Source organism: Manis javanica, chromosome 7 (genome assembly GCF_040802235.1).
Source record: "Manis javanica isolate MJ-LG chromosome 7, MJ_LKY, whole genome shotgun sequence".
Lineage (NCBI taxonomy): Eukaryota > Metazoa > Chordata > Mammalia > Pholidota > Manidae > Manis > Manis javanica.
This window is the reverse complement of record NC_133162.1, coordinates 107753982-107826070: the sequence shown is the minus strand read 5'-3', so window position 1 is coordinate 107826070 and position 72089 is coordinate 107753982. Positions and strand designations below refer to the sequence as shown.

The 72089-nt window shown below is 37.7% G+C and overlaps 1 protein-coding gene across 1 annotated transcript; it reads right to left on the bottom strand.

Annotated features, from left to right (window-relative positions):
- Positions 1-31380: 31380 nt before the first annotated feature.
- HNMT (histamine N-methyltransferase) lies at positions 31381-67133 on the bottom strand. Its single transcript, XM_017663187.3, has 7 exons — positions 67116-67133; positions 66798-66944; positions 61587-61639; positions 43636-43743; positions 42102-42232; positions 39600-39693; positions 31381-32034 (listed from the first exon to the last, which is right to left on the bottom strand). The coding sequence occupies exons 2-7, from the start codon at positions 66932-66934 to the stop codon at positions 31679-31681; spliced, it is 879 nt and encodes a 292-aa protein (XP_017518676.1). The 5' UTR covers positions 66935-66944; positions 67116-67133; the 3' UTR covers positions 31381-31678.
- Positions 67134-72089: the final 4956 nt, after the last annotated feature.

The following is a 72089-nucleotide window of genomic DNA, read 5'->3' as shown; positions in this document are numbered from 1 at the left end:
TTGGAAAATGGGTGTATATACCAACAGAGAGGGTAATAACAGGGCACCAACAACATCCACTAAAGATTCTTAATTGACCCATTCAGTATATGGCACAAATTTTGTACATAGTTTATATCTGAAACCCATCCCTGTCTCTCCAACTCCCCTTCCAATCCTTAGGCTAAGTTCCCATCATGTCATATCTACACTAGTAAAATGCTTTCAGCAGGGGCCCCTATGTCAACCCTTACTCATCAACAAAATGCTGTCCTCCAAGAAACCAGAGTAGTTTCCTTTTTTTAAATGCAGGTTTAATCACCTTCAAGTCCTCTAATAGTCTATTATTGCCTTTACAACTAATTTCAAACTCAAGGCCAAGATCTAAAACGCACTGCAGAAACAGGCCTCTGCCTCCAATGCCAGCCCCACCAGAGGCCACGTGGCTCTGATATGTCTGATGCTGTGCTTTCACCCACAGCCAGCTCATCAGAAGCCTGTGCCCCGTGGCCCTCACTCCTGCTGTGTTCTCTAGTGAGAGTGCTCCATCAGGTCCCCCTGGGTGGCTCCTCCCCATCACTCCGGCCTCAGTTTCACAGACACTGCCCGAGAGAGGCCTCCCCTCACCTGCCTAGCTCTTTCACAGCACTCCTCACAGTCTGGAAGGTTATTTGTCTCTAAATACCTGACTATTAAATGAGATGGATTTGGTGTATAAAAGCAGAAAATGACTGACTATTAACCTTGATCTCTTGACTCATTATCCTCTATAGTAGATAAACCTGTAGCTGCTTCTGTTCCTCTCAGGTATTAAAATTCCAATTCAGTGAAACATGTACACTTTTATTTCTTTGATTTACACTAGTTACAGCTTTTTGGCTCCCCAGCTGAGGCCTGCCTCAGGATGGAAGGACTACATTGGATGAAGAGGGCAAAGTCAGCTTCTTTACTATTTCTCTGAGTTTACATTACCTTCCTGCCCCCACCCAACTGGGTAGGATCCCTGTGTCTTCTTCAGAATTGGAGCAAAGGCCGAGTTGGGTGATGCAAAACAGTACTTACTTCACTTGGGGTGTGGTAACCAGGTGTCGGGCCTTCTGTGTGTTGCAGGCCTGCCTGCTGATGCTTTTTCAAGTTGGGGACTCCCCATCTGCAGTTTTATGACAGTCAGTACCTTAGAGGCTGGTTAATTATACCTCCTTCACCCTCTCTCTTCTTGGGGCCTACTCCCCCAAACAATGTTGCCTCACTTCTTTGAGCAGTCCCTATTTGAGAGAACCCAAATGCAGATCCCTGCTTCAGAGACTGTGTCTGGAGCAGGGAAAATAATTCAGCTTTGCACTGCCAAATACAAGATATGCAAGACTGTCTCAGTCCATTCAGGCTGCTATAACAAAACTGTCCTAAGTTGGATGGTTTATAAACAACAAACTTATTTCTCAATTTTGGATGCTGCAGAGTCCAAAGGGATGGTGCTGACAGATTTGTTGTCTGCTGAAAGCCCTTGTCCTCATTGATGACCATCTTCTCACTGTAACCTCACATGGTAGAAGAGGCACGAGAGCCCTCTGAGAACTCTTTTTGTAAGGGCAGTAACCCTGTTCATGAGGTCTTCACCCTCAAGACCAAATTGCCTGTCCAAATACCTCTCCACCAAATACCACATTGGTGATTAGGTTTCAAGATATAAATTTGGGGAAGGCACACCAAACCCTAACAAAGACTTTCCAGTGAAACCTGCTACCAGAGGTTACTCAAGGTCATCTAGAGGCCTTCAGCCACGAGTAGTAAGATGACAGACCCTATGTCTTGCACACTTCTGCTTTCTGAGATGACACTTTTTGAGGTTGAAGCAGTCTGCTTCCTTGTACCCAGGGCTGCTTGCTGACAGCACCCTGTCCATCACTCCTTACTCCCAGCTCTCTCTTGTATCTGTTCCTCATTGCCAGTAGGTGAGTGTTGGCAGAATCCATCTATTCAGTTTTATTGCACAGGCAGCACAAAATATCTAACCTTTGGATTTAGACTGTATTACACATACTGTTCTCAGGTTTAGGGCTTCAGGTAAAACTCCAAGATGGAGAGAGCCCCATTTAACACCCTGTTATTTTTTCCCTTTTTTCTGTAACGAACACTAGAATATACACTATGAAAGCTGGTATCTTGTTCTTCTGGTTCTCTGATGAGTGCCCAGCTCCTAGCCCAGTTCCCTGCACATAGTCTGTGCTTAGTAAATATTTGCTGAGTAAATTAATAGTGTTATGTATACAAACATTTTTTGCTTAGTTAATTTATTTATAAAATTTGTTTAAAATTTAACTCTTAATGTAAGGGAGATGAGAGAAAAAATTATGCAGCAGATAAAAGAGTAGGGGACTGATGTTTAGATTACAAATTTTAGGATTTGAAGAGTCTCAGAAATCAGTCAGTATCAGGGATTTAAAAGCCCTCACTGTTTCTCCATGGTCTTTTATTTAAAATGTAGTATTTAAACTATTTAGTACTTTTCTTCTACTCCAGTTCTTGATGACTTCTTTCCAAGTCGTTCATCTCCACACCTGTTCTCTCCAGAAAAGCTATTCAACACGAAGTGGTCTGTCTGTGTACTCTACAAGGTAAGCGGCCCTGGCTCTCACCAAGCAGGTATCAATCTCACCAATACTGCCTGCTTCAGCTACTCCTGCCTGCCTTCCAGGAATTCAGAGAGACAAAACAATAGCTCTGTCTCTATGTGAGACAGAAAGAAGTACCTGGACACATTTCTCTATTACTGGATGATTGACACAACATAGCTATTGTAATAGTGATCATTATGGTAAGTTAGCAAGCCATCCTGCCAGTGTCTTTTATGTCATGAAAGTAATGAACCTCCTTTTATCACCACTTTCCTTTGTCAACACATATTGTTTCTCTAGCTAAATAAGCAAATGAGTGTATATCTTCATGACTGGAGTGAGCAATAAATTTTGCAATGTTTGAAAGGAAGGGGTGTCTGTCAAGAAGAACTGAGGGTGGTCTCCATCCTGGGAGCTCAGCAACTCGATGAAAGGTATCTACCATCCCTGAGAGGCTACTTATATGTCAGGTGATTTCACCAGGGTTGGTACAGGCAAAATGCTGTGATTGGGCACTTGGAAGAAAGTCAAGAAGAAAAAGAAGTTTAAGGAAAATCTAATAAATCACACACACACACACACATACAAGTATTTGATGAGGGCAAAGACAAAGTCCAGTTCTGAATTTTTTCCCAAGTTTCTCTAAAACTAGTCGAAAGAAAAAGAGAGATAAGGGAAAAATTATTTCAAAGGACATCTGTGGAAACAGTCAAATTTATTATCAAAGTAAGTAAATATTGGGTATTTCTTGGGACTGGCAAGATCTGAAAGAAAGGAAAGAAATCGCTGCTCTTCCATGACAAATGGAGTGTCCAGACAGTAGCAATGAAGTCCTGAGAGTTCTGGTGCAATATCTAGAAGCAAAGGAGCCCAGCAGTTCTGGAATAAGCACAGATACAGTCTTTTTTTCTATGAAAAATATGTGGTAACTATGAATGTTTACTCTTTATGTATGGAACCTTATTTTGTTTTCACAATTAACTTTAAGTCACAAATCCTTCTAACGAACATCTAGCATCTGCCTGGAGCTTGATTGCCTGGGTCTGTACCCTGGTTCTATCCGATACCTCTGATCGATGCCCATATGGCATATTTGTGCACATCTGAAAAAGGTGCACTTTTCTCAAAATGCTTACTTCCATCTGTCAAAAAAAGTATCATAATACACTGATTTTGATAGAATAAAACACTTTACTGCCATCTTCCGGAAAATTGTCCTATTCAATATAGAAGTTTACCATGACTATCACATTCCTTAGCTGGGACATCTTTTGTGGTATACAGATTTGGTATACAAATGTCACCTTTGTTCTGTTCTTTTTAGCTGTGTGAGTTTGTGCAATTATTGAACTTTTATCTGCTTCTGTAAATGATGCTAGTAATAGGGCTCTGGGGATTAAATTAGTTAATACATATAAAGTACTTAAGTACTTGGAAAATAGGAAATATTTAGTAAATATAAGTTATAATCATTATTACTGATGAGAATTAGGCAGCTTCCTCAAAGTATCCAAATGGTAAGAGGAGAAACTGAAATGTGAATCACATTTTGCATCAACATTCATCTCAATCTTACCCTTTCCTTCATGACAACTTCCGTTTGGGGGATATGGTCTGTATTCAAACATCAAAAGTTTTGCTTCATCAACACTGAGTTTTAACTGAATGGAAGACAGCTGTGTGATAATCTGTTACTACAAGGGTTGGTATAGACATATATTCTATTGTTTACCTTTAAATTTAAACAGTGGAAACCATTCCCTCCAGAAAACTAATTTGGTTCTGGTCAGTTTGAAGTTCCTTCCTGTTATCTAATTTCTTGTTAAAAGAGTGTCCCATACTAACTATCCATTTGGGACCAACTGTAATCATAGTCTCTAAAATATTGTATTTCAGAACTACATTATTTAATAGCCTTTTTAAGAATTTATGGATTCTTGAAAAATCAGAGTCCCAGTCTTGGAAGGATGTTTGCAAACAGCTGTGGTCCTTAGGAGGGGTTGGGAAACCAATGTCCATGTTCCAGACCGGATCTGTCACCTGACATGCCCCCAGAGGCAGAGGAGGAAGCCCTGGGGGACCTGCAGCAGCCTCCGCCCATGGGAGGCTCTTCTCCCGTCATTCCTCCTCCTCACGGGGTTTCTGCCAGCTCCCTTCTGACAAAAGCCCCTGACTCACCCCAACTAGTTAAGAATAAGCTTGGCTATACTTCATATCCAGAAGGTCCCTTTATACATCTGCAGATCTTCTGGAGCAATTAACTTCTGATAGGTAGAAATAAACAAAATCCCATCTTGTGTGGAATGATTTATTCCCTCAGATTTATTCCTCTACTTTCTCCTTGCTCTGCTCTGTATCACAAGAGGAGGGGAGACCATGAAAGTGGAAGACTGATTAACCCCATAGGCTGTGTTTTCCTATGCTACGTCCATAGGCACACACACACTCACTGTTGTGTTTGGCCAGGAAGGTACTGATAGAAGATTCAAGGTTTATGGGAAGAAGGGAGAAGCTGCCACTTCTCTGCCTTTGGCAGGATTTCCAACAGCAGCTGCCTCCCGTCTGTATGTCCAGCGAACCCTGCATGGCCTCCCTTGTCTCCAGCTTACACAAGGTGACTGCCTCCCCAAGGTCCAGTGACAGCCCTCCTCTCTTGTCCCTTCAGACTTGGGATTGTAGGGACCTCCTGCTGCTGCTCATCTCTGATTGCTTCCCTCTGTACTGGGCTTCACAGTATCCTCCCTGTACCTGATCTAACTTAGAAACCAGTTCCCTGTATTTGTTTAAATTCTTGGAGTGGTTTTTGTTTTCTTGGTTGGACCGTGACTGACAGAGGTTTTAGAAAACGACGAGATAGACTACAAACAAAATTTATAGGTAATGTATATGTTAAAATGGTGATTTATGTTAAGAGAATAATAATGATGGCAGTGAATAGTAAGTAGAGTCAAGCATAAACTCATGAATATGGTATGTTGAGGAGAGAGTAAAATGAAGAATGGAAATGTTGTGAGAAAGGATTCAGATTAAAAGTAAGATGTGGCTGGCTTCTCAATGCTGCATTTCAGGAAGGAAGGAGGTTAGTACTAAGCTAGCCTCAAAGTGGGAAACGATTGATTGCCCCAGGGCCTTAACACATCAGAACTACAAGCCTTCTTTCAGAGCACAGAACTGAGCTCCCCCTTGAAAACTGCTTTGTGCTCAGCAGGGAAGAATGGGCTCCTGTCACTAAGGAAGCAGGCAAGAGACCTTGTGATCCTCAGGAGAGGAGGTGGGACTGCAAACTTCAAAAGAGTTACTTGGCAGGTGTATTCACAGGGTGGGAGGCAGTTGTGCGGTAAAACATTACGGACAAGGGTTTCATTCAGTCATTCTCTAACTATTAGTGAATCCCCAGCATGTTCCATGCTACTTTAGGTACTGGGACTAGAGCAGGGAGCAAATAAAAATTATATGTCTTGGGGGCAGAGCCAAGATGGTGGCGTGAGTAGGACAGTGGGAATCTCCTCCCAAAAACATATATATTTTTGAAAATACAACAAATACGACTAATCCTAAAAGAGAGACCAGAAGACACAGGACAACAGCCAGACTACATCCACACCTGCGAGAACCCAGCGCCTAGTGAAAGGGGTAAGATACAAGCTCTGGCCCAGCGGGACCGGAGCACCCCTCACCCCAGCTCCTGCCAGGAGGAGAGGAGTCGGAGCGGGCTGGGAGAGGGAGCCCAGGACTGCTAAACACCCAGAGCTAGCCATCCGCACCAGAGCGCAGACACAGTGCATGCGTGGAGGGCTGGAAACTAGCCCTCTGAGCGGGTCCCAAAGCTGATGCCCCTGTGACAAAGAAAAGCGAGTGCTTTTTGAAAGTCTTAAAGGAACAGGGACGTAACAGCTGGACAGAAACAACCCAGGTCACAGTCCAGCAGCTGGAAATTCCAGGGAAACCAGGGCACACTAACCCCCTGGGCAACAGCTCTGAGACCCCTCATGGAGGTAAACAGCCAAACAGCCCCCCATCCATTACCCCTCTGGGGTGCGGCCATAGCAGAGAAGCAGCCTGAGACTGGTCACTCCCTCAGAAAGGGAGCTTCCTCAATATCAGCCGGGCAAGACACAAACACCCAGTCTACATGCAATTGCCCAACACAAGCCACTAGGGGTCGCAGTTGTCCCAGTAAAGAAAGGCCAGTAGCAAGTGAAAAGTTTGGCCCTCCCAGACGACAGTCAATAGCACCTGTCAACATAAAAAGGCAAAAAAATATGATCCAGACAAGACTAACCCAGACAGCTTTGGCATCTGCTACATCTTCCCCTGAGAAGGAACCTGAGGAGATAGATTTAGCCAGTCTTCCTGAAAAAGAATTCAAAACAAAAGTCATAACCATGCTGATGGACTTGCAGAGAAATATGCAAGAACTAAGGAAGGAGAATACAGAAATAAAACAAGCTCTGGAAGGACTTCAAAACAGAATGGACGAGATGCAAGAGACCATTAATGGACTAGAAAACGGAGAACAGGAATGCAGAGAAGCTGATGCAGAGAGAGATAAAAGGATCTCCAGGAATGAAAGAATTCTAAGAGAGCTGAGTGACCAATCGAAATGGAACAATATCCGCATTATAGGGGAATCAGAAGAAAGAGAAAAAGGGATAGAAAGTGTCTTTGAAGAAATAATTGCTGAAAACTTCCCCAAACTAGGGGAGGAAATGGCCTCTCAGAACACAGAAGTACACAGAACTCCCATGACAAGTGATCCAAGGAGGGCAACACCAACAAACATAATAAATAAAATGGCAAAAATCAAAGACAAGGACAAAGTATTAAAGGCAGCCAGAGAGAAAAAAAAGGTTACCTACAAAGGAAAACCCATCAGGCTATCATCAGACATCTCAATAGAAACCCTACAGGCCAGAAGAGAATGGCATGATATATTTAATGCAATGAAACAGAAGGGCCTCGAACCAAGACTACTGTATCCAGCACGAATATCATTTAAATATGAAGGAGGGATTAAACAATTCCCAGACAAGCAAAAGTTGAGGGAATTTGCCTTCCCACAAACCACCTCTTCAGGGCATCTTACAGGGACTACTCTAGATGGGAGCACTCTTAAAAAGAGCAGAGAACAAAACATGAAGAAGGGAGGAGGAGGAGTAAGAAGGGAGAGAAATAAAGAATCATCAGGCCATGTGTATAATAGCTCAACAAGCAAATTAAGTTAGACAGTACGATAGTAAAGAAGTGAACCCTGAACCTTTGGTAACCACTAACTTAAAGCCTGCAATGGCAATAAGTTCATGCCTTTCAATAATCACCCTAAATGTAAATGGACTGAATGCACCAATCAAAAGACACAGAGAAATAGAATGGATAAAAAAGCAAGATCCACCCATATGCTGCTTACAAGAGACTCACCTCAAACCCAAAGACATGCACAGACTTAAAGTCAAGGGATGGAAAAAGAAATTTCAGGCAAACAACAAAGAGAAGAAAGCAGGTGTTGCAATTCTGGTATCAGACAAAACAGACTTCAAAATAAAGAAAGTAACAAAAGACAAAGAAGGACATTACATAATGATAAAGGGCTCAGTCCAACAAGAGGATATAACCATTATAAATATATATGCACCCAATACAGGAGCACCAAAATACCTGAAACAAATATTAACAGAACTAAAGGAGGAAATAGAATGCAATGCATTCATTCTAGGAGACTTCAATACACCACTCACTGCAAAGGACAGATCCACCAGACAGAAAATAAGTAAGGACACACAGGCACTGAACAACACACTAGAACAGATGGACCTAATAGACATCTACAGAACTCTACATCCAAAAGCAACAGGATACACATTCTTCTCAAGTGCACATGGAACATTCTCCAGAATAGACCACATACTAGGCCACAAAAAGAGCCTCAGTAAATTCCAAAAGATTGAAATCCTACCAACCAACTTTTCAGACCACAAAGGCATAAAACTACAAATAAACTGTACAAAGAAAGCAAAAAGGCTCACAAACACATGGAGGCTTAACAACACGCTTCTAAATAATCAATGAATCAATGACCAAATCAAAATGGAGATCCAGCAATTTATGGTAACAAATGACAACAACAACACAAAGCCCCAACTACTGTGGGACACAGCAAAAGCAGTCTTAAGAGGAAAGTATATAGCAATCCAGGCATATTTCAAGAAGGAAGAACAATCCCAAATGAATGGTCTAATGTCACAATCATCGAAATTGGAAAAACAAGAACAAATGAGGCCTAAGGTCAGCAGAAGGAGGGACATAATAAAGATAAGAGAAGAAATAAATAAAATTGAGAAGAATAAAACAAAAGCAAAAATCAATGAAACCAAGAGCTGGTTCTTTGAGAAAATAAACAAAATAGAAAAGCCTCTAGCCAGACTTATTAAGAGGAAAAGAGAGTCAACACAAATCATCAGTATCAGAAATGAGAAAGGAAAATCACAACGGACCCCACAGAAATACAAAGAATTATTAGAGAGTAGTATGAAAACCTATATGCTAACAAGCTGGGAAACCTAGGAGAAATGGACAACTTCCTAGAAAAATACAACCTTCCAAGACTGACCCAGAAAGAAACAGAAAATCTAAACAGACCAATTACCAGCAACAAAATTGAAGTGGTAATCAAGAAACTACCAAAGAACAAAACCCCCGGGCCACATGGATTTACCTCAGAATTTTATCAGACATACAGGGAAGACATAATACCCATTCTCCTTAATGTTTTCAAAAAAATAGAAGAGGAGGGAGTACTACCAAACTCATTCTATGAAGCCAACATCACCCTAATACCAAAACCAGGCAAAGACCCCACCAAAAAAGAAAACTACAGACCAATATCCCTGATGAACGTAGATGCAAAAATACTCAACAAAATATTAGCAAACCGAATTCAAAAACACATCAAAAGGATCGTACACCATGACTAAGTGGGATTCATCCCAGGGATGTAAGGATGGTACAACATTCGAAAATCCATCAACATCATCCACCACATCAACAAAAAGAATGACAAAAACCACATGATCATCTCCATAGATGCTGAAAAAGCATTTGACAAAATTCAACATCCATTCATGATAAAAACTCTCAGCAAAATGGGAATAGAGGGCAAGTACCTCAACATAATAAAGGCCATATATCATAAACCCACAGCCAACATTATACTGAACAGCGAGAAGCTGAAAGCTTTTCCTCTGAGATCGGGAACTAGACAGGGATGCCCACTCTCCCCACTGTTATTTAACATAGTACTGGAAGTCCTAGCCACGGCAATCAGACAAAAGAAAGAAATACAAGGAATCGAGATTGGTAAAGAAGTTAAACTGTCACTATTTGCAGATGACATGATACTGTCACTATTTGCAGATGTACATAAAAAACCCTAAAGACTCCACTCCAAAACTACTAGAACTGATAGTGGAATACAGCAAAGTTGCAGGATACAAAATTAACACACAAAAATCTGTAGCTTTCCTATACACTAACAATGAACCAATAGAAAGAGAAATCAGGAAAACAATTCCATTCACAATTGCATCAAAAAGTATAAAATACCTAGGAATAAACCTAAGCAAAGAAGTGAAAGACCTATACCCTGAAAACTACAAGTCACTCTTCAGAGAATTTAAAGGGGAGACTAACAAATGGAAACTCATCCCGTGCTCGTGGCTAGGAAGAATTAATATCGCCAAAATGGCCATCCTGCACAAAGCAATATGCAGATTTGATGCAATCCCTATCAAATTACCAGGAACATTCTTCAATTAACTGGAACAAATAATTCAAAAATTCATATGGAAACACCAAAGACCCCAAATAGCCAAAGCAATCCTGAGAAAGAAGAATAAAGTAGGGGGGATCTCACTCCCCAACTTCAAGCTCTACTACAAAGCCATAGTAATCAAGACAATTTGGTACTGGCACAAGAACAGAGCCACAGACCAGTGGAACAGACTAGAGACTCCAGACATTAACCTGAATATATATGGCCAATTAATATTTGATAAAGGAGCCATGGACATACAATGGCGAAATGACAGTCTCTTCAACAGATGTTGCTGGCAGAACTGGACAGCTATATGTAGGAGAATGAAACTGGACCATTGTCTAATCCCATATACAAAAGTAAATTCAAAATGGATCAAAGACCTGAATGTAAGTGATGAAACTATTAAACTCATGGAAAAAAACATAGGGAAAAACCTCTTAGACATAAACATGAGTGACCTCTTCTTGAACATATCTCCCCGGGCAAGGAAAACAACAGCAAAAATGAACAAGTGGGACTATATTAAGCTCAAAAGCTTCTGTACAGCAAAAGACACCATCAATAGAACAAAAAGGGACCCTACAGTGTGGGAGAATATATTTGAAAATGACACATCTGATAAAGGCTTGACGTCCAGAATATATAAAGAGCTCACACGCCTCAACAAACAAAAAACAAATAACCCAGTTAAAAAATGGGCAGAGGAACTGAACAGACAGTTCTCTAAAAAAGAAATACAGATGGCCAACAGACACATGAAAAGATGCTCCACATTGCTAATTATCAGAGAAATGCAAATTAAAACTACAATGAGGTATCACCTCACACCAGTAAGGATAGCTGCCATCCAAAAGATAAACAACAACAAATGTTGGTGAGGCTGTGGAGAAAGGGGAACCCTTCTGCACTGCTGGTGGGAATGTAAATTAGTTCAACCATTGTGGAAAGCAGTTTGGAGGTTCATCAAAATGCTCAAAACAGACCTACCATTTGACCCAGGAATTCCACTCCTAGGAATTTACCCTAAGAACGCAGCAATCAAGTTTGAGAAAGACAGATGCACTCCTATGTTTATCGCAGCACTATTTACAATAGCCAAGAATTGGAAGCAACCTAAATGTCCATCGGTAGATGAATGGATAAAGAAGATGTGGTACATATACACAATGGAATACTACTCAGCCATAAGAAGTGGAAAAATCCAACCATTTGCAGCAACATGGATGGAGCTGGAGAGTATTATGCTCAGTGAAATAAGCCAAGCGGAGAAAGAGAAATACCAAATGATTTCACTCATCTGAGGAGTATAAGAACAAAGGAAAAACTGAAGGCACAAAACAGCAGCGGAATTACAGAACCCAAAAATGGACTAACAGGTACCAAAGGGAAAGGAACTGGGGAGGATGGGTGGGCAGGGAGGGATAAGGGGGGGGAAGAAGAAGGGGGTATTAAGATTAGCATGCATGGGGGGGAGAGAGAAAGGGGAGGGTGGGCTGCACAACACAGAGAGGACAAGTAGGGATTCTACAACATTTTGCTAAGCTGATGGACAGTAACCGTAATGTGGTTGTTAGGGGGGACCTGATATAGGGGAGAGCATAGTAAACATAGTACTCTTCATGTAAGTGTAGATTAAAGATAAGAAAAAAAAGAAAGAAAGAAAGAAAAGGGGGATTACTCCTTGATAGGATAAAACTATTGGTAAATCAAAGATCAACGCATGCTTTAAATATCCTTAATGTTGATCACTTAAAGGGTGTCAGATGATCAGCTATGGAGGTACTCTTTTCTGATCATATTCCTTTCTCTTAATAAAAAAAAAAAAAAAAAAGCAATCCCTGTGTGCTGACCTCCAATGAGTTCTGCACAGTGGTATAGAGGGCATGTCAAAGTGTGGGCAAAGGGTCTGTTTGTTTCTATGCAGAAGATCAAGGCCTAGCTTGGATACCCAGAAAATGAACTAAGATACGATATGAGGAGGAGCTTCTGGCATAAGCACTCTCTGGAGGACTCGTGCCGGGGGATGATCATCAAAAAGCCTCCACAGGGATCCGGGCGATGCTGCGGTCGTGGCTGCGTCCACCCCACCGTTTCCTGGACTTGCCATTGGAATGAGGAGGGAGATGTCTAGGCTGGCATGTGCATACAGTGAGACAACGAATTTGACCGGATCTGTACTGTTGGAACTCAACCAGGAGTTGGGAGGGGTGCAAGGTGTAGCACTCCAAAATCTTATGCCTACAGACTATCTACAGTTAAAAGGACATATGGGAGGTGAACAGATCCCAGAAATGGGCTGCTTTAATTTGTCTGATTTCTCTCAGACTGTTCAAGCACAGTTGGACAATATCCATCATATCATAGACAAATTTTCACAAATGCCTAGGATGCCTAAATGGTTTTCTTGGCTTCACTGGAGATGGATGGTAATTATAGATTTGCTTTGTTTATGTCACCGTATTCCTATTATGTTAATATGTGTGTACAAATTAGTTAGTAGTTTAAAACCTATACATACTTAAGGTACTCTACAAGAAGATATGTCAAAGAAATAATCAATCCTCCCATGTTTTCTTCCATATGCTACCTCTATAGCTTTTCTTCTTCCTTCCTAATTACAACCCTTAAATAGAATTCGTGCCTCATATCGAAGTTACCGAGTATCATAATTCCTCTAGGTGGTAAAGATACCTCGAGACAAGTGCTGGGCATAGAAGCCACAGGGCATAAATCTGCAAAGAAGTAAAAAGCTAACCTTTTCAAACAATATGGCTTCTCTCTCACTTACCAACTTTACATTTCCCTGTATGGCCCCGGAAGATGACTGGTTAGCCAGAGACGGGTAAGATTCCTCAGGGGAGGAATAACCTAAGACAGGCACAGTCACAGGGGGGCCATCAGGTGAGAAATGGGGATCAACAGAGGTGAGGCTCAGAACCTCATCCCCCCTGCTTTGAAAGAAATCTTCTGCATCCAAGTTTATTGCCCTTGTCTAGCTTGGATTAACACATAGTCTACAGGCACACACCTGATCATCTACAATTGCCCTCCTACAACACTAAACTATGTTTTCCACCTTTATTTTGCATCTACCTACCACTTCAGCATTTTATTAAAAATAAAAATAATAATAATAATAAAGGGAGAAATGTGGGATCAAGATATAAATCAAGTATAAAAATCAAATGAATATTCATATTTGACCTGATTGTTTATAGTTCATAGTGCGTGATCAAAACCGAAAGTTTCTGTGATGACTGCCCTTGTACTGTTCACCATGTAAGAATTTATTCACTATGTAAGAATTCGTTCACCATGTAAGAACTTGTTCGTTATGCTTCAGAAGATTGGAGACTGACGAGAGTTAGGCTTGAGATGGATTAATGATTGTACATTGAGCATTGACCCCCCTATACAGAATTTTATTGTTGTTAACAACCATTTGATCAATAAATATGAGAGATGCCCTCTCAAAGGAAAAAAAAAAAAAAAAAACCTCAACAAAGATCCATGCACTGCTACAGTTGTAGCTGCATTCATCCCATTGGTTCCTGGACTTGCCATGGGAATGAAGAAGGAGATATCTAAGTTGGCCTGTGCATACAGTAAAACAACAAATTTGACTGGATCTATACTGTTGGAACACAACCAAGAATTAGGAGAAGTGCAAGTTGTAGCGCTCCAAAATCTTACAACTACAGACTATCTACTGTTAAAAGAACATATGGGATGTGAACAGTTCCCAGGAATGGGTTGTTTTAATTTGTCTGATTTCTCTGACTGTTCAAGTTCAGTTGGACAATACCCACCATATCATAGATAAGTTTTCACAAATGCCTAAGGTGCCTAACTGGTTTTCTTTTTTTTGTTTCACTGGAGATGGCTGGTAATTATAGGTCTGCTTTGGGTATGTAACTGTACTCCTATTATGTCAATGTGTGTGCACAATTTAATTAGTAGTTTAAAACCTATACATGCTGAAGTTACTCTACAAGAAGATATGTCAAAGAAATAATCAATCTTCCCATGTTTTCTTCCGTCTGCTACTTCTACAGCTTTTCTTCTTCCTTCCTAATTACGACCCTTAAATAGAATTCGTGCCTCATATCGAATTTACCGAGTATCATAATTCTTCCAAGTGGTAAAGATACCTCAAGACAAATGCTGGGCATAGAAGCCACAGGGCATAAATCTGCAAAGAAGTAAAAAGCTAACCTTTTCAAACAATATGGCTTCTCTCTCACTTACGAACTTTACATTTCACTGTATGGCCCCGGAAGATGACTGGTTAGCCAGAGATGGGTAAGATTCCTCAGGGGAGGAATAACCTAAGACAGGCACAGTCACAGGGGGGCCATCAGGTGAGAAATGGGGATCAACAGAGGTGAGGCTTAGAACCTCATCCCCCTTGTTTTGAGAGAAATCTTCTGCATCCGTGGATGTTTTGTTGCCCTTGTCTAGCTTGGATTAACGCTTAGTCTACAGGCACACACCTGATCATCTACATTTGCTCTCTTACAACACTAAACTATGTTTTCTACCTTTATCTTGCATCTACCTACCACTTCAGTATTTTATTAAAAATAATAATAATAATGATAATAAGGGAGAAATGTGGGGTTCACATATAAATCAAGTACAAAAAGCAAATGAATATTCATATTTGACCTGTTTGTTTATAGTTCATAATACGTGATCAAAACCGAAAGTTTCTGTGATGACTGCCCTTGTACTGTTCACCATGTAAGAACTTATTCACTATGTAAGAATTTGTTCACCATGTAAGAACTTGTTCGCTATGCTTCAGAAGATTGGAGACTGACGAGAATTAGGCTTGCGGTGGATTAATGATTGTGCATTCAGCATTGAGTCCCCTATACAGAATTTTATTGTTAACAACCATTTGATCAATAAATATGAGAGATACCCTCTCAAAAAAAAAATTATATGTCTTCATGGAGTTTAAACTATAGGGGTGAGGGATGGAGGAGATAGACCAAAAACAAAATATATAGGTAATGTATATGTTAAAATGGTGATTTATGCTATAGAGAAAAATAATGAGGGAAATGAATAGTAAGTGTTGGGAGCAGGGGTTGCTATTTTAAATAGGAAGGTCAGGGAAGGCCTCAGAGTGGCATTTAAATAAAGACCTGAAGAAAGGTGAAAGGGTCACAGGGCTTCTGAGTGAAGAGCCCTGGGGCAAAGAGAAGCTCCCATTATCACGCGGGTGGGGTGGAAGTTATAGAGGGGACTTGAGGAGAATACGAAGCTTCTGGTCAGAGCCTGGGAAGGACCGGCATTCTTATTAATTGAAATGGAGGAAAGATGAGATAGAGGAAGTTTGCTGGGGGTTATGTTTGGGCCTATTAGGAACTTAATATTTAGATATTAAATTTGATAAGCCTATTACACATTTAATAAGAGATGTCACCTAGGCAATTGCTTCTGTGAATCTAGAATTCAGAGTGAGATCTAAGAGCTGTCAGCATATCGAGAGTACTTGAATTGAATTCAAAGTGCCATGGGAATGAAAGTGAGCATAGACAGGAAAATAAAAGGCCGAAGAGTGAGTCCCTTGGCACTGCAAAATCAACATGTCAGGGAGATGAGGAGGAACTTGAAAAGAAACTATGTTATTCAGGGTTTTAAACACAAACAGAACCAACATGATTTATGTAGAGATTATTAGAAAAGAAAGACACAGGCCCAACATGGGGTCACTTCTGCTAGGCCAAGTCACCAAACAGGGGCCTAAGACTTAAACCCAATTACAGTTTCAGCCTTCCCCAGAAATGCAGTCAGTCAGGAGCTTTCTGGTCAGCATTGTGGATAAGCTAATCTGTCACAGGAGCCTCTCCATTTTCCTTAGAGAAGATGAGATCGTCTGCATTACAAGTCCCCCTGCTAGTCCTCCTAAGAGGAAGTGGCCCTGTCTGAATCAGTCCCTTCTTTTCTTTGACTAATAACTTTCCCCTACTGTCCCGTCCATAAAACCTTCCATTTTGTACAATTCCCCAGAGCCTCTACTTGCTAGAGGGGGTGCTGCCCAATTCATGAATCACTTAATAAAGCCAATTAGATCTTCAAATTTAATTGATGAATTTTGTTTTTTCAGCAAGGTATGGAGATATATAGAAAGAGATTAATTGTGAGAGAATGGCTCACATAATTATGGAGGCTGAGACGTCCAATCATCTGTCACGAGCAAGCTGCAGGCCCAAGACAGCCATCCATGTATTACCATTTCAAACCTGAAGGCCTAAGACTTGGGCAGCCAGTGGTGTAAGTCCCAGTCCAAGTCTGAGGCCCAGGAACCACGAGCACTGATGTCTGAAGGCAGAAGATGGATGTCCCAACTCAAGCAGACAGCAAAGTCACCCTTCTCTGCCTCTTTGTTCTAGTCCCCAGCAGATTTGATGATGCCCCATTGGCATTTGATGAGGGCTATCTTCTTTACTCAGTTCCTAGTTGAAATGTTAATCTTTTCCAAATGCATCCTCACAAACACCCCCAGAAACAATGTTTTCTATGTTTATCTGTGAATCTTTTAGCTGAGTCAAGTTGACACAGAAAATTAGCCGTCACTAAGTCCTTAGGAGGGGGAAATGAGGTGTGAGGAGGTGAACCAGGAGTGGAGGGGTGCCCTGAAAGTCAATTGAAGAATGTGTTTCAAGATGGAATATGTCAAGTGCTTCTAGTAGAGAGGATGAGTGAGGGTTAAGGGTTTACCTTTGGATCAGCCGTCTAGAGGTCACTGGTAATGGTAAAAGAGCAGCATCAGTGGAATAGTAGGTATAAAACACAGTGCACACAAGGGAGAATGAAATGACATGAAAATAAATGACAGGAGGGTAGAAAATACTTAACAGGAGAGCTTCTATAAAAAGTAAGGCAGAATTAAGTGGTAGTTAAGAGAAACAAGTATATAGTTAAAAATAAATTTTTTAGGTAGGAGAATAAACAGTAAGTTACCGTGTTGATAAGAAAGATCCAATAGAGAAGAGAAGATGATGGTTCAGGAAAAAGGGGACAATTGCTGCTGCAAGTCTTTGAGCAGCCTGGAGGAGCGGGCATGCAGGGCACAGGCAGGGGCGTGGGCATCAGCTGGGAGTGTGGGTGTTGCATCCCTAGTACCAGCAGAGAAGGCGGATTATACAGGCACGGATGCAGGTCGGTGACTAGATGTGGTGGCGGTTTGCAGGACTTCTCTTCTGGTTGTTCCTGTTTCCTCAGTAAATAAGAAGCTGAGGAGGAGGAACCAAGTCATCAAGTAGGAAACAAGGATGGGGGAAGAGGTATTGGAGGTTTCAAGTATGAAATAGTTTACTGATAGAGTGGGAGAAAATGGATGTGGAGATACAATTTCCAGTGAGCATTAAGAGCCCACTTGAGATGAGTTGTCATGAATTTAAAGTGAGGCCGTTTATCATGGTTTTATCCTTTTCTTTAGTCATGTTCAGTTGCACAGCTGCAGGCATGGAGTAGAGAGTTAAATTTAACTAGGGCTGTGTTTTTGCCTGTGCTGAAGGTAAAGGGGACAAAGAAGTCATGGAGCTGTGCAAGGGAAGGATTATAATTATTGGTCACAGAATTAAGAGGTAAGGGGTTTCTTGAGTGAATCCAAAATGCATCAGGAAAATGATCATTGATATCATTGATATATTTTAGGTTCTGATGGGCTCAAAAGGAGGTTGGAGAGAGGATACTGAAGCTAGTGGGCTAGAAAGATAGCAGTTGGTGGTCCAGGATTGTGATGCTGGAAATAGGGAATATGGAGGGGATGTAATTCAGATAATGACAAAATATGTAGTAGAATCAGGAACAGAGAGGGGAGGACCATAGGAAAAGAGGAGGCCAGTGATTGAGAAGACAGGGTATTAGAATGATCCTATTAGATTAGTAGGACTTGAATCACCAAGAAGTACGTAAAAGGAAATTAAGAAGTGGCCTGAGTATGAGTTGATAACTATAACAAGAAGGGCTGGCATGTAGAAGCACCTGTGCATCTGGGAGTCAAAGCTGGGTGTTTTCAAGGACAAGAAAGGAGCAGTGAGGGGGTAATAGGACATCTGTCCCTCCTACAGGCCCAGTGTGTGAAGGTGCAGAAGGGCAAAAAGCTGTGGGGGAAGTGGTTCTCTGGAGAGAGACTCAGGCTCCAGAGCACATGGTATCTTTACTTATAAAGGACCAGGAGTTCTGTAAGTCACAGTGGAAGAGTTCTAGGAATTGGGTACCATTAGAAGATGTGATCAGAAGAGGATTTCCTGGGGTTTAGATTGTGGAGAGTACAGAGCAGGGAGGATTCTGTGGTCTGTAATGATGAGATCAGACTTCTTGCATGGCATTCTTTTGTTGAAACTTGGACATTCCTTAACGACTGACGTATAACTTTGTCCATTACAGAGGCACTAATTTCATCTCATGGGACAAGGTGCACAGGCATGAGTTCATATGTACTGGGCTGTGTTTAAGAGATAATTGTCCCTGGACTATGGTGCACTGTGCCTAAGAAATAATGAGGGAAACTGGGTGGGAAGCAGAGTTTGGCTCAGAATGGCCAGATCTCTACAGATTAAAAGAAATTTATTATACAGATTTCAAGGGTGGAAGGAGGAAGAAACTGACTTACAAAGATTTTGGATCCTTACATGAGTGATAGACACGTATTCTGAAAGTCAAAAAAATTATTTTTTCACAAACTGGACTTACTTTCTGGCACTTTCAGCTTTGTTTCTTCTTAATGGTAGAAAGTACAATAAAGTCACTTTTAGATAAATTCAGAGAAATCATGGATTACTTAGTTATTTAAAGTAAGAGTTCAAATTCGGAAATTTTTTCTCTACCTGTCCTTCTCTCCAATGTCAACACTACAGATTTGGGGTAGGGAGAGAGTCAGCTTTATTCTGAGGGAAAGCCAGGGCTTATGTGGGATGGTATAGTCACTGTAATGTGAGCAGACATGGTGCGTGTGTCTGGCAGCGGTGCCGCATGGTCACTGGCACCCACTGTGCTCCCACTGGCATCCAGTGCCCTGCTCAGCCAGATTCTGCAGTTCCTCTCCTCATCATAAGTGTAAGGCTTGATGAGGACTAGACCTCAGCCCTCACACACTTGTTTGGGTAGTAGTGGGCAGAGTGGATGGGGATCTTGAGGGGGGGTGGGGATTGCTCATGAAACTTCTGAGCCAGTGACAACACACTTTGGGGTGTCATGCTCTCTGTTTCCCTCTCTTGCTAAACTAGACATAGTTTTACTTTGCAGTAGCTGCCCGTGATTGCAGAAAGATTTCTCTTTGGGTTTGCTGTCTCCCCGGGTCTGGCCCAGGATGGAAGACCCAGATACACTGCACTATTAGATCTCAAATGTAAAATGGATTTTTTGTGTTACCTCACATATTTGACACAGAGTTGTTCATATGTGTTTCTCCCCTAATCCTCAGCAACAAGAAGGACTCTGTCTTATGTCTAATATTCCTGTTTTTCCAATATCTGTATTCCCTATTCTGAGTTCAAGCCATCTTTAGTTCATGAAGACATGGGAAATCGGTCAGGGCCAAGAGAGGAGATCGTTACCTCACTGAAGTCACATGCTGTGTCCCTGAAGTTAGACACCTGATGATCTTGTTCTTTGGTTTCCCATGAGGAAAATACTTTGGGGAATCCCTGGATAAAACACATAGTAGGCTTTTACTTTGTCCTGAGTTATCTTTCTATCTTAGTGAAAAGCTTGGGCTGGTAAATGAAATACTATACATGGCAATTGGCAAACTCTTTGAAAGAAGGTGCTGTTGGAATGGGAATGATTGTATTAAATTCTTGAGAGTAAGAAGGAGAGAATGAACAGATGGCTCGTCATGCTTTCATTGGCTTGCAGGTTGGTTCCAAATGGCAAACTATCGCCTGGGCAAATATTTGGAATCAAAATGACCCCACTCCATTTGTTCAAAATATGTCAGTACTCTATGTGCTATGCAAGTCATGTTCACCATTATAAAAGGGCATAAAATTTGCTAGGAAAAAAATTCTATGATTTACTAGAGCACTAGGATGGTGTTTGAAAAGAAAACAAGTGAAGGAACAGATACCATCACCACATGGCAAGATGCTAATGGAAGAAGAGAAGAATCCAAGCATAGAGTGGAATTTGGAGTTAAGGTAACAGAACTTTTATCTAGGTGTGGGCAAATTATATGCTTCGTTGTTGTAGAAACCAGAAGTATTTACAAATGAAAAATGGATCTTAAATTATGGGTGTTGTTCTAAATAAATCAAAGAGGCTATTGTGTAGTTTCGATAAAACAAAAAAGCTTTGAGTATATAACACTTTCTTTGGCTTTCAGTCAAACATGAAATCACTCTTTTGGAATAGTTCTTGAGAATAAAAGAATAAAGCAGAATGATACATGACTGAAGAGCATTTGTCAAATTATTTGAAACCAAAAAGAAAGAAAAAAAAGTGAAGCATAGTGCATTAATAATAGGAACTAAGTTTTGGAGCGTGGGAACTGGCTCTCTCAATGCTCGTTTAATCACTTGGGATTAGTTAAAAGCATGTATGATGGCTCGAGTGTGGAAGAGCCTGTACAGTCAGGCCTGAGTCTGAACTCCTAGTGTACTACTTAAAAGCTCTTTGGTATTAAGCAAGACTTAACTTGTCTTAGTTTCCACAACTTGCTTAAGTATCATGTTCTCCTTCTGTAAAATGGAAATATTAAAACCTAGTCCATGATTTGCAGGAATGCTATGAAATACATACATTGTTTAGCATAGTGTCTGGGACAAAGCTTTAGGATTTTGCATCTAGTCCCTCCCAGTAAATTTGTTATGCAAAGGTTTACACTGATTATCACCTGAACCTGAACTATTCCATTTTTTTTCTTGGGGAATAAATTTAATAAAAGAACCCACATACTGTGCTTTTCCACTTCAGATTGAGTGAAACTGAAAGCTAGTGTCCCATTGAAAGAAGGCGAGAGGAACCTAGGTGTTTGAATTTCCCTGAAATAAAAAGTAGATTTATTCCTTCTGGCTATGCTTTGGTTACTGCCTTTCTCTCTAAACAACTGGTAAATTCTGGCTATGATTTTGCATTTGTCATTGTTACAGTTGGACATTTTAAATTAGATCACCCAACCCCACACTAATGGTCATTCCTGAAATAAGAATCTATTATTCTCACGTTGTGATGTATCCCAGAAAAGAGGTTACCTTGGAGCATGAGATGGGGAGAGGTCTCTAAAGAAAGTGAAAAGTTAGGAATTCTTTAAGTTCCTGCTCAAATGTGTCCTGTCTATAGAATCTGTTTTCTTAATTCTCTAGAAAGAATTGTTTTACATCCCCTCAAGTAGTTTCTACAGCTTCATTTTGCATTTATGTCTCACTTTATCTTGTGTTACATATTTTTTTCTTGCTCGTCAGGCTCCCTTACCAGTCAGCGGCTGCTGTGAGGGCGAGGCTGAGTCTTCTCCTTCATCACCTTCCCACTGTACCTAGCATCTGGTCTTGTACACACCTGTCCAAACAAAGTCAGCCCCTGTCAATCACTCCCTCTCTGCAGAGGACAAAACTTGAGAGTCTTGGTTACCATGATAGTATTCATGGATATGCATGTTCTTAATTTGAGAATTAAGCAGATTTTTTTGATAACCATAATTATCTAAAACCCCATTTCGAGGTAAGAGAAATGGAAGCCTGTGGAACCAGTTGCCCTGTAATGCAGAAAGCCCTGCCACCTTCTACTCCTCGAATGAGAAAAGTCACAGACTGGAAAGGCTCGCCTCCGAGCCAAAGGTAAATCTATTTACACGGTTGTGGCTATTTCTGTTTCAGTATTACATTTGCTTCTCCAATGTTCCTCTCCCTTCCCAGCAGTGTTTTCTCACTGCTCCATGTGAATTCTTCTATACTTCAGATTATTAGTTTGAAGGAGATATGGGTGAGGGATCTTGCGTGAAACAAAAAATCATTGGCATGCACAGTTACCTTGAATGCCTGATATTTGAGTTTAGTTGTTACATTCCTAAAAATTAAATGTCTTCTTAAGGCACAAAATTGGGACTGTTACAAACTCTGATTTTAAATGACCATAGGTTATCTGGGCCAGATCTAAACATATTTTTCTTGCTGGGAAATGATTATGTCTTACAGATCCCTCTGATACTATTGTGCACAGCCAGCAGACCTCTGTTCTTTTTTATTGTAAAATGTAAATCATACTTAAGAATTGCTCCAAAAAAGAGTCTTGAGCTGAGTCCTTGGACGCAAAGTTGCAGCTCACTGCAGATTCTGATAGTTGAGTTACAACTCACTGAAAATCAGCGGTTTAAAATGGAAGCACTGACAAACCTTCGAGCCAGGGCAGCACAAATGGAGCCTTGATAATTTATAGTCTACAGGCAGCTCTTGGGTTTATTATCACAATGACAAATGCACTGTCATTGTTAATAGGATATTTCCCAGCAAGGACTTCTTGTTATGCAAGCCAGGTTCGGTATGTCATGCAGCATGATAGCAATAAAGTCTACAAGAATTTGTAATGAACTTCAATTACTAATAGATTATGGTTAATGGGAAATATGTGCAGTAAAGATATGGGTTTTTATATGCACCTTCTGGTATTCTACAAGGCAATGATTTATGCTACAATTTATGTTAACATTTTCTACTGTGAAAAGGCCCAATTTGGTAGAAAGCCACTTCATCCTTAACAAATATTTAAGGTAATTTTGCACATAATATAAATGAAGGTATAATGTTAGATATTAATCTATTTAATTTTAGCATTTTTATTTTTATTGAAAATGGAGACTATTTTCTTCCCTGAGTAGTACTGTTGGTTAAAAATTCTTGCTATAAAACAAAAACATGAGATATATTGCTGTCTTTGAGTTAAATGTAACATTTATATGTTAATTTCTTTGTTTAACTTTCTGCTGTTATGTTTTGATACATACTGCTACCTTGCTTATGTATTATTTTGAATTAAAACCTACAAGTTTATTCATGTTAAATTAACATTAACTTGTAACCCACATCATGATTTCTCTCAATATAGAATTGACAGCTGTGATATAAATGTGTAAGTATATATATAAATGATTCATGTTTGTGATTGTGTCTATATGTATTCAACATCCAGACACACACATATACAGTCTATATACACAGATACACATTGACAAAAGCTAGCAAAATTGAAACATGCTAACTAAAACTTAGCTAATATAGACCAAAAAAAATCACTAAAATTTAACTACAACAAATGAAACGATTCACCAAAAGATTTTGAGTTAAATGATAGTGCATTTATAACTGTGAAACTAGAACAAGTACAATCTTGGGAACCCACTGAAAAGACTGTTACATCTATAAACTATATGTGTGTGTGTGTGTGTGACCGCTAAGATAATTTATTAAAAGCTTGGTCTTTAAACTCAGAAAACATGTTTTAAATCCTCTCCCTTTTCTTCTAAATCCTGAGTTCACGTTTTTCATAAATCCCATTAATATCTTGCCTATGGCAAGTATGGACATAATGAACACAATGAACACATTTGCTGTCCTTACATGAGTAATCTTTGAACTGTGGCTTTTCTCTCTGACCTATGATGGTCACAGGAATGATGACAGGTCTCAGAATCTAAGAGTTCAGCAATTAGACTTGGGAGAAGAGACCCAGCTCTCCCACTTGTTAAATTAGACTGTATTCAAGTCCACCTAAACCTATCAAAACTCAGTCTTCATCTGAAAAATGAAAGTAATTATTTTTATTATTTTTTAAAATTATTTTATTTTGAAAAATTAAATGAAATGACATGTCAAAAAATATGTTTAGTGCCTGACACATAGTAAGTGCTCAATTCACTTTAGATACTATTTTTATTTGGAGCATTTAGAGATATAACAATGAATGATATAATATTTCTGTAATTATTACTATTACTATTATTACCAGCATTCTTTATGAGCTTCCACATCATGTAGGTTTTGAGGCCCAGGTAAGTCAGAGAATGACGTGGTCGAGTCATAAAAAAACAGATTCCTGGGCTTCCCACATGGTTCAGATCCAGGCTGGAACTAAGTAATCTGCATACCTAACAAGCCTCCCAGGTGTTCCTTCTGCCCACTGAAATTTTAAAAGCACTTACGGGTACAATTTATGGAATTTGTTGATGTTTATGTCTCTGTAACTTGTTGAAACAGAACTGAATGCCATGATGACTGGTAAGTCATCTGCTAGTAAGGATTTAACATCATGCAAACTGAACATATAGAATCCAGGTGACTGATGAAATAGGTATACTTCTCATCTTGATATTTTGGCCCACTTTGGGAACAAAGTGATTTTTCCTCAGAATAGTCACCCACTCTTCTAGACCCACTGTACCCTCTGTTGCAATTTTCAGTTTTCTCCTATTTTCTCAATGTTCCTTTTGGCTTGCTTTATAGATTGGAAAAAAAGATACTGAGAAAGTTTGAAAAGAGTTGGATCAGATTCATCTACTTGTGATAATTAGGACATTATTTTACTCCAAATAAGTTAACATTGTACATAGAAGGTAAAACGTTGTTTCTCATGTAACAGTCTGAGGGAAGGCAGTCCCTCCCTGATGGGTGAGTCTGCTCCATCCGGTTAAGGGACTCAGCTCCTTCCACCTGTCACTCTGCATTTCCTGTGGTATTGCTGACCTTGTGTGCCTGGTGTGAGTAAGCTCACCAGCACATCCACATTCCAGTCATCCAGAAGGAGAAAAAGAGAGTATAACCTGAAGATTGTTACTTCTTCTCACATCTCTTTGGCTAGAACTTGGTCATACACTCTATGTAGCTCAAAGAGAAAATGGGAAATGTCTTCATCTGGGCAGCCATGTACCTAATTAAAAATCAGACATAATATGGTCAGAGAAGAAGGGGAGAATTACTGGAAACAGTCTGCCATATTACCTTACAACTCTCTGACCATCTGGAGCTACATAAGCCTTATCATTTGCCATTACAAAGTCTTTTGCTATGGACACTTAGTAACTGAGAATATGCTTACATAAGGTCAAAATAACAGATCAATTCACTGCCCAAGGGTAGGATATAGTCATATAGGAGCTGACTTTTTAAGGTAATACACTCTTGGATCAAAGTTGATTAAGTTAAACAAGTGCTCTCTTTTCATCGGAGTCACCAGGTAAGATCAGTTCCCTGGAAGTAGAATGAAAATTTGGAAGCTAGGAAATAATTCTTATAATGAATCATGGAGAACTAGGAAAGAAAGGAGTGGAGAATCAACAAGGATCAACAGTAGAGGCAGCGGAGATGCGGTGGTGAGGAGCATGGTCTCAGGTTCATCCGTGTTTCTTGGATTTCTGGTTCCACCAGCTGTGAGAATGTGGAGGAAGCTTAATAGGCAACTTAAATCTCAGTTTCTTTCCTTGTGAAATTGGAGTAAAAATAGTAACTAACAAGCTTTTTTGAGGGATAGATTAAATAATGTAACAGTGCCTAACATATCAGAAACCCTCAATAAATATTAACTATTACTAGCATGGAGTCCTTAAAATTTCTTCAGTTATGTTTTATTTAGCAAGGAATCTTCCTTTCTAATCAACTCTTTTTCAAGCTGGAAATTTATAAATTAGAGACTGAAGAAAATACAGGAAGCAGCTGAACCTGGTGCCAATGTTACTCCACCATTCCTAGGACACACAGATGGGAAACCCATGGGCTGCCAGCTAGCCCAAACAAATCCATCCCATGAGGTTTCCGCTGAAGCAGTAAACCCTGGCTAATTTCCTTGTTTCATTTTCTGAATATCTTTCATAAAATGAAAAAAAAAGTGTCCAAACTCTTCTCCCAATCACACCTGAAGAAATTTAAAAAACTAATAAAAATAATAATAAACAAACCACAGATTGTAAAGCACCTCCCATTAAAAGACACTGTAGAGTAGATTAAGCTTCATGGTAAATGCACCTAACAGTAGTATTATCTTGATAAATAAGCCAAGACTGCAATGAGCTTGTGCTCTGATAATAAGTAGCATGGAACAACTGTCTTTTCTACAAAACCTTGGGATTTATGTCCAGTCTGCCTGCATCGGAAACTAGAGAATTAACTCATGAAGCCCATCCATCAACACGTGTAGAAAAAGGAATCACAGTCTAGAAATGAAATTAGCATGAAATTAGTTAGCTGTAGGACATAAATAGAGGCACTGACATTTTCCTGCATCTTCTCTATCAGATGTCTTTGGAGAACTCACCGTGCCGGGACTGTGGCTGATGGCCCTTGTGATTTATGTCAGCATTTCCTACTCCAGGCAGGTTGTTTGCAAAGTCCTTCAAGTAAAATTAAGAAGAATCAGGGAACAAATATAATTCTTCAAGAAAATAATATGATGATGGGAAGGCACTGCTTATACAGAATAGTCACTGTGTATCACTGTGGCCTACAGAACAGCACATCACTGTATTTATTAATCCATTGCTACAGAGATTACGTCAATCTAACATGGAGCTCTAATGAAATTTTGGCACATTTGGAAATTGTAACTGTTGTTGCCCAAGGAGCATCTCAAATCAAACCCCCCTTTTACTGCAATTGCCTTTTCATGGGGTTTATCACATTGAGAAATGGACTACATGATATGTAGCTTTGACTACCCTGCATTAGTTGATCACGTACTATGGATGTGTATTGTACAGTGCATAAATCATAGGGGAGCTAGGATATGGGTGACATATAATTTAAACATGTAATTGGTGGTGCCTGGGAACTGGTAGTAAAAGAGGTAGACAAATGAAGGCAAAAGTCAAAGCGAATGGTTGGGAGAAGCCAGATATTTGCAACTAGATTAAAACAAATCAGTGAGGCATAGTGTTTAGAAAGAGTGCTATTCCACCATTCAAGGTAGTTTTTTTCATACTTCCCTTGGACCCTCTGAGGGCTACTTCTTGTCTTCTGTAATCAGATCCCCTTCAGTTTGAAGATGCACATTTGGGAGCAAAGGCAATTTAGTTCTATGAAGTCTTACTCTTTAAGACAAGCTGCATCTAAGATGAAACAGGACCATAAACTTAATTTAGCCAGCATTTAGACACATAGTGTGAAGTCAGAAGTTATAAGGTCTAGCTTAATATCTGTTACAAACTTGTTTTGAGAACTGGGCTGCCATTTAACTTATCAGTATCTCAGTTTCTTCACCTTCAAAATAGGATAATATAACCAGTCTTTTAAACACATTAATAAGAAGAAAACGAGATTTTATATGCTGTTCTAACTAGGATATTTGGGAGGCAAGAGGCAGAAACCTCAAAGATACCTTGGGGAAAAGGGTGTTTGTTTTTAAGATAGACATAGATAGGAATTCAAAATGGCAAAGGAGCAAGCACTAATTGAGTCAGTAAAGCTAATTTCCCATTCAAAAGTCATGTAGTCTTAGACTTCTTGTATCTCTTTCTCTCTGGAAGTCTGTTCCATCCTCTTTCTAACTGTGGAATCTCAGTGAGGTCTTCTCATGTATGTGTGGCCCTCAGTGGCTACTCTGGACTTGCATTTATCTCATGGCCTTTCAGCTGAGCTACTGTGGAAAGTCATCTAGCTTCCCACATCAGAGCCTTTGTATTTACACTTCTTCCTTCCAAAAATGCTCTTCTCCCAATTCTGCATTGCTTGGTCCCTTCACTTTATTTAAATCTGTTCAAATCTCATCTTTTAAAAAAGCCTTCCCTGACCACTCCAAGTAATATTATACCCTCTGGTAATCTTTTCTCCTTATCTACTTATCATAATAGTACCATCACTATCTAATATATATATATATATATATATATTCATTTTTGTCTGCCTTCCCACTAGAAATGAGCTCAGTGACGATGGGAACTTCGTTGTCTTTACTGCAGTATCAACCTTGCTTAGGACAACATTTCACACAATAAATATTGATTGAATGTACATTTCCCCAGATATGTAATTCCAAATTTCTAAGTGAAGAATTAAAAGGACCCATTTCATTTTTTTCAATAGAAACTGCTCTAGTCAATTTCTGGCCATCCTGAGTTGCCATCGTTGGGTCAGCTGTCCACCTGCTTATTTATCACACAGGGCTGAGATAGGACCACTTCACATGGTACCATGGTACAGAGCACAGGTGCTTACAGCATGTGATGGGCAGATCACCCAGGCTGGGGCTAGAGTGGCCCAGTGCTAATGGCACGTTGGGCTTCACGAAGCACCAGCTCAGCTCTAATAGAAACAGAGAGGCCATATACCTTTGGGTAGAAATGTCAAAGTCAAGAACTAGATTGGTGCCTCTAGGGACTAGCTCTCTGGCCTCAGTCATAAATTTTCCTTAATTTTAATTTTTTTATCTGTGCTGTATTTTATATTGAAATTTTATGAGCAATTAACAATCATGGGTAATATTTTTTAAATCCCCCACGTCTGCCATTTATATGAGCATATTTATGTAGCTTAACTCCTGGAATCCTCATGACCATCCTCAGACATTGGTACTGTGATTATCTTCATTTTGATGAACAAATGTGAGAATAGAGAGAAAATAAGTTTCTCGAGATTGCTTAGTGAGTAATTAATGATACCAGGATTTCAGCCCAGGGAGTCTGTCTGATTCTACCTCTCCATCCAACAAAACTATTTCAGACATTCATTCCCCTGTGGGGCTTAAGCAAGAATTTTTATGTTCTTAGAAATAACATTCTGATATGGTAAATGCATACAAATAAATATGCTTCTAAAATGACAAAATATTCTGTGTAGGCTATTCTTGTGAAACAAACATTTAAAATACCTTAAATATACATTTTGGGTCTGTGCAGTTTCACAGACTTAAGATCTAGTATTCTCTATGACCTTTGCATCTGTTTTTATTGATGCACACTGGAAATTTTTTTTTAATTTTGCCCAAATTGGCATAGTTTCTGATTAAGAAAGTTGCCAAATCTTATAAAAGGGAAATTTCAAGGCCCTAAAATGCTGTGCTCCACTTAATGTTTTCGGATTTTGGCAATGCTCCCTAACTACACATTTGAAAAAGTATCAGAACCACTTTAAGGTTTATACTGATAACTAAGGGCAACAAAAATTTTGCTGGCTTCCTTGAGCTAGGGTTACAGGAATATAAATACATAAATATAAGACAGATATTTTGAGAAGAAAAGAATTCACCCAACACCCATTACTTAGCATCTTCCATAGGCACAGCACCATGTTAAACACTGGGAGGTACATAATGATTTATAAAGCAACATTCCAAGTTCTTGTTGCATATTTTTTTTTCTGAACCACAGGAACAAACCTGAAAAGTCAATTATGTGACCGCCCCAAATCCTTTGTAATACCATGCTGTGCAAGCAGTAGCCAGGAGTTCCAACCCTTGTCCTTATATATATAGCTCTCCACCACCGACTGGTAGTACTCACGGGGATTCTCTTTTAAAAAAAGCTTGAATATTCTCATCACATTAAACAGAAGCACTGAGAATTTATATATCTTTGTATTTTATAGTAAGTGCTGTGTAGGGATGAGAAAAGACTATATTTATAAATATCCCTGGTCTTCTGAGTAGCATGTTTGTTTTAAACATGAACTTTTTAGAATAGGCCTTAATTTGCTCTGTAGAATCTTGATTTCCATTCTTTGGGGAAAGTTTTTCAAGGTTGTCATGGCCCCTGTCCCATCAATCATGTGTGCCTTCATGGATTTCCTTTGTCAGTAGTATGTATCAGTATGATTAATGGTTCAGGGTTCATATTCAGGAATCTGATTGGATAAGTGTCATTTCATTTGTTGGAACTTATAATTCAGAAAACATTGATGAAGTTGTCCAAGAAAAGAGGGCAGTGCAAGTCAGTTTCTTTATTATGAACAACAAAGCTTGGTCATTTGTTAGTATAAATGGGCTTTGTTCCCAGTGTGTTGTTCCCTGGGCCTCTGCTAGGTTAGGGAGGGGCATTAACTAGTAAGTGTCTACACTGTAGCTTTAAGTGGTAGCTTGGTAACATCCGAGAGTGAATATCATGCTGTGGTGAAGGCTTCATCACTGAGAGAATGAGGGTTCGTGAGCTCTTCAGTAAAATTCTACTTTTGTTCTGTTTCTAACAGGGAGTAATACTTATTCACTTACTTAAAAAAGTGTATTTATGAATTGTAAATTACTTAATTTCTTACTTTTATAAAAAGAGCACTGTTTTTACCAGAATGATTGATGTTTATTATTAAAGATGAAATAGGGAATCAAATGAGTTTTCAAAAAAGTCCCCTGAAATCTTACTGTCCAAACATGACTCTTGGTCTTAGAGGAAATCTTAAGACAGAGGGACATAGGGACTATAGAGTATTGAAATAGATTCAAGGTCCTTCAGAAAGTTAGTAAATGATAAAAGATGCATTTTAAATATGTGAAGTTTTTTCCCCCCATTTTGTTGATACAGTTAACTATCTTTTTGAAGAAAAACAGCTTGTTCTCAATCTCACTTTTTACCTTTATGTAAATTTCAAACATATCAAAAATATATTTTTTAAACAGTGATACTATAAAATGATTATAATAAAATATATTGATATTTTGAAACCTTGGTTTTAGAAAGCTTTTTAAAATGTGTCAGAAACCCAGGGAAAAAAACTAAGTTTGACTGAATAAAATAGAAAAATATTACTGTATTGAAAAACAAACAAAACACCATAATATTATAGTTAAATAGCGAGAAAACAAAATGAGAAGAAATGGAAGACATGATAAAGAGTTAATTTTGCAATATTCTAAAAATGCTTAATTTGAGTAATCAATAAAAATGAGACAGAAACTGCTAGGAGTGTACAAAGACAAAAACTTCTTCACAAAAGGGGAAAAATCAAATATATATTTCCTTAGTGTTCAAAGTATTGATAAATATATACTTTACTGGTATTTAAAGAATCCATACTACATACTTCGTAAATATTCTATAAAACTCCTGTACAATCAGAAAATAGAAAGGATTTTATTGTCAATAAGCCAATGAAACTTAATTTTCTCCTTTTTCCAGGTTATGTGGTATTTAGCCTTCCTGTAGTCTCTTTACCTGGAGAAAGGATCAGATAAGAGCAAGAGTATCATGTACAATTCTACATGTATGTCTAGGAAGAATGTCTTGGAATTTTCTAGATTTTACACAGAAGAGACAATGCTCTATGTTATGTGTTTATAATTTTAATACAGAAATAAATGAATGATCAACACTGTTCAAAATATTTTTGAATATACCCTCATGGATTGATATTTATGCCTCAACCACTATGAAACTCAGACTATTATTAAAAAGAACTTTTCCCTCTTTCTTTACACTGAATTCAGGTTCTTGTAGGTCTTTCATAATTTCTGCTTTGAGATCAGGTGGTGCTGTTCTACTAAAGTTGCAGGTTTCTGTCAAAAAATCCCATAGCAGGTCTCCATTTTCATTGCCATCAATAAAACAGTCAGATATGTCCATGGTGGATAGAAGGTTGTAACATTCATACTTAATTCCTGACTTCTCCAGCATCTGAGTGAGGTCAGAAGATGTTACATACTGGCAGAGGTCATCCCGTGGCAAGCGGGATCCGTACTTTCTCCATAGCTTGTCCCATCCACTGGTTCCTGTATGATACAACAAAGTTCATGCTTTCATTTATTCTTCTTTTCATTTCCCTTTTCTGCCAGGCAGTACACTAGATGAGTGGAATAGAGCAGTCCAAAAAAATATACTCTTGCCTTTGTATAGCTTAATTCAAGAAGTGCAGGGAGGAGGAAGTTAAAAAAATAAGTAAATTAATCATATATCAGGTGGTGCTAAGTACTAGTGACAAATCAAATCAGAGCAAAGAATAGGGAGAGTCAAAGAACTGGATTGATTACTGTTGGATATAAGGTGGTTGCAGAATCTAATAATGTGACATTTGATCAGAGACATGACAGCAAGCCATGAAGAGGGAGGATTATTCCAGGTAGGGAGGAGAGCAGCTGCAAAGTACCTGAGGCAGGAACATGCTTGACACCTTAAGGACTAGCCAGGAAGCCAGTGAGATTGGAACTGAGCGAGCAAGGGGGGGAATGGAAGGAGAGGAGGTTGGCTGGGTGGAGGTGGATAGAGTGCCTAATCACCTGGGGCAAGGTGGAAAGCCATTGCAGTGTTGTCTAATAGAACTTTCTGGACTAGTGGGCATGTTCTATATCTGCACTGTCCAATATGGTAGCCACCAGCCATTTATGATTATAGAGCATTTGAACTCTGACTAGTGTGACAAAAGAATTTTAAGTTTTGTTTCATTTTAATTCATTAACATTTCAATTTCAAAAGCCAAATATGGCTTCCATATTGCACAATACAACACCAGAGTGACTTAACCTGATTTACATTTTAATAAGATCACTTTGGTGGCACAGATAAGAATAGACCTTTGGGACACAAAGGCAGAAGCAGGGAGAACAGTAAGAAGGCTACTGGGACAACTGGATGACAGATGATGGTAATTTGGACGTGATGAGGGGGGTTAGATTTTTTATATATTGCAGTCCTAGATGCAATGGGTTTTGCCAACAATTTGGATATTGGGTTTGAGTAAAAGAAGACAGTCAGTGGTGACCCCAAGATTCGGCCTAAGCACCTGAAAAAGAATTGCCACTACTGGAAATGGGAAGAATGAGGAAGGAGCAGTTTTAAGTGTATCATCAGGTGTCCAATTTTGGAAAGTGAATTAAGGCGCCTATTGAACATTCAGATGATGACAGAAGGAAGGTAGTTGTTTATGTTAGTCTTGAGTTCAGAGGAGAGGTTCTAGAGCAAAAATTCAAATGTTAAGAGAGAGCACAGTAAATACAATGATGCTTTACTCAAACCAACAATAGGGTGGCTTCTTATGTCTATTCATTTATAAGTTGGATTTGGACTACCAATATATGTTGATTCCTACAAAGTTTGTCCCCAATCTCAGATGTTTTAGCAATGTCTATTATATTTAATTGAAAACCTAGCCCAGCATAGAAGCTAAGAGACGCAGCATCAGAGAGAGAGAGAGAGAGAGAGTCACAGGTTGGATTATTCTGCTACTTCACCAATAAGGTGAGGCTTGTTATTTAGTCTCTCCGAACCTCAGTTTTCTCATCTATAAAATGGGGACAGACATACTTACTTTGACTGTAACTGCAAGTACCAAATGAAATCATTTAAGTGAATCATTGCACAATGGCAGATGGATAACAAGTCTTAAAAATAACCGAACATTCTATGGAATGAGTTTGATAATGTATTTCCACTGGTTCTAACCTTGAAACTATGATAAAGCAAACTTGCTCTTTAGAAATCTATAAAAATAACAAATCTAATGAGTATTTGTGGACCTCCTAGTACATGCATGTAATCGTGGAATGTTACATACACAGTCAATATTGTGCAGTAACTAAGAGGGTCTCTAAAGGCCAACTGCATGAGTCTGAAGCCTGGCTGTTCCTCTTGCTAGCTCTATGAACCTGTGCCGCAGTGTTGTCATCTATGAAACATGGATAATAAGAGAATCTATTCATAGAATTGCTGTAAGAAAAAGTAAACACTAAGAACCATGACTGGCACATAATAAGTACTGTTGAAGTGTTAGGGAATTAAGGCGGACTTGGCCAAAGCAACATAGGAGAGAACATATTTTTTATGAGTTTCCAAGATTAAAAGTGAAGATTTCAAAGGCTTATACTTTTTGGATTTCCAAACCTCCTTTATGACCTAATGGAAGTAAATGACTCTCCTGAAAAGTACTCAAACAATATATACCCACACAGTTCTGCATGTAACTATGGGATGCTCAAAGCCCCCTGCCCCTCGCATGGAGCAGGCTTAAGTTCCCTGATTTAGCTCAACAGAAGAGACCAGAAAGGGAGTAAATGGTAAATAAGAAACAGCCTAGATAACCGATGTTCCTCTAATATATCAGAAGAGGAAGCAGTAAGTGCAAGATGTGCTCTAGGAGGAGGTAGAATTGGAATGAAGCAGAAAAAAATGAAGTCTCTGCCCAATGAAGAAAAATGAGGGTCATGAGTATGTATTAAAATATCTTTCATTCCAAAGACAGTGATTGCCCAAATAAGAGTTTGCCTACAAGCAAGATTTTAGGAGAAAATAAATATTTCAATGGTTGAGGAGAGGCTTTGTTATATCATTATTATCATTTTTAACCTGGCATAAAAAAAACCAAATGCTAATTATAGAAAATGTGGTGGTGTCAGTGTTCTGTGACTTGGTGCCTTTTCTGAGCTGAGCTATTATACACTTTCTGACTGATGCATTATCATAATGGCTCTCGGTGGGCACAACATATGGTGTTACTTTTATTTTCAGCATGATATAAAGCAGATTCTTTCCCCCCACTGTATTAAAAATAACACATTATGATTTGCCTCCTTTCTTAGTCAGGTAAGGGGAGGAATGGACTGAAACTTTAGTGGATCTCCTTCTGGCTCATCTCCCTTAACCAGGCAAGCTACATTTTAATTAGCAATTCTCTCAACTAATTCCTGGTTACTACCTTTGCAGAAAAACATGCTGCTGATATAATTTTAGGTTAAGCTATTCCTCATTTTAAAAATATACCTCTAATTATTCTTATTTCTCTTCTTTTTTCATCCCCAAATCAAATCTTTTATCTTTATAATTGGGAACTTCTGCTAGCTCTAATTAAATGAATACTTATTGAGCTGGGCAGGTTCTGTAACCAATACGTAGAACACAGAGGAAAGTCTCTCTTCCCTAAGCAACATGTGTTCTAATAGGCTGACCAGTAAATGCTGTCATTTAATTCTGATTTCAATTTTTCTTTTCCTACTTAGTTTCACTTGCCTTCCCTTTATTGCTTTTGTCTGCCTATTTCAGTGTGCACTGTGTGTGTATGTGAATGTGTATCTTCTTTATGAGCATTTTATTCCAGTTTAGATCTCCAGAACTTTCTATATTCTCTGACTTTATGTCAATCATGTAGAAAGTTTTCTCTACAATTTGGCCTTTTTTTGGATGGACATTCAGAACTAGTTGTAGTTTAGATATTATAAGGAGATATAAGAAGCAGTTATTCAGTTCAATTGAAACATATTTGTTGGGTATCTTTTTGGTCAAAGGCTTTGCAAAGATCTGGGACTAAAGATAAGAGGCAGATCTCCCTGATCTCAAGGAACTATCCTTAAACTCTCATATGCCTTTGATAAGAAACTCAGCACACTGCCAAAAAAGTGTTTACATGTCTGAATCCTTTGAAAGGCAGAGGAAAAGTAGTGGTCGTCTTTGTAACCTTCATATCCTAGCAGTGACTATCTATAAGAGCTCAATAAAGTCTGAATGAACCAAATCTATACAATGATTCTCCTATGCAGTCTGCAGGGTACTAAGAGTAGAGGCTGTGTTTTGAATATGGCTGAACAGACATGGTACCTTAGCTAAGCAGGTGCTCTGCATAAATAAATATAGAAACTGACCTCTTACTTCATTATCTTACATTCTAATAAAATGCAAAATGACTGTCCATATGGTACTTGAATAACAGTAATTCAGTCTACACAGAGAAATAACTCATCATTTCAGTAATAAGTCAGCGTCTGACTAGGATGGACAGACAACAGCCTTAACTGTGTGGCACATTTAAGATGACCCTTTAGAACAAGATGGTAATCCAGATATACCATTATCTGCTTAGATGAGATACTGACCAGATGAGTGCTCTCAGAAATTTAAGTTAGTGAGTAGTTCCAGGCTTGTCTGAATCTGTCCATAATGAGCAATGAGTTTTCTGCATTGCAGTGTAGCTAAGGATGACGACATAACCCTGTAGTGAAGGAAATACACAAACAGGCTTCTTTGTTGCTATGTAATTATGAAGTGAATCTCACTTGAAAAGTGACTGCAAGAAACTAGGTAAAAAAAGAACCATTTTGGTGTAGGTATTCCAAGTTTAAGGGAAATACTCAAGTTTAGAGAATGTTTTCTTTAGGCAAATATGGAAAATAGGGTTTCAGGAATTACAGTTTGGACTGAGAAGGCAGTTTAGGGCAACAGTTTTTATACAGGGGCAAGGAGGGAAGTGATTGAGCACTTCACATGCGCTGGAAGCTGTTTCACATTGGTCTGTTGTCAACAAACTGGTCTGGCAGACACGGATTTGAAGTGATATCAAATGAAAAAATGACTAATAAAAATGTGGATTGACAATATAAGACAAATATGATTGGGAATTTCTTATGATTAAATTGGTTTTCACTGTTGGAAACTAACCATAATCTATTTTTCTAAAAACCTCCCCATATATTTAATTGGCATTATTAATGCAACAAACCCTCTGTTTTAAAAGAAAGTAAGTTACAGCCAGTTCTATACACTGAGGGAGCCTTAGAATTTATCTGAAGGATATATACTGTTGTTAAAGCATGTTCATAGGTGCACAGGTTTATCTACATAAGAGAGGTAGATCAAAAGGGGGTTAAACTGCTCTGTGTAATAAATAAGGGGGGAGGGAAGGGAGTAGGATCAAGGGAGCTCAGTCTCGACTGAAAAGGAGAAACAATAAAAAAGGTTGGCTGTGGGTCTCTGATGCTGAATTCTGTTTCTGCTGTTCTTCCTCCCCATAGATCTCAACGTCTCCTAAAATCAAAGAATGGTGTTTCAGAGAATGAAGGAAGTAGGGATATGTCCGTGGTTGAGGCACAATAGAAGAGATTCAGAAAAGATAGCTGGAGCACATGCAGGGTTTGGAGATCAACTGAAAGTTGAACCGGTAGCAGAAATTTGGAGTAAACGGACTGGCAACTATTAGGAGCACATAAGCATGACCTTCAGGAATCCTCAGGAGTCATGGGGTGAGGAATGGACTATACAAGTTACCTGGATGAGAGCTTTATAGTCATTTACTGTGAATTTTTAAGCATTAGGTATGTGTCCACAGACAGGAATCTGGAGACATTCAGGTTATATACACTAAGTTGATGACAAGGATCAACATATTTGAGAATTTTATTTCCTTTTCAAGTAGAATATTTTTTTAATTGCAAAGACTATATTGAACAGGTGATATTTTTTAAAATTTTACTTAATTTACTTATTTAATTCTTCCAATAAATAAAGGTAATAAAGCTATCACTTTTAGTCTTAGGAGAGAAGTGGATAGTCCAAAATAAAATACCTAAATCCTATTTTCTCCTTTTCAAAATTGGTTATTTAAGAAGAAATGTACACACATGTATATTTCTTCCATAGCTCTATAAATCTTTTAGGAAAAAAGTGAGTATGGTAAAGGAAGGAAGTCATTAGAGTCCCTTTAATAATTCAACAACTGTTATTTTTTGCATTCTTATGTCTAGGAACAGTATCTATTAACAATGTTTTTCTTTTTTGGGATTCCTTTCTCCCACAGTATATGCAGTAATGAAGAATTGTGAATTGCACACTGAAAAAATTAGTAAAATATTTCCACTATCAAACTACAGTAATTGAGTAATTTTTGACTCAAAAAACTTTTTTTAAAAAGGTAACTGATTTTTGAGGCCTTATTCCATTTATTTGATTTTTCCCCATGAATATATATATATACATAGTACATATGAGCCACATTTATTCAGACATGCAATATGATGTAAGTATGATTATCCAGAAATGTCCCAACTAAGACTCACAGACTAACTTCACACAGGCTAGGAAGTGCCTCAGCATTCTTGGTTCATGTATCAGTGCACATTTCACTGTGCCTGTTTTTGGTTTGCACATTTCTTGCCAATAAACCATGGATTATATTCACTTATTCATGATATAGCCAGTAGAATACTGTATCCATATACTGACTATCCACTTAGTCAGTTCTCAGGTGCTTATTTCTAACCATGCTATTTTCTAACTTTAGGTTGGCTTTTTCTGATTGGTAGACATACAGAAAACTTTGAACACTCAAATACTTCTGAAATATTTAAGAATTAAAGAAATATAAGTAAGAGTAGATCTGCTATTGATATGAAATATATTCTCAAACATAAACGACTTCTGGATTAATTGCTATTTCTATCTGCAACACCTTTTCTGTATTACTGATACAAATTATCAAGAATAGACTACCCTCAATATTGATAACTAAGTTCATTTTTATATTCCTAAATGCAATACCAAGTGTTTCACCCAAGTGTCTTAATTTAGAGAGAGGTTAGCAGGAAGCATCCAGTTTACATAGCCCTTCTAAATGGGAAGACAGAACTTTCCCACATAAATGAGTATTTTTAACTAAACAGAGATAAATATAGTATATCAAAATGTTCCCTTGGGGAAGAAGTTGTGTACAGGATGTTTCATTTGCCAAATTCTCACATGAATTCAAACTCAGGATTACAGGCAACAACCTGTTTGCCATCCCCAAGCCATTCCTCATATTTAAGGGCAATATAATTTTGTGGTATAGGGTTTTTGAATATTCGGTCTGGTATAAGCTTAGGAAGATAAACATGTTATGTATCTAGAATTAATCTGCCGAGCACTGCATGGACAATCCATAAAGATTGCTGAATGAAGGAAGTAATGAGTTAACGAATTCAACAATGTTAATATTTAATTTTCTAACATGTTTATTTATGTTCTCTGTATAGTAATTATTATATCACTGGAAGCAACATGACATGATCAAATGCCTACTTAAGAAAATAAAACAATAGCATCAAACAAAACAAGTGAAACATCTTTGATAATTATTTGAGGAAACCTATAAAGAATAATATTCATAATGGCTCTAGAAATGCAAATTTATCAAACATGATGGCATCCCAAATATTTATAGCTTTATTTACTTATTAATAAATATCATACAGGGGAAAGAGACATTCAAGGGACAAAAAGAAGGTAAATAGAAGTATTTACTTTTTTTAGTCTCATTAAAATAATTCCTATCAGTTATATTTGTTCTATGTAAGATAAACAACAAAGAAAAATTTTCCCAGGAGAAAGAAGTGAATTGATATGTAATTCCTTTAGACCCCGTAAGCTGAGAGCTATTGTGAAGGACTTCCCTAATTCTATGTTAATTAACTGATTATGACCAGAAGCCAAGTCAAGAATTTCATCATGAAAATGTAATACACCAGCTGCCTTCAAACACATGCATCCATACATACATGCACCATTACTGTTTTAAAATTCAGGCTGAATGAGAATAATTTACCTGATACGAGAATAATGAGAATCTTAGCATTGGTAGCTAAGAGACTATGGAAGAATTTCAAGGTAGCTGGGATATCTTTTACATAATACAGCATCTGGAAATGAAGGAAAAGAGAAATGAGACACTTCTGTATGTCAATGTCTTTATTGCTTGAACTAGATACTCACTGGAAAGTTTGACTTTCAAGTTAAGTGGATTTTTACTCTACAAAACATTTAAAAATTTTGAAAATTAAAGACATATGGAAAAAGAGAATAACATGAGAAAATATTCAAGGAAAGGGAAAACTATGGTATTTGTTTAACTAGAGCCAAATAATTTTAAGTTTACTCTTTCTGGCTTCAGAAACACAGACCTTTATAGCTGGAGACATTTAGTTTCCACTCCACATGGGGGCATTAATTCCAAGCTTATACTGTATTTTGTGAATTGTGGTTCTGGGAGAAAATGGTGCTGGAACCATAAAAACAGACCCCATTTCATGGAACACTGCTTTAAAATTAAGCCCTTTGCACTAGCTTCACCATATGCTCACAGATGCTTTTTTTAAAATCACAGAAATTGTGACAGGCTGTGATGTTGACAGATTCTCTAGAAAAATGGACTGGATAAAGCATGAAGTTACATGCATGGTCACAAGGTGGTAGGGGTCAACACACCCACTTTTAATAACTCAGGGCCATCTCTGGTGAAGTGCAGAGAGAGGTCTTTCCACCTAACACAGATAGAGCATGGAATTATACACTGGCAGGAAAATTTTCCCTAATGGCTTACATCCCTGGAACCTATCCCTACAGAAACTTCCTGCTTATATCTCATCTTCCATGTTTCTTGGACAAGAACTCAATATTCCACATAAATGTCCATACTAAAATTTATTACATAAAACAAAAATAACTTACACTATGTGCTTCTCATATGAAAGAATGAAATAAAATGGAGTTGCACATGGCCCATGCTGCCTCAGCTGCTCTATTTAGTTATCATGTCATCCCATGCTGTCCATCATAGGGACCGAACATACATATGTGCCCAGATACAGCTAATATATGAAATGGCTACAATCTATGGCATGAGCTGGCTAAAAAAGATGAGGTGGGCCACAGAAGGTGCTCAAGTTGATCTAGCAGACATTGTAGTTCCCTGCAGTTGACTGTGAATATTCAGTTAAAAGCATGTCACAAGAGTGTGAGGACTCTAAGGAGCAGTGAAGGGACAGAAGCATAACACAGGAAAATGCAGAGTGAATAAAGAAAAAAGGAATAGGATAGTGATGCAGAGGAAGCAGAGAGTTGCTCTAAGAAAGGAAGAAAATGGAAACTTTGAGAGAAATGGAAGAATGATTTCTGCAGTTACATTTCTTAACAGGTAAAGAATGGCATCCAGAGCGTAAGTGGAGGGATTGGATTTTGATAAAAGGAAGCTTTTGTAATAAGATGAAAGAAGGAGGTGGTGGGCACAGGTGCAGCTGTGTTTGTAAGTTTGGATGGTGAAAGATGGGTTTCCATCTGAGGGTTCTCTTGCTATATACAGTATGAAGTGAGGTCATCAGTTGGGAATGAGTGAAAGGGCAGGAGTTACATGAAGTGTACAGAGGAGAAGGAAGTATAAAATCATTGTATCATGACAGGGAAAGCAAGTCTAATAAGAAACATAGGCAATGTAAAGCATTCCCTTTAGGGTCAGCTGAGAGAGCAGAGCTGTAGGTCAGGGGTCAGCTGAGAAAGCAGAGATGTAGGATTGCCTAGATAAGCCAATCTCGAAGTCATTTTGTGCTTTGATGTCTTTTCCCTGGGGTGACTGTACATGTAGGCATGTACAGTCTAGAGAGAAGCATCTTGTTGTTAATCATGCAGTATTTCCAAAATATACATATCTTCCAACAGTAGCTGACACCCAAAGCCTGTACACCCATATGCTATCCAGAAATACCAGTGATTCCTGGAAATATGTCCCCACACCATCTACTGGATAGTCACTCCTTTTCCAAGAAATATATAGTGTTCAACCATGGGAATAAATTTCTCCTGAGGGGCTGACTGAAACCAGTAAATTTGTATTGATCTATCTAAACTGTCACATGCATATGAGCTCAATCATCAAAAGACGGTAAAAGCAATAGGACACAGAGAAACTCTGGGACATTGGTCCATCCAGAGCATCAGAGCTGCTGGAAAGCAGACTAGGATATGTTACAATCTGCTCTCCTCAAATCTAAGAACCTTCAATTCTATAAAGATTGATTAGGCCAATACTGAAAAAAATCAGTAGCTGGAGGTGTTATGAGTAGAGAGTAGTGTTATGAGTGGCTTTTTGATGTAACAAAGAATTTCTTAGAATTATCAATATCAACATCTTTATCCAGATAAAGATAAGGCTCACTTGTAAAATCAGAAGTCTAATTTTCATTTTTCTTTTTAAAGTTAGAATATTAGGCACTCTTCATACATTATTTCTTAAAAGTCTCCTTTCTGGAAGTGTAAAACAGTAAATATTTCTTACTTGAATCATATGAATAAAGTCCCACTTCTGAACTTCTTTTTTCTCCATCATTCTATTTTGATATTCAGATGATGTCTCCTTATGCCAAGCAAACTTTATGTTCTCGAGGTTTGATGTCTTGGCTACAAGCTCTAAAATATAGAGAAGAGGTGGCACACCATCAATTTTAATTGCAATTGAGGAACCGATTTCCATTTCAAATTTTAATGCAATCAATGTTATATACATAACAGATATAAAGCATATTTTTCTTTTTTATGTAGCTCCGGAAGACCATAGAGTTCATCCTGATTTTTTTCTAGTATTATATGAAATGAGACATAAAATAAAGAGTCAAAAAGAAATAATTATGAGAATGCTGATCAGACATAGGTTACATTTTCTTGGCATTAAGGGGGAGTCAACTGGTAAAGCTTATTAGTGGAAAGTTGATGTGAAATAGGTGATAGGATTCTGTAACCTAGGAGTCAGCAAACCATGGTCCAAGGTCCACATCTGGCCTACCACCTATTTTTAAATGGACCACAAGATAAAATAACATACTATTCTATTTCCTGACTGTTTTTCCTTCATAATTTTTTATTGAAGTATAGCTGGTAAACAATATTATATTGGTTTCAAGTATACAACATAGTGATTTATCTATATTATTAAATGCTTACTCCAACTAGTGTAGTTACAATCTGTCAAAAAAGAAAGATGTTACAGACTATTGACTATATTCTCTACGTACTTTCATCACTGTGACTAGTTTATATTATGATTGAGATTTTGAGCCTCTTTATTCCCTTCACCTATCACACCCACTCACCCCAACCCCTCCCCAATGTAACCACCAGTCACTTTTCAGGGTCTAGGAGTTTTTGCTATTTAATTCATTTTTGTTTTTATTTTGTCTTTTGTTTTCACATTTCACATACAAGGGAAATCATGCCTCTGTCTTTCATATCTGGTGCCATCACACTTTTAAATGGTTGAACACAGCCAAAAGAAGAATAATATTTTATAAGATTTGAAAATGACATAAAGTTCAAATTTTATTTACAAATAGAGTTTTATTGGAAATACCTATACTCATTAGTTTTGGTATCATCTATGGCTGCCTTTATGCTACAATGGTAGAGTTTATTAGTTGTGATACAAATCGTGTGGCCTTGTGAGTCTAAAATATTTACTATTTGGCCTTTTTCAGAAAAAAGTTTGCTGACTCCTGTTACAACCCATGAAACATAAGCTCTTTAAGGGGAAGGATTCTGTTTGAGTATTTCTGAATGAATTAGTGATTTTTGTTTCCAAACATTAACATCAAAAATAATAACTGATGACCGAGGATGGATGGAGAGTCAGTACAAATGGAGTCTAATTACTCACTGTTCATATTCTAAGATGTTTAGTCATGCCTGCCAAGAAAACAAAATAGCCTTACAAAGAACATAGCACCATAATTATGTTGTTAATATTTAAAAGGACAGGTTTGGGATGATAAGCCTTTTGAGACAGGGTGTGACACACAGCACCACAGGTCACAGTTAACCTTTGTACTTGGTGATTTGTTCAGCACTTGGTTCAATGACTTCATTGTTGATATGAGCTCCCGGGTATTGAGCTTGCACTTTAGAGAGAATTTGAAGATCAATTTCACCTAGAAGACAAGCATATGGAACAGATCATATCAGTCCACAAAGAAATGATTAAAAATAATTTGAGCTGGTTTATTATCTGTCCTGCTTTTACTAGGAAAGCCCAGAATAAAGACTAATACTCAACTGTTGTCCTGCCATAATGTCTATGAGGCAGAACAGTTGTGAGTAGGAATACTAATGTTATCTGAGAAGGGCTATGACTGATTTTCATTCACTCACAGAACGTTTATTTAACATCTGTTATCCTATTACATTAAATCTAAAATGTCATTGATTGAAGAACACAATCAACCCTTTTTTTTGTATCACTAAGTCAGAAAAAACATTGTCAATTATAATTTTAAGATTTCATCAACTGGAGATTATATCCCAGTTTTAAAGATATTAAAATATGAAAAAAAATTCACTTTAGAATTGATAAACTAGGCTAGGCTAGAAGCATACAGAAAAACATGTCAGATACAAAATATGTCAAATACAAAAGGAGATACAAAAATATGTCAGACACCTGCCTCAAAAACATCATGGTGTAGTGGAAGAGAAAGACATGGAAAGAACTCTGGCTGAGTTTGGCCAAAGTGTGAAGAGGGAAGGAGAAAGTGAGGGATAGGGTAAGAGGAGAGGTCAGAGAGATGGAAAGTTTCATGGAAGGAGATCACTCCTGAGCTCTATGTCACAGAGTAAATGGAAGGTAGCCCAGAGACTTCTGGGGGAAATGAGCAACTGCAACTACAGAGGACAGGAAGGCTGAGAGATGAAGTTAGGAAGCAAAACAGTATCTGTGGAACAACCAGCAAGAGTTTTGCAATATTAGGCAAGGCAGGGCCTCCAAGAAAGAAGTGATCACAGATAAATGGAGAGGAGATTATGGCAGAATAGATATTTATTCATTAATTTATTCACCAACTATTAACTGGTTGTTTACTATGTGCCAGGCACTGTACAAGGCTCTAGCAAATGATGGTAAGAAAAACACACAGATACTTCTCTGATGAAACTTTAGCCTGAAAGTGACTAAATGAGACAGATGTTGGTGAGCTACAGGCTTGAGTTCCAAACCTGTCTTCTCCACTTACTAGGTGTATTTGACCTTTGGCAGTTTGCTTTATTTCTGCAAGCTTTATTTTCCTCATCAGAAAAATAGTCATAATAATAGCATGTAATTTATTGGTTATGAGGGTTAAATGAGGTAATGCCTATAAAGCACAGTGCAAAATAGAGTTGGTGCCCAATAAATGCTAGCTATTCATTATTTTTGTTGTCAGAGTCCTCACTGAGTCCCTGTCTTTAAAATATTTCTTCTCTCCCTGTTGCTGATGTCTCTGTCTTAAATTTCACACATTTATACTCTTAGGTTATAATTTTGACCTTCATTAAAATAGACCTCTGTGTTAGCAAGATTAGCAATGAAAATGATGTTGGTCTTTAACATTTTGTTATAAATGACATGAACAGAACCTTTCCAAGGTTAGATATGGCAGGCAGCAAAGACATGAGTCATAAAACTGGGAGATCTGGAAGGAAGGAGATGAGGAAGATAAATCAGCAACAAAAGGTGCTAGACTCAAAGAAGAGGGCAGCCTGATGGAACAGAGAGAGCCCCATAAATGGGAGTAACAGGAATGGGAGCTGGGGGGCTGGGGGAGGAGTGAGAAGAAAGGTGAGAAGGAGAGTGAAGGAACCGGAATGACAGCGTTCTCTAGAGCGGCCCCACCAGCAAGGAACCTTTTATTTTTTCCTGAATAATTCTAGCTGCCATTGATTGGCCACCGACTGCTTGTGAAAGACTGTGCTAGGCTCTTTGCTTGGAACATCTCACTTAGTTCAAGGGTATCTTGAACTCCACAATGTTATTCCCAACCAGATAAAGTGATTTGGGTTACTTGATATTTGGTGTAGTTAATATTAATCATTATTTGATGTAAATATGTTTAAAGTTTAAGGCACATTTGTCTCTAAAATGTTTGTTCTTCTAACTACTTCATGCTAAGAAATGGGAGGATACCAAATTCTAAAAGGACATAAGGTTTTTTTTTTCTTTTTTTCCTTCTCTACAGTAACTATTTTTGAAGGATAAAAAATAGCTAAGGTAAAAGGCTGATGAGAAAAACTGTGAGTTAATGAGAAGTAGATTCCAGCTTCCCTGAGACAGAAGCCAAAAGTTCTGTTATTGTCTCTGTCAGCCTGGCCATGTATGTTAAACTAAAAAATCATCAATTCTGAGGATCCCAAATCCAGCATTCTGAAACTCAGTTAAAATGCAGTAATGTATCCACTGTGGCTTGATGAGCTCTTCCTCTCCTAATGGACCCCAATATTTTAGATCTGCTCAAATGGCAGCATGTATCTAGCACACCTCCAGGGCATGTTCCTATCTTGTTACTTTCCCAGCCAGCAGAATGTTCTCCCACAGTCAGTGCCAGCCAGCGTTCCCTCCTAGGATAGTGGTGGAGGACATGATGTTAGAATTGACACTGAAATGTGGAAACCGTAGGGTCATATAACAGCCTCTAGAGTGTGAGCCCATGGGCAGACATGAACCATCCATGCATTCACCACTGGATCCCTAGGAGCAATTTGTAAACAAGAGGAGATAATGAATCGATTTCCTCAGGAGTTAACACATAAAATCCACTTCCACCTTCCCAAGCCAGGTGACCGTGCCTCCTGCTGGACAGGGAGAGTCCCAGTTTATGCTCACTGTGCTGGTGTCCCATCTCGTTTTGTTTCTTATCCCACACTTTTTTACTGTTAGCAAACTATTATTAGAAATTTATTTTTGAAAAGATTTTTTAAGAACTATTTAATAAATTGACCACTATAATAAAAATTTGTTCAATAAATAAATATTTCAAAGACTATAATTTTAATTTTTACCTTCTCCCTCCAACTCTCACTTTTAAAAGTATCCTGCAGTGGGCTGTGCTCATAAGGCACTTATTTTCTTTGCTATGTTTGTTATTTATAATAGATTCTAATAGATTCTAGTGTTTCTTATTGTAAGAGTCAGAGAGAGAGAGAGAGAGGTCTCTCATAAGATAATATATTCCTTGGTCTCATAGTATCTCTCAGAAATAGGATACATGCATTTAAAAAAATAATTTATATGAACCTCTTCTTCCACAAAAGGAGAGGCAACAGAGAGGTAATAGCATCACAGCCTGATCTAAGCACTTAGCATTTAGTTATAATATTTCTTGAACATCACCTATATATACTCTTACTGTCCATCCAAGTTTTGCTCCTTCCTTCACCCTCCTTATCGGCCCATCTGCAAAATTTCCTGTGAAATGTTTGTTTATTTTCTCTTTTCTATCCCACTAGCAGTACTGGTGTTCAAGTCCAAATTTTCTTTCTCTTGGAATAAATATTGCAATAATATCCTGAAAATTCAGCCCATTTCTGCTGAACTTTGTCTCCCTTAAAGCAGTCACCACAACAAACATCTAAAACCCTGAGCTAAGCAAGCCCATCACTTTTCTGCTTAAAATCTGGTGATTAATCAACTGGATAAAGTCCAAGCTCTTTAAATGAACAAAGACCACTCTTCCTGCTTTCTTATCCTCATCTGAAAGCCCTGCATTTCTTCCATTTCCACCCTTCCCTCTTCCCATTGACCCCCACATACACCATGCACTTCCATGCTTTCTGTCCTTTGCTCATGATTTCTTCTCTTCCAGGAATAATCTGCCCTCACTTCCTCACTCCATCTAACTCCTACCCATCTTGAACTCTTCCACACATGACTAATTATCTTGGTAGTCTTTCCCACAAAGCCTGGAAGTAGCATCAGAATCCTTCAGCCAGAAACTATCCATCAATTGACTGGAGCTGACACAGATAAAGCCTTCTTGTGTTCACTGATCTAAATTATTGCTTTACTTCTCTTGTTTTATTCACTAGAAAAGGCTTGATTCCAATGAGTTTGTTAAGAAGTGTCAAGGACTCTAAAATGCTACATTGAACATCCAGACAGGTTTGATCATCAATCACTGAAAAGCATGTGAGAGGTTATCAGACCCTAAAGTACCATGAGCCAGCAATAAAAGAGACTGAAACAAAAAAAGGGAAGGAGACCATTGGTTCTTTCTCAACTGAATCCTTCTGAGTAGAAGCCATAACATTATGAATGTGTTTCAGTACCAGACATTAAGCACCCTATAAATACTTTTAGAGAACACACAAGCCAAACTAATGTGCCGAGAGATTAGAGGAAAGTAAACTAGAAATGAAGCAGTTAGATAATTCAGAAATTTCTCAGCGAATTCAGGGTAAATGAAAGGAATGCAGATGCCAGCAGCCTACTTTTATTGTGAAGCCTCCTGGGAATCTTAATTATGAGAGCCGGAAAATAGCATTTAAGGGGAAGAAGGCAATATGTGTTCATGTCAGAGTCAGTCTCCTTTCATGTAAGACCTCTCCTAATTCTGACATTTGTAAATCACTTATTTTTGACATCCAAGCCTTTAGATACATGAACTCCAACAATTATTTGGGTTAAGTAAAGCCTTATGTGGTTCCCCCTAAAGTTTTAGAACAAAATATGCAAAGTTTCCTATGACAAATGGAAAAATTATAATGATTAAACAATTCTATTCCAATACACCATCTTCCTATCTATTCTAATATTTTACTTTTCCCTTTCTTTTTTTCCTTTTTGATGACTAACAAAGCAAATGAATAATTTTGGTGTCTGTGCCATCTTATAATGATATAACTGCTCTTAGTTAATCAATATGTAGAGCTTGAGCAAAGTCAGGAGAATCCAAACATGTCAGAATGTTGCAGTATTTCATGTCAACATACAGTATTTAGAAAAACATACACCAAATTACAATCAGTGGTTATCTCAGGGTGGTTGAATTATAGGTTATTTTTTATTCTCTCTTTTTGCTTATCTGTTATTTAAGATGTTTCTACAAGAGTTTAATTGAATTAGTTTTGAAATGACCATTTCCCCATTTCAAAATCCTTTCCTTTACCATCCAACCAAAAAAAAATTGTCTCTGCTCTAGAATAGGTGTAAGTCTGAATTGATGCTGGCTATTACTTTATGTGTAAATGACTATCCTGAGGCATCTATAGCCAAATATGGAACAATTCACATCACCAACAATTTGGCACTTAGCCTATTGTATTATTTGAACTCTCCACAATAATTTACCTTTTAAGGTTTAAACATCTTCACCATTTTAAGTTTCTAATTAAACATCTTTAAAGAAGGTATCCTTCATAATAAAAGAAATTGCTTTCTCACATATTAGATGCATAGATTTGATTTATAAGGCTCACCTGCATTTTACTAAATGTTAGTACAGTGAAGATATGACCATAACTTAGATCATGCATGTCTTTACCTGGTGACTTAAAGGATTGGTCTTCTGAGTTGGAAACTTTCTCTTTTGGTTGAGTGCCCCAGTAGGTAAGAAGCTAACTTGAAACTTATTGCATAAAAATATGGATAGGCAGGTGGACAATGATAGATGTATGAATATATGGTGAGACTGACAGCTACTGGTAAAACAGCTACTTGGATGACTAGAAGAAAAATGTATGTAGTAAAGAAGGGAGGCACGATATGAAAAAGTTTTCTTGGGCATGTGCTGTGCTACAGAAGCATGTTTACAGAGCAGGATGTGAAGATGGGCTAGACTGCAATCCCTAGCCAAAGACCTGCCGAGCTGCCCTCAGCTGACACACTGTGAAAACCTATTCTTCGGCCACGTCTTTAAGTTGAGCATACATTTCCCATCGCATTATTGGATGTACATGTCTGCCCTCTGAGATCCATTTTTATAAATTCTTACTCTGTGGTTTTGGGTTCCCTGTGGCACTGCCTCTAGGAGGCACCCATTTTGTCTGTGTACATTTCAGGTAGACAGAAAGTGAAAGTCTTACATGCTATGTTTCATCTACCTTAAACTGTCTGGTTGTTATTATAAAATAATAACCCTCATTTGTTACTATTTGGAGACAGAAAATATAACCTCATGGCATGAGTGTTGAAATATCAAATCTTTTATTAATCTCATAATAATTGTAATTAACTCACATCAGACCTAGCTAAATGGCCCTGTTCTTTCATTATTCCCAACAGATTTCCACATAGCTTTAGTGGGATACTGAAACTATTTCTTGATTTCATTTTTTTATCCATAAAAGGGGAAATATAACTCACATTCATTCCTTATACCATAGTGTAACATTTTTTCCAGCTTTATTGAGATGTAGTTGACATATAACATTGTGTAAATTGAAGGTGTACAAGGTGATGATTTGATACATATGTATATTGTGAAATGACCACCACAGTAAAGTTAGTTAACACATTCATCACCTCACAAACTACTACTTTTTGTTGTGGTGGTGAGAATATTTAAGACTTAATTTCTTAGCAACTCTCAAATGTATAACCTAGTTTTGTTAAATGTTGTCACCACACTGTACATTAGATCCCCAAAACATTCATCTTACAACTGGATATTTGTACCATTGACCAATATCTCCTCCTTTCCCCTACCCCTCAATCCCTAGTAACCACCAGTCTACTGTTTCTATGAGTTTGGTTTTTTTAAATTTCACATGTAAGTGAGATCATGTAGTTTTGTTTTTTCTCTTATTTCACTTGCCCTCAAGGTTCATCTGTCTTTCACAAATGGCAGGATTTTCTTCCTTTCTATGGCTTAATAATATTCATATACACATATATATACTATATATACATATATATATATACTGTATATACAGTATATATATATCTATATACATGCACATACTATATATGTACATATATACACACACACTCACATATATAGTATATATGTATTTCACCCATGGATAGTCACTTAGCTTGTTTCCATGCCTTGGCTATTATTAATTATGCTGCACTGAACATGGGTGCAGGTATTTCTTTGAGATAGTGGTTTCGTTTTCTCTGGGTATATACCCAAATGTGGGATTGGTATATCATGTGGTAGTTCTATTTCTAGATTTTTTGAGGCAACTCCATACTGTTTTCCATAGTGGCTGCACTGCTGTAACTTATTTTTAAAATTCATTTTGTAGATTTCTTTAGTTTCATCTTCCTATGTCAAACAATCTTTAATCATAAAATCAGGCAACTGGTTAATATAATTAATTTACTCAAAAACTTAGTTGCAGTAATTATTTGTTGTTCAGATTTTGGGATAACAGAAAGAAAGCACCAAAAATTAATGATCAAAGCCAGGGACTAGTTTAGAAATTTTGTATGCTATAATGCTTTTCTTTTAATCCTGCATCTACTAAGGATCAATAATATGCCAGGAAATGTCCGAAGTATTGGGTTTATGGAGGTATATTTTTCAAAAGTTAATAGGCACATTAAAAGTTGATCAAACTCATTAATATATATCAGAGAGATGACAATTAAATGCCAATAAGATACCACTTTATGCTTATTGGACTGGCAAAAAAATCGGAAAGCTAGAGAATGCCAGATACTTCCAGAGATATGCAGATACAGAAAATTTCACTGAAACTGGCCAGAATGTAGACTGATGGCAACCATTATGGAAACTGATTAGGCAATACCTACTGAAATAAAATATACCCACAACCCAGGAGTTCTGGGATTGGAATATACATAATCTAAAAAAATTTTCACACAAGTCTATAAGAGGATAGTGTACCACAAAATTCACTACAGCTTTCCTTGCCCTGAAAGTGGGTTGGAGGCAACCTGTAGGAAAGAAAAATTATAGTGGATGCACAATACTAAATATTCTACACCAGCCAGAATCCATAGATTAGATGTGTATCTAAGAATATAGGTGCACTTTCAGAGTACAGTAGTGAAGATAAGCATGGAAATGTGCAATATAGATCATACAAAACATATAATAGAAGAAAAAAATGTACAGATGGTAATGGGAGTCATGTAATACATTCAGTGTGATAAATTAAAATACCATGACAGCATTCTCTACAAATAAACAATGAAGGTATGTTGCCATAGTAAGGGAAGAGGAGAGAGTGAGCCCAGGGCAGAGAGCAGAGAAGACTTTTATGGGGAGATAACCCTTGGGCTAGTCTGTGTGTCCTTCTGTTAGCTCACTTTCAGGCTTTGAATCACTTATTTTAGATGGACCCTAAAACTCATAATTATAAGCAATTGGGCAGGTTCTGCATGATATTTATGGTTGAGGTTTTATGATATGAGGGAAAGTATTGGGCTTTAGGGTACACCTTGTAGCTCTATGTATTACCGGATGATATGCATTTTAAATCATCTGAGCTTCAAAATATCTGAAACTCAGAGTCTTCATTTTTAAATGAAGACCCACAAAGTTGTTAGGAGAATAAAATGTGATAACACATATGATGTGCCTAGTAATGTCCCTGGAAAATCATAGGTCTTTAACAAAGCTTTGTTCTTCTATGATTCCTCCTCTATAATATATAATACATAGGCAGTTCATATTATTACAGTATATAAAGGAGGGACTCTTTTATTGGAGAATACTGATCAGTGAAATTTGAGGCTGTCTGGTCACAAATTACTTCAAAAGTTAATTAATTTTATTTTAATCAAAATTGTTTTCTATTAGTCTAGTTTGTGATTTTTTTTTTCTAATCTGTTTACTCCTGTGTGATTTTCTATCAAACAGAATAGGCTGATTTTTTATTTGGAAAGTTAAATGAAAACTAAATTTGAAAATTTTTCTTCCTTACAAATCTCTTTCCTTTGTACCACCCTGTCCCTCAAATCAGCCGTAACTATAGAATGACCTCCTATGTCTCCTTTCTGGGCTGTATTGAGTGTTTCACTTAATTTCACAGTTAGATATTTTTGTGGTTCTAATATCTTGCTTTCATATAAGTCATATTTTAAATGCATCATACCTACATTTATAGAGGACATATAATTGAAACCCCTGAAAGTGGAACTTATAAAATTCAAAGACAAGGAAAAGGGGAGAACCTCATCTTCTAGACAAGGAAAGCTCTTTTCTCCATTCTTGAATTTCAAGGATTTATTTAATGAGACAGCAGAGGAATATTCTATTTTCACTTGAAATCCAAGGTAATTTGATTAAAAATGGAAGAAAAATACAAAAAAGGAAAAGATAGAAGCTATAGAGAGACAAACTGAACTCAAATTTAGTATTCACCAGAATTATCTTATGCAAATTTGTTAATATCTCTGCCCCTTAAATTGTGTATCTGTAAATTAGGTATAATACAGTCTAAGCTACAGGGTCGTTGTAAAGGTTGGCAGTATTATATGGTGATAATTAACCAAAGTTTAATAAATTGAAGCTATTATGCACTAATTCAGCAAATATTTTTGAGCTCTTACTAAGCCAAGATCAAATCACTGGAGATACAGCCCTGAATAAAACATCCAACTTTTATGGATGGAATAAGTCCCATAGAGAAAAATCAAGGCAGGAAGAAGGAGGGAAAGCCATGGAGGTGGGCTTGGCGATTTTCAGTTGGATGGTCAAGTACCCTTCATGGAAAAGGTGACAATTAAGAGAAGTTTGAAGGAGACTGGGAATGAGGGAAATAAGAATTGCCTTTCTAAACGGGCAGCTCCATAATAAAATGACAACTCGGGAAGACCCTCATCATGTATTTGTGTTGTCTGGCTTGTTCTTTGAACTGAACCTGCATCACATGAAACACAAATTCCAGCTTGTGAATCCTGGGGCTTCCCAAATGAGAAAATCTGCAGGTCAAAAAAATGCAGGATTAAAGACTGTGGAGACACCCCTGCCATTTGATTTCTGTCTATTCTTGCTTCATTTCTCATATCAAAACACATGTGAGTTCTTCAGATTATCAGCAGGAAAAATTTTATTCTATTACATGTTGTATTAAGATTATTATCTTCCTTGTTCCCTCTACTAGAGTATCAGGCACACACAAAAAATTGTTTCTAGGGAGAAAAATTGCCCAGATAACTCTATTCTTAGTGATGAAAAATAATTTTGGCTATGGGCTTGCAACCAGAGCAAGACAATCTGATTTCTCACTGCAGTACAAAAGATAGAAGATTCTTGACAGACAAGATCACTTTTCTCTCTCTCTTTCCCCTGGGTGCCTCAGTACTGAGGAAGTTCTATCAGTATGGAAAGATGAGAGTAGAATATTAAAATAGCTGTAGGGTCTTGGGAAGGGGATATAAATATAAATTCTAAGTCAAAAGGGTATTGCCATTTGCTTCCATGCGTCTTCTGGCTTTTGGCCCAGGAACAATACACCTGACTGCTTTGCAACTGCAGCAGGCCTAAGAAAAGCCATGCTACCAAAATGTTCCATGAAATATAAACTTAGAGAAATGCCCCAAGGAGTGCTGAATGCAAAGCAGAGAGATACTTGATAAGCTACTCCTAAAAGACTGAATTTTGCCTTAGTTTTTAATTTATAAATTTTAAACATGTAGATAATGACAACTGCTTCAGTACATACATGGAAAAAGGTAAATTCTTTACATAAAATATTGTAATGTTCACAAGTTATATTGTTATCTTTAATGAAGTGCTAACCTTCTTTTACCTTCCTCTTACCCAAAGCCAGGATTCATTAAAATGAAAGTCCTTGAACTGGCACAGGTAGTCCAAGAGAGTCATGTAGCTGGTGTGATTTCAACAATATCAGTGCCCACGTGCTTGTCCTCCCCCACCCACACACCCCCACCACTGCCTCAAATAACCATAACGATCTCTCATGTGCGCTTCATTCATTCCATCAGCCTGCCATGTTCCTAGTAGTTAAACACAAATGTTGCTGGGGAAAATATAAGTCATGTATACCCTAGTGTGAGTAGAGTCTTGAGGGCCTGCTGTCCTCGTAAAATGAGAAGCAAGAAATAATTAACCGAAAACAGAATAGACAGCGGACAACCACCATTCTTTTAATCAACATCACCGTCGCCCGCATCCTGATGGCTAACATGTTCTCAAATCATGCATGGGAGAATCTCTGGGCTCTGAAGGAAAGCTCTGCTAAGTGACAACACAAGTGCAGTTCTTCAAGTATTTGTACAGATATAATTCTATTATCAGTGAGTCAGAAACGGCCAGAGGATAATCGTCGTGAAGTCGCGTATTGCCCCAGGACTGTGAGCATCAGCCTGGTAGCTGACGTTGCTGTCAGGCATCAGTGCCTCTGCTCTTTACCGTCAGCTCTCATCAGCCATGCCATTAAAGTTTTAACTGGGTTTATTTTTCCTGTCCTTTTCCTTTACTAGCTGTGGTATAAATACTCCAGAAAAACTGAGACATAGACAAAGGTACAAAGTAGAAAATAAAACAAATGTCTATCTCACTACTAGAGACAACAGAAGTTAACATTTTGGTTTATGTCCCCCTGAACTCTTTTTTTTTTAAGCAAATGATTTTCCTTTAGCCCACTTAGGTGAGATTATTATGTATGGATTATTTTGATTGTCTCACTTGAGAGTTAAACCATGAATATATCAAAATTTATTTGAATGTGTTATTTGTGGTGGCAACACTGTATACTCTAAATTGGATATGTGGAAAAGTTGATTTAATTATTATCGTCTATACATATAAGTAAAACAAAGTATAGATTTCTACAAACATAGAAATGTATACATTTATTTGTGGAAATATATAAAACATAGTTACCTATGTAAATATTTTTTTACATATAGTTTTATATATAATCTGTTGGTATATAGTTTGTTTTAAATTTTTTGTTGTTATGAAGAGACTGACAACAAACCATGAATTTTTTGGTTAAAATCTTGATTTTTTTACAGTTAATTCAAGAGCCAGAATTTATAGTTAGAATGAGACCCTTGATCTTTGGTGACATACAAAATGAAGAAAAAAATCAGGCCTGAGGACAAGGGTACAAGCTTCTGGGAAAGAATGCAGCTGAATGCCAGGAGCACATTCTTAGAGGTCTCCTTCTCAGAGGCAAGCCCAATCCAGTGCTGGAGCCCTTGGAGAGGGGCAGGGGTACAGGGTGCAGGACAGGGCATGTCCAGGGGGTCAGGAGGAGGAGCTGTGGTATGACAACAGAGAAACGGCTATTCACCGACTATGTCAGTATTTTTACAATCAGCATGACCAGGCGTTTGCATACTAGAGGAATATCAGAACTGTTCTTGATACATAATGCCATGTTACTGTCAGGAAAATTTCACTTCACTTGTACATGGAAGCTTCCACATCACTGTAACCTCACGTGGGCTTTGTTCTCAATAGAAATTTGAACTTTTCTTCAAATTATTAATTATTATCTTATATTTGTATTAAATATGTTATTAGCTAAAGAATCAAATCTGTTTTCATCATTTCTATCAGATTGTTAATAGACAAAGGTACAGAAGGCCCTGGGCATGGACCCCAATCTCTATAACCCCTAACCCCCCTGTGGCATATATTAGTGGGTTCAACGTCTGTAAAATGAGGTGACAGTAGACTCCCTACACCAGGGTCTTATGAGTGTGTATGGTAGATCGTAGAGTGGTATGTGATAATGTATGTCAAATGGAAGCCTATTCACTAAATAAGAGACCACATCCCAAATTGGCACAAAAACTGGCAAGATACAAATTTGTCCTTCAGCAAAGTTACAGATAACCACATGCCAAGGACTTTCAAGTACACTGTAAATAATCAAAACTTAATGAATGAAAAACATTCAAATGTTAACAAAATGGAATGTGGATCTGCCATATTGCTTTTTACCTGTATTAGGCCATTACTGCCTTCTTATTAATTCTAAAGCCATACAACTGAGTTGATTTGCTTTTCTAAGTATAAAGTAATTTAATCTGCAAATAATGGTAGTGTCATTTTCGCTTTGGTCATTATCCCCGTTTCCTGTTTCAAGCCTTATTGAATTAGCCAAAACAATTTTGTTTTCTCTGGTTTTAATGACAGTGGCTCCAGTGTTGTAACATTATGCTCTGTTCTCTCAAATCAGTAATGTTTCTGTCTTTAACAATACCTCCCTGTTCACTGCAAGTTTGAAACACAGTGAGGCATTTTAGTAAAATTACATATGGAGAGTAGTTTTACTTTTTTTAATAACATAGTTAGAAATGCCTTTAACAATATTTTATATCTGAGGCCCCAAACTATGGTTACCCAAAGTGGGCAGTCTTAAATCCTGTAAATTAGTGAATCACTAGAGTCCACATCCTTCTGAGAATGGTATAGCTGTGAGCATGTTGTCCACATGTGAAATAGTTCTTGCCCATTTCAAGTTATAAGCAATTAGAGTTATGAATCAAAAATTATCTGCATGTCTATAAGTCCCATTTAAATTCCACTTCTTCAGTGTAGCCAAACATGGTGTTAGCCACACCACTCTGGAGAAATACCTACCTCTTTCTTTAAGGTTACTCATAAAACCATGGATTTCCTGGACTGAAAGCATATTTAATGGCCAGATACCCAAGAAATCAGTGCCTGAGTCCCTTCTGTAACATGCCTGAGAAGTGTCTCACCAACCTATGCCAGCACGCTTAGAGCAATAGATAACACATTATCTCCCAAGATGAGTGCTTACATTGCTAGACATGTTTGATCATGAAATAAATTCTAATACTGAACCAAGAAATCTGTCTTTCAACCACTGGCCCTTTGGGGGCAAATATTCTGTAGTTTGGTCAATAGGAAGTATCTGATGATGGCAATAAGCACATCCAAATTCCTTTTTTCGGGGCAGAATATCCCCCCATTCTGTATATTTTCCCATCATTCCTAATTTGTTGATACAGCCTGTTGCTTACTCTGGCCACTGGGAAACAGGAACCTTTGCCTCCTATCATCTCTCCTGGATACTAAACTAGACATATAGGCCCTTCCAGTTACTGCCCTAATTATGTTTGTTCCACTTCTACCCAGCTAGCCTAGAAAATTAAAGTTCAATGTTACTTTCACATGTCATTTATGAATGGAGACAAAACTAATAGCTTGATAAGATTAGACTCCCAAATAACTGGTCATTACTAAGTACCTAATCAATTCTTTGCCAAGACAATAATTCACGTCTGTTTACTACGGTTTGTTGGACAACAGTAAAGTCAGGAGACCTGGGTTTGGTTCTGCCTTGATGATTCTCAGGTTTCTTATGTGTAGAATGAGGTGTTGATGGTCTCTAAACTCTCTTCTACTTGTTAACCTCTGTAGGAATGCTGTTGTCTCTATGACGCTTTTCTTTAGTTATAAAACCACCTCACTGCTCTCAATATATGTCAGCAAAATTATTACCAAAAACTATTAGGAGAGGGTTCATACCTACTGTTTTTCATACATGAGTTGCTTTAGTGAATTAAAAATTACCTATAAACATATATAATGTTATGTATGTTACGAGAGTCGAATCAGTGCAGAATAGGTTAATAAAAATAGAAGTAGAAAGCTGGATAAAATGAGATTATTTGAATTATAGTCCAGTCTCACACTTGTAAAACTTTCTGGCACTTGAACATAAGAACTGAACAATGCAGCAGATAAAATGATTATCCTTTAGGCAGAACCCAGAGCAAGAACACATTGCCCATTACTGCCTTCTGGAACATTTTTCTAGGCATAAATATATGCACTGTAAATTAATATCATTCTCCTTTGCCAAAAAGAATATGGTTTTCTTTCTCTCCATATACTTTCTAGCATTAGGACAACACTCATTATAAGTTGAATAATAAGCTCCATTAGCGGCTTCATTTGGGGAAGCATCAGTGTTGAGGATGGACCAAAAAGCATATTCTATGAGATTTAGAATATAATACATTTGTCTCAATATCTAAAAACAACTGCTGAAGTGAACATGAAATGAGTACTTTGAGACCTTGAATAAAGCCAATCCCAGCGGCTTTGTGTTTCATTAAAGCACAAACTCATACACATGTCCACACACAACTTTGTGCTTCCCAGTTTGGGTGCTCTACAAGCTACATGGTCTGTATTTCTGTTCATTCATGATTTATTTTTCTCCTGATTTTCTCTCTTCGCTTTTTTTAAATGGGAGGGATTCACATAATATCTATGTCATACATTTTCCTTACATTAAACATATAATTTGTGGATAACAGCACTGCTTATCAGTTGTAGACTATTGATGTGGTAGGTTACTCAAAGATAACATCAAAAAGTTTGCCATCGAATTTCCTTTCTTTTGAACAGCTGCAAGCTCTAACTTGACTTCTAAACTGAATTGCCAAGCAACCCTTTTTCAAAAACCTTGCATTCTCTCTTAAACTGTGGAATCTCTCTCTATACAATCACCAAACCTCTATAGGAGAGAAGCAGACCACAAGAAGTGTGCATCTAGAACCCCTGCCCATGTTTCTGAAAAGAAAACTGAATAGGCCACCAAAGAGTATGAGCATTAAATGATGATATAAAAGCAGCAATTTTATTAACGGAGATTTTTAGTGTGTTTATTTTCTTTTTTAATATGTGTTTTCATCATGGTGCAGAAAAGTGGTAGCACCAAGTCTCAATACAGAGAAAATATTTGCACCAAAGATATGCAGAAAATGATCTGCAGATGTCTAGGCAAATAAGAAGAGAACATCAGGAAAGTGTGACCAGAGACCTGTAAGCTGAGAATGAGGTAGAATCCCGTAAGATGCATTATGACAGCTGAACACAAGGTACCAGACAGAACCAGTAGCCTTTTTTCACCAGGGATTCAGTGACTAACTTGGAAGGATACCCAAGGCACAGAGTGATGCAGAACTCTCCAGCACACTGTACATGGGGGAAGACCATTCCTCTAAGACAAGGATAGGAAGTTCCTAGTGTATAGTAATATTTTGTTTTGCACATTGCTTACAGTTTGGCAATGACAGGCTATCAGAGAAGCATTTCCTAAATAGTATGTGAGCAATCAAACTAACTGAATAGGGTGTTTTCTCCCCCAAAACACTGCTCTTTCATGCCAGGGACATCAGGACCTAGAGATTTTAAATGAATTACTTTTGATTTCATATACCTTACCTAAGCAGTGAAAGCTAAGTATCTATAGCTTGGAATCTCTTGGCATTCTTACATTTCTGATCAATTTTGTAAGAAGTGCGGCCTTCAGGGGCTCCCGTATTCTCCCCAAGGCAGACCGTGTTAGTAATAGTGTCAGGGCTCAGTCTGAAGGACTCCAGGGTCGCTCCCTTTGTTTTGGTAAGTTCTCAGTATTAGCTCCTGTGTGTACCCTTATGTAAAGAATCACTGCAAGGGCCAAATGTTCCTTTCTCTACATAGCTTATAAGCATCTGGATAAATTTACATTAGAAATTCAATTAACTTTACCTTAAAGGGTCAATTAACTTGGCCATGATAGAGATTTGTTTTTAATTACTTTTCTTTGTAGGACTTCTCTTCTTGTCCAAGCACAAATGACACTATCAAATGATAGTCTTATTGCCTGCTGGTTGCCTGAAAAATCATAGGCAAAACACACTGAAACTGATTGTCTTGGTTAAATGAATTCACTTGTATAATCCTTAGGACTTAAAGTATCAGTAAGCAGTAATAGAGTATTTTAGCTTAAAACTATTAAGATCATTCATGACAATATCCTTCGTTATTTATACTTGTTGGTTTATATTTGTCAAAAATGATTTTAAAAAGTAAATTTATTTTGAGTGAGTCCTTATTATATTATATCATAGTGCATTTCAAGTGGAGAAATGATTTTATAAAATCTACCTATCCTATACCATTAGAGGGCTCTTGGTCATCTTTGTGTTAATAATTGGCCAAAATTTGTTTCATTCACATCACAGTTACCACTTGACACTGTGTAACCAGGTGTAATATAGTAATATACTACTTGTTACCAAGCAATTAACACTAGTAGGCCATCACTCCATCAAAAAAATAAAATATGTGGCTGTTAAAAAATAATATATTTGCTCAGATCTCCAGATGTCTAGCAACTTAAAATCAGGAGGTTGATATGAGGCAATGCTTGCAGATGAATCTTTCTGTTTTATTTTTGAGAAGGGACCAGCCTGTACCTTACAGAAGTACTTAAAATGTGCTTGTCACATTATAAACATCTATATAATTCTCACTACAGTCCTAGAGATATAATTCACTGTTCCCAGTATGCTGATGAGCAAACTAAAGCTTATATTTCAGCCAAGGTCATTTAGTTTATTAATGGCAGAGTCAGAAACTACACCCACATTAATCTGCCTTTCCAGACTCCCTATTTCCCCCTAGAATAAAAGCACTGACTCTAATGATAGTAACACCATGAAATGCTTATAAGAAGGTTTGGGAATGTGCTGAATGCTTAGAGGGCAGCTTTGGAACTCATTCAAAGGCAAAGAATGGTTTTGACTAGTGTAACTCAAAGAGTGGGGCCAAGAGCATATGAGTTACTAGGTCATTAAGAATTTTTTGTCTCTTAGTGATACTTCCTCAGTGAAGAAGGCTGTGCATTGATTTAGCTTCCAAGGCATGCTTTGTATCTCCTCCTGGACCAATAACAGTTTGCAGTCCAGCAACCATACTTTAAATGGAACAAACTTAAGGAATGTCTTATGAAAATTTCCTTTTGTGTGAACAGTTAAATCATTTTGGATAAAAGTTATCTTCAAAATATATACTGTATGTTTTTCCATTTATAAGAAAAATAAGAATGCCACATCTTATCCACATTTCAGACAGTAATAAAGGCTGGCATCCTGAATACTGCATATCTAAAGGGCATTAATCTTAGTTGAAGTGGCATTGCTCTTGGTAATTTTAATAAGCTAATCTCTTCCAAAAGCAAAGCAATGTAGCTTTCTTAAAGAATGAACAATATTGCCACCAACAGCATGGTGTAGAGTGAAATACAAAATTGAAAAATATGTTCTTACCTGCACCTCCACCAACACTTAGAATCTTAATTTCTGATTTTGTATTTCCAATCCTGAAAAAAAAATTTTTTTATGTTGTTTAAGAAAAGGTGCTAGGTGCTTTGTAAAATCTAGTTATCAAGCCTATTTGGAGAAAACAGACTGAAATTACAGTGAACAAAAACTAGGCCAACATGAAAGGTCCCAATAATTTCAGTAGTTATGATGCTATCTTTAGAAATCTGTAGAAATACAGATTCCATTCACTAACAGTCTTGAACTGGGAGACTTTTAAAAACAGCACTGTAAACATCACAGAAGAAGGAAATACTATTGTTTAGAGATTGTTTGGAGAATAGGACAGAAAAGCGTGCCTTTGAATCTGGTGATATAATAAGCCCTTCGTTATAGATGGGGAAAAGGTTATATGCTATCTGACTTCTTTCCTTCCTTCTTGCAAACTTCCTTCTAATGAACAAATGTTTATTAAACATTTATTATGTGCCTATCTTAGCCATTGGGAATATAAAAATAAATAAGACACTACTTTGCACACAAGTGAAAATGTGGGATAACTAAGCCCAGTATTATGGCTCTAGTATTAGAAATAAAGTCGAATTGATGGGCTGGGAAGTAACCTTAGGACGTGCTTTAGAGGGGAGGGAATCAGAAAAAAGTAGGAGTGCACCATGACTGCTAAGTTTCCAGCCTGGATGACTGGGTACAGTGTGGTACCCAAAAGGAAGCTGGGTAATACAGTTTGAGGCAAGTTTATGTTTTGTCAGCATTTTTTAATATAAAATCTTAATTCAATAGACATTTGGATATGCAAGATTTAAGCTCGGTGGGAGTGAGATCAGAGTCAATGATATATTCTGGAGAAATATTGTAATTAGTGGTCCAGAGTAGGAGAGTTGATTCCATCACCCAAGCACATTACGAAGAATCAGATGAGCAATGCCAACTTTTAAAAGTCATTGGATTATGGGAACATACAAGGAGACTGAAAGGAAAACAGTGAAGCTCAGAGATGGTAGGAGAGTTAGAGAAAGAGAAAGCCGTCAGTGGTGTCAAAGGCAGCAGAACATACCAATAAAATGAAAAAGAGAATCAGGGCCCACTGAATTTGGCAATATGAATACCTTTGATCATAGTTCCAAAAGAAGGTTGAGAGCAGAAGTCAGATGACAGTGGGATTAAAAGTGAACTAGAGGAAGAAAAGTATCTAGAGATTGTTGAAGTATCATGGGGGAAAGAGTGAATGCTAGGGGGAAACAGGAACTGAAAGAATGGTGTTTGTGCTTTGGCCTTTCTTTTGGCTGAAGTGAAAGAGCATTCATAATAGGATGGAGACAGGTTGAAGCAAGGTTCTTAAGGAAAATGGAAAGGACAGAATCAAGGACACTGATGGATGAGTTGCCTTATTAGATGAGTTCTAATTATATTTCCACTCATAATCAGGAGTCTTAATACACCTGTCCGTATCTCTGCTCTTAGGTAATTCTTAAAATGCTTTTATCTGTGGGGAGTGCAGAATCTACAGAGCAGAGCACCCAGGTTGAAATCCCAGCCTACTAATATGTTATCTTGAGCAAATTATTTAATTTCTCTGAATCTTTATTATCCATGAAATAGGATAATAACCACCTGCCTCACAGAATTGTAATAGTAGTATCTAATTTATGGAGGTGTTATGAGAATTAAATGATTTAATTCATGTAACTCTTTTAGAAATGTGTCTACACATGACAGGCACTCAACATATATTAGAAATTATTATTATCCCTGGCACAGCTAAGTGATTTACATGAATTAACTCACCTAATCCTCACAAATCTTCTGTGAGTTATATACTATTACCCCATTTCATATATTATAATAACTAATAATTATTGGAAAACTTACAGGTTTTTTTAGCAAGGATCTAAATGCATTACATTAACTATAACAACAAACTTTACCAATTATAGCTATGCATGCTCCCCGCCTGACCTTTCAGATAGGGGGTTGAAGAACTCCTCCCTGGGAAGTAGACCATCTTGGCGAATAAACTCATACAAATTGACATCTGAGAATCTCCCAGCAAACAGCTGAGTCTATATCCAATTGCTTCAGTGAGCCACCTACCCAACAAACTCTTCCTTTACGTAAACAAAGAGGATCTGAACATCTTTTTAGTGCCTCATTATTTGATTGGATGAACAGTCAAGACTCATATCATGTTGGAGAACTCCCCTAACATTAGAGAGAGAGACCAAAAGAAACAGAGAAAGGAAACTCATAAGAAACATGCAGACAGCAGAGGAAAATTTTAGAATAGACATTAGTAAGATATTACATCTGTGATAAGATGCTATAAAAAAAAGAACATTCTTAGAAATTAAAAGTATAATAGCAAAATATTAATAGGAGGGTTGAAAGATCAAATTGAAAAAACTGGAAATATGAGAAAATTAGAGAATGAGTTTGGGAAGTCTGGTGTTGGATGGTAGAAGTTCCAGAAAGAATTAAAAAAAAAAGAGGGCAAGGATAACTAAACAATACCAAAATTTTCCTGAAATGAAAGATCTGAATTTCAATTGAAATATCACACGAGTAACCACAAAAATGTGTGGAAAAGAACCACACAGCAACTCATTATCTGAATATTTCAGAATGCTAAACAGAAAATCCTTAAAGCTTCTAAGTAGGGAAAACAAAACAACAAAAATAAAAAGGTCACAAGTTAAAGATGAGGAATTTGAATGGCATTAGATTTCTTGACATAAGCTCTAGTTACTAGAACACAATGGAAAAATACCTTTAAATTTCCGATAGAAAATCAATTCAGCATAGAGTTTTACACCCAAACTATCTAACAAAGATGAGCATAGAGTAAAGGCATTTTTAAATACACGAAGTCTCAAGAAGTTCACGTTCCATGCACTCTTTCTTGGGAAGCTCTTAAGGGATTAGCTGAAGAGAAAAAATAATAATAATAATGGCATGAGATTCAGATTCAGGGAGTCTAATACTGGAGAGAGAAGAGACTTTCTAGAAGATGAAATAGATTCCCATAGCAATAATTGTATAGCAGGCCAAGAGCAAATTACCAGACTTGGAAAAAAGAACAGAACTCAGGAAAATATGTTCCCATGGGGAAAGATTAACAGATGATTTGATCTATTTGAATAAATTAAGACAGATTAATACTTCTGCTTGGGATGTAAATAGTGACTAAAATCAAAACAATAGTTAACTCTAGGAAAAACAAGAAGTTGTAATGAAAGAAAACATAATTGTATAACACATTGTTCAAATATGAATAGTATGTTCAAAGGCAAAATGATACAATAGGAAAAACAAGAAGGTGTAATGAAAGAAAACATAATTGTATAACACATTGTTCAAATATGAATAGTATGTTCAAAGGCAAAATGATACAATAGTCAAATTATTTAACCAAAAAGCTTGACATAAATATATTTACATGACAGGGGAGGAAATGTACATATTTATTTAGCTCTTTTATTATGGTAAAATTAAGAAAGAAAGGAATACAGTGTTATTTGGAGTTAGGAAAGAAAATTTCATAAGAAACAACTAAATGATTTCAGTGTCGAAAGTGGTTGCTTCTAGAGAGTAAGAGTCTGGGATTGGAGTGGGTAGAGCAAGAAACTGGTACTTTTGCTGGTATTGTGATAAGCTTTTTAGAACCATTTGACTTTTTTAAAAAATTGTAGAAAGAAAAATTAAACAGTTTGTTGCCTACTAACAACTTATAAACAATTTTAAGCAGCAATTCAAATGGTACATTAGCTAATTCTCATTCCAAACAAAAGTTTTTTTTTAACAAATGGTACTTTGGTTTGGATCATTATTAATTATATAATACCACTAATGCAAATTTAGTTATGCCTTCAAAAGTTCTTCAATAGTACAAATTCTATATGTACTATTTCCAATTAGACTGGATACACCTTCAAGAGAGCAGTCAACATCCATTATGTCATATCTACCCATGGTGCCTCTTTAAACTAAAGTGACTGGCTGAAGAAAACCAAGGATCTGGTTAAGCTACAGATATGAACAGTTTAGTACTACTAGAGAACTCAGAAATTAACTCATTAACTTTAATTTTGGAAATTAGCAAAAAGACCCGAAAGAGTATATTTGAATTAGTTCCCAGATTACAAATTGTATTTGTTGTCTGCTTTGAGTTTTGCATCATATTTTATCATTTATTTTTAATATATTATATAGTGTTCTATTTTTTAATAAAAACACATTTAAAAGCTGAACCATGAAAAATAGAAAGGGAAACAGAAATTCCATACACATTCAACAATGTCTGCTCTAGTGAGGCAGAGGTACTGTCCTGCTGAAAGAATTTCAGGCCTATAATAGAGAAACAGAGCACAAGATAAAATATCAGTTTCCTTTGCTGTTGCAAATTGGTTCCACAGTCAGTCATTTCTTCCCAGTTTTCCATCATTATTTCCTGAAACAGAGTAAGTTACAGCCATCCACCCCGAGATAGGTAATTTGATTATCTTTAGCATGTGGAATCTGTTACTCTCATAATGCTTATCAGCTCTGGCACAAATTGAACACATTAATCACCAAAAAAGAGGAGTCTGTGAGAAGGATAGGAGCTAGTGACTTTCACTGATAATGGGAAAATGCCTTTTTTTTCTTTTGTATGGCCACATTGCTAATATTAAGTTGAAAGGAAAAGACAAATTTTTTTCGAGTGATAACTGTAATAATGGATGGATAAGGAAAATGAATTTAAATGGATATTAGGAGAACTGAGAGGCATCCACCCAATACTCAGAGGCAAATAGTATTTGGCAATTATTTCTGTTTGATTTTAATGAAAAGAATACTGAATTCTCTGTTTGGGTACTTTTTTTGAAATGTAAAATTTGGAGGAGGGCTGAAAAATCAGAGCTCAAAGATTTAAGGTTTTTCCCAAATGAATATGGATATGTGCCTTCAAATGGTTAACACTTATCTCCATGCAGCTGGAAATACTGCAGGAATCGGAGCCTTTGAGTGTTCAAAGCAAACGTCTAAGGAAAGCAACACAGGAGAAGAGGTGCAGGGGGGCGAGGAGAGCCGAGGGGCTCTGCTATCAGTAACTCGTTCTTATCCCCGCACCCCGCCTGCCGGGTTGAGCTCGACCCATCTGTCACTGCACAGGACCAGCCCAGCCTTGTCCCTTCAACAAAAAACATCCTTTTTTGTTACCTTGCTATTACGTCTGGCAGCTTGTTGTCCATGAATTCCTGCATGCACTGGTGCTCCGTGGAATTGTCGAGAAACCTCCGAAAAGATTCAATATATCTGCTGTGGTCAGAAAACAAGCTCCTCATGGAAGATGCCATATTTGGTTTTCTGAGGGAAAAGAGGGAGGGAAAGCAGGCTTAACTTCCTCTCCCTTCTCTTGCCAGTTCCTTCTTTATGCCCTCACCCCCACCAATTTCTATCCAAAAAAAAAAAAAAAAAGGTGGCTTTGAATTTAAAATGCCCGAAAGGCAAAGCTCATTACTAAGTCAGTATTTGTACCGGACTTTGCACTGCTACTTTAATCCCTGCACAGTTTTTTTATAAGAAGCCTAGGTAATGAATCCACTCCTAAATCTTGTTTTGAAACTCCTGAAGTTTAGAAAGTTGTTAAAACAGATTACATTCTAATCACTTCCTGTTTTTTTTATTAGCAGCTGCCGGGAGCAAGTTCCACGTGGGGAAAGTGGCTGTTTAAGAGCCAAAGGCAACAAGTACCAGAATAGACCAGTTACACGCAGAACCACTTACAGAAACCAGCAGCTGCTGAAGCCTTTGACAAAGTACTGTCACAACTGACCTGCTTTCTGTGGGAGAGCTTCTTGCCTCACATCCCACAACTCTTGAACTTTAAGTTCATCTGCTCCATTTCTTCAAATGCTGGTTAATTTGTTATGATTAAGGAAGTTTGTTTAGAATGAACCCTCAGGCAAGAATCAGAGCACTACTAGCTTAGAAGGTCTGAGAAGCCTGTGAGCGGCTCCGGCGGGTGGGTGGCTGAGGAAGGAGTCTTCCAGCAGGAATGCAGGACACAGATCAAAGCCTAGTGTGTAGGAAGCCTTCCCTAAGTACTTCTGAACTGTGATCAGAGATAACTGGGGTGCATGAGCCTTCCGACACCCAGAGGTATCACCCCTCAGAAGTCCCAAAGCACTAGAACATCTATATGCTGGGCCTTTCACCTGAGTAGTGGACTGTAGGAAGGCCACCCTTCATCCAGCATGGGATGTCAGTGGTATCCAATTTATGGAGGAGTTATGAGAATTACACGAGTTAGCTCATGTACATCTCTTAGAAATGTGTCCACCTAAATACTGCCTTCCTCTGATTCTGTTCCAAAACTACCCTCTTAAAGTATTTAGCACACTCCCAAACCCTCCTGTATGAACATTTCAAGTTCTTACTACTCTGAGAGCCAATGCTTTTTGTCTAAGGGAGAAGGAAGTCTGGAAAGGCAGATGGATGTGGGTGTAGTTTCCGCGTCTGCCACTAGGGGACTGTGTGATCCCACCTGAAACAAGTTTCAGTTTGCACATCAGTATAATGGGAACAATGAATTAACCTTTGTTAGGGTTTTAGTAGATGGTAGAGATAACATTTATAAAGTGCTTAGCATATTATTGTTTCTGAGGTACAGGCTGATGCTTTCTGCAGAAATAAAAACATTGTCATTGTATTTATGGCTACTGAAAAATGAGTTTCATATTGTCACATGTCATAAAATACTACTACTCTTTGAAATTTTTTTCAAACATTTAAAAATAATAAAGGTTTTCCCACAAAAACTGAACAGTCAAAAAATGTAAGAGTTATTCTTAGCTAATGTGCTGCACAGATAGGTGCTGGGCTGGACTGAGGCCCTAGGTGGCAGGCAGCTTTTTTAGCTCCAGGGCCTCCATTCCCACCCGGCTCACCTCTCGCCTCTATCCAGCCAGCCTCACCCTTCTCAGACTGCCTCTCAGGAAGCTCTCTGTTCTTCTTTTCCCATTTTTCACTCTTCTCTCAATTCATATCATTCATTCATGTATGTCTACTGACCAAATATTTAAGTAAGGGTCTACTGTGTGCTACTCTGCTAAGAAATATCCCTGACCTTATCTTCAAAAGCTCCCACTAAAACCTACCTTTAATTAAGACCCATTCTTCACCTGAGACCATCAACTGCCTCACCCAAGTTCTTTCCACGATTCTATAAGCTGCTTTTCCAAAAATGAGTCCCAAGGTTGAGAATTTACAAAGTACTGTATTTAATAGCATTATCTAGATATTCATAATGCACATTAACATATTAAAGGTTCATGAAACCTCTGTCATGTTGGGGGGTGGGATTTTCTCTACCCCTCGAGGTTCTTCGGCTGATCTGGGTCAGGCTGACGTGAGACAGAGTAACAGGAAGAAAAGCTGAGGGGCAATTACACATATACAGTGAATCCACAGGCATGAGATTCCATAGACAGTGTTAAAAAGGGTTTAAAAACAAAATTCAGTCAGGTACATTTGAAGATCTAATTCTTAACCCATTCATGAATTGGGCAGTATCCCATCTAGCAAGTAAAAAAATGCTCCAAAGAGTTGACAGTTGTATAGACAGGAGGATGGGACAAAAAGTGATTCACAAAAGAAGCAATTAAGGACTGTTTCCAGTAAGGTCCCCAGGCCCTTAGGAGGAGCAGTGGGGGCTTATGCAGATAAGCTGACTGGGAAGCTCCAAACTGAATGGTTTAAAATCAGTTCTGCAACTGCAGCTAGGCTGGGCATGAAGCCCCAGTTTGGTGACTTAGACCAGGAGAAGGGACCCCATTGCTGAGCATGTGCCTTTCTTTGAATACCTAACGTAACTGCAGTTTCAACCTCCTCCAGAAATGTAGTCAGGAATTTTCCCCTCAGGATAGTTAAGATGATGCCAAATATGTGCTCTCTATCCCCTGAAAGGCATCCACCTAATAAAACCCTTTTGACCCCAGATAAAGGTGACCTCACCCGAAATCATCCTCTTTTGTATTTATGACATCCTTATACTGCCATTCAAATCCTCTTCCTTTCTGTTGCTAGAGGGGGTGTTGCCTGATTCATGAATTGCTCAGTACAGCCAATTAGATATTCAAATTTACTTGGATGAATTTTGTTTTTTAACAACTGTCAGGGAGAGTGAGGTATATATGTCATCCTGAACTAATCAGAAGGGATGAGGGTTCTGAGACTTCAGAGGAAAAGGGAAGCAATTCACAGGAATATGAAAGTGCTTGGTGAACAAATGTTTGCCCAGCCACACAGAAACAGTGGGACACAAAGAGGACCTTCAACATTCTTAGCCACATTCCCCCCTGTCTGCTGACCCTAGTTCATACTTTAATGTAGTTACCTATGATGGCTCTCTTTCTGCAGGAGTTCCTCCTTCTAAATTCTTTTTATGCCCTTTGAGGGAGGGGAGTTCGATGTTTCTTTCTGAGTCTTTGGGCCTTGATTGTTTTCAGCTCTGAAATAGTCTGCATGTCACAGTGGCACTTTTGGGGCAGCCTGCTCTTTGTCCCTACAGTTCCATGCCCTGTGGAAATACTGACACTTAATATATCTGTGGCATTTCTCTGATTAGTCTGTCTAAGCCCCTCAAAAAAAAGAAAGAGGAAATTGTGTTGCTTCCAGCATGACTTGCATTTGACTGGAATACTGATTTCAGCAATCACAACTTCCTTCTAAAATTGCAAATAGAATATCTGTTTCATAATTCATAATGTCTGTGAAATGCTCTTGGGGATTAAACCTCTAGTTGGCTGGTTGGTATACTAAATTTTGAGAATCCTTTTTCCCCTCTTTTTTGGAAATTGGGACAATAACATCGTTATTGCTTCTATAAATTTTTTTCAGTACATTTAAATATGATTCTTCTAGGCCTTGAAAGATTACCTAATTTAGAATTCTTAGGCATTATCTCACCTATTTTGGGCTTCTGTCCCATTAACTACCATTTATTAAGCTGTTACTGTGTCAAAGTGCTTTCCACACATCATCTCGTGTAATACTTTTAGCCCTCTGGTGATGGAACTACTGATATCATCAAGCAAGACTCAGAGAAAATAACTCATTAGAGAAAAGTCTGGATCCAAATTCCTGTTGTTCAATTCCATGGAACATTTTTTAAATTACATCATACTACCTGTCACGACTCTGTACCTTTCCAGCATGAAGATTATTTTCCATGTTAGAAAAGACTGGAACAAAGAAAAAGTAGAGTAATTCTGTATTATCTCTATCTCTTTTTGGGTAAAATTGCAATATTTCCAGAATCTCTCACCTGGCCTTAGTGCATCTCTGTATCAATAGGTGTTTCCAAAAGGTGGACAGAAGCAATCTATCTCTGAATCAATAGGTGATTACAAGGCGGGTTGAGAGGCAGGCGACAAATGAACAAAAGAGAAGAATAAACAGTAGAAAATCCTGAGGCCTTGTTTTATTGTACATAATATTCTTCTGCTTTCTCTGTTTACCCAGGTCTATTGTCTTCTTAATACTGTTTTTATTGGCTTGGCTTCTTGTCCTTAGTTACGCATCCCATAGCATAACGTATATATATATGATAATGGTGATGTAATTAAATTATCTTAATCAAATAGTTAGAAGAGTCCCATTTTCTCTTGACAGGAAAGGAGGAGAAGGTATTGTATACAAATTAATGGGCTCACTTTTTATTTTGATTTATTTTAAATTTAACAGGCAGTTTGACCCATTTGTGGTCTTAAAGGGAGGTTTGAAATACTAGTTCATAAACCATTAGAGCTCAATTAGATCTGATATGATAGATACTGGGAATCTTAACTTGCAGTAGGACATTTGGCTAAGTTTCTCATTAAGTATAGAAACAAGTCACAAAGCAAGAGACCTGGGTATTATACAAGCTTAGCCTCTTACTAGGTAAATTATGCAACTCCTATAAACTTCCTTCCCCCATCCCTGCTATATATAAATATGGAGAAAGATGGTAGACTAGATGATCTTTAATGTTCCTTGAGGTTCTGATTAGTCTTTGTCTTTTAAGAGAGAAATTACTATGGGCTTGTGAAACTAAAAAAAGATACGTTTATTGCTAGTAGAGTCACTGTCCCCAAAGACTGTCAATAAATCATAAATGATAACCAGAAGATAGTCCGGGTAAGCAACTCCTTGACTTTATGTAAAATGTCATTGGCCACATTTTATCAGTGTAAGTTGCTTAAGCTCACACAGCTGGTAATAATGCAATATGTCTTACTGTTTTTGATGGCATAGCTATTTCAGTTGCATTCTATTAACATTTGTTGGTCATAACATTTCTATAACATTTGTGGGTCATAAAAGGTGTATAGTCTTTTATGAAGGGCCTGTTAAAGTCTTCTGTCCATTTTTTAAACTGTATTGTTTGCCTCTTCTCCTATTGATTTATATCAGTTTCTTTATATATTCTAGATGAGTCTTGTCATATATACATATGTGTGTATGTGT

Coding starts and splice junctions, on each gene's coding strand:
- HNMT (XM_017663187.3), bottom strand. CDS start 66,934: ATGGCATCTTCCATGAGGAGCTTGTTTTCTGACCACAGCAGATATATT. Junction 61,640..66,797: donor CTGCCAGACGTAATAGCAAG/GTAACAAAAAAG, acceptor TTTTTTTTTCAG/GATTGGAAATACAAAATCAG. Junction 42,233..43,635: donor ACAAATCACCAAGTACAAAG/GTTAACTGTGAC, acceptor TCTATATTTTAG/AGCTTGTAGCCAAGACATCA.